This window comes from Podarcis erhardii (assembly GCF_964252035.2).
Source record: "Podarcis erhardii genome assembly, chromosome: 9".
Taxonomy (NCBI): Eukaryota; Metazoa; Chordata; class Lepidosauria; order Squamata; family Lacertidae; genus Podarcis; species Podarcis erhardii.
This window is the reverse complement of record NC_138512.1, coordinates 46,435,213-46,507,301: the sequence shown is the minus strand read 5'-3', so window position 1 is coordinate 46,507,301 and position 72,089 is coordinate 46,435,213. Positions and strand designations below refer to the sequence as shown.

The 72,089-nt window shown below is 40.2% G+C and overlaps 1 long non-coding RNA gene across 1 annotated transcript; it reads left to right on the top strand.

Annotated features, from left to right (window-relative positions):
- The first annotated feature begins 17,644 nt into the window (after positions 1-17,644).
- On the top strand, positions 17,645-55,392 carry LOC309349844. Its single transcript, XR_014160217.1, has 3 exons — positions 17,645-17,717; positions 50,354-50,639; positions 55,277-55,392. It is a non-coding gene; the product is annotated as an uncharacterized lncRNA (long non-coding RNA).
- The last annotated feature ends 16,697 nt before the right edge of the window (positions 55,393-72,089 follow it).

The window sequence follows — 72,089 nt, the reverse complement described above, 5'->3', positions numbered from 1 at the left end:
CAGCCTAAGTATGTGTAGGTGAAATATACATTTATTCTATTCAATCCTGCCACAGTTTCTCTATCTTTCTTATGTTTGACTCCCTTGTGTTGAAACAGTATAAACTCCTTGGGATTGGAGACTTTCTTCTATGTTCCATGCACATAGTTGTAGTCGTAGTAGCTGTTGTTCTTCTTAGACAATATCTAACAAAGCAGTGCCATTAACATAAAGCCTTCTGGCTCCACAGCGGAACTTTTCCTTCCAATTCCTATCCCCATGTGCCCCACTATGCACCCTCTAAGTCTTTTCTTGGTCCCCCTGACCCAAACCCTCAAGTGAAGATTTGGGGAGAGTGAATGAGGAAAGGAGAGAGGGGAAGTTCAATTGAGCAAGCAGAGAAACGTGTGACAGCATAACTATTTTGCTGAGTATTACCCATTATGGTTAAATGCATTTTCTGTGTGGAATCATTTTCATGGAGAAAATATTATGTTAGCTGTCTAAAAGCAGAGGTAGACCTTATAAAGCAGGCACCTGAGTTATAATTGTGAAATATACCAACACTTAACATAAATCACTTTTGAAACAGTCACCCATTTGTTATGTAAGAATATCCCTTTACATTTCCTACAGTCCTACAAAATCCAGCTCTTTAAACTTTGGTCTTTTATAACACTGATTTGCCATAAAATGAGTAAAGGGTCATTAAAATAAAACATTTATTTTTATACTGAACAATTAGGGAAAGTAATATTACCCTTGGGGAAAGTAATATTTACTACTATAGGAAAGCTTTGACAAGTCAGGCAGCATAGCTCCAATGATGGTAAAACATTCTTTCTACAGTGCTTTCTCTTCCCAGTCACTGTTACATGGTTGTATAAATCATGAAAATGTTTCTCAGCTATCCTTGCACCTTTGGGTGTAAACCTGAGTAGTAGATTATTATACAGTGGTGATTCATATCCTCTGAGAGGGGAAATGTGGGTGTTAGGGAAACCTTATTTGGCATCAGTGGGAAAGTTGCTATATTTAAAACACTGATTGCATTTTTAGAAGCTAGGGGAGCAGTGTGTATGTTGCAGATAAAGTGTGGCTTTCATACGTCACTTGCCTTTATCTAGAGCTTTAGGGACAAAATAGATGCAACACAGGAAACCTGTAATGAGACCTGTCAATGCTATCTTTAAGCCGCCATAGGGGACTCAATTTCCATTGGATACTGGAGCAGCATTGTGGGAGCTTCTTTCTTTCATGATCTAAAACACACACACACACACACACACAGCTCTTATTAGACCAAACCTAACTGTGCTAGAAAAAACACGCAGCACATTGGTAGCTTTAGATTCAAAAAAACACTGCAAGATCTTCTACAAGTGTCACTACTCAAAGTAAGAGCCCCTGGTGATAAGGGTTTGAAATTAATAAAATATCAACACTACTGGAAACAATCTCACTGCTTGATTATTTGGGGCAAGCTGAAGAGCATAAGAAGAACTTGGCTTGATCAGAAGAAAGTCCCATCTGCTTCCAACAGTTAACGCAGAACATACCAATCGTGACTAGTATGTATTGATAGCTTACTTCCCATAAATTTGTCTAATATTCCATTAAAGTAATTGAAGTTAGAAGCCATCACTCTATCTGTATAAATGCTGGTATATTTTATTTTTTATTTATTAACTTTCTGTACAATGGTTTCCCCCCTAAAGGTGGATATTTCTACCAAGGCAGAACACGTAATGAAACAGGCTTTGTACATAGATGATTAAAAGAGGAAATATGAGTGAATACAAATACATGTCTATGCAACTGTTTTTAAAGTACAAAGCAAACAAATGGACAGCACAATATTTTTCTTTAGGCAGCTGCTATACAACTTACCTTTTTAATGAAAAAGAAGGAAGCTCTGAAAGAGGTGCTCAGTTTATTTATGGCGCTTGCACATTTTTCTTTATCATTAGTTTAGCATTTTCATTGACTGCTTTGGAAAAGACAGGTGGAGAAAGAGAAAACAACATGTCCCTAAAATGTTATGAATTAATATGGCAACATAAAAATGAGTTGAATTTTGAAAGGGGTGGGGGGAGAAGCCTATGTGGAAAAATGTGAAAATTTGACTTGAAGAGTGAAATGTTTCACTGCAGATGGGGGGTGGAAGTGGCAGCATTCATTTGAGGAAAGACTGATAATGTTGGTCCTTACATTCATTCTGTGAATATTTCATCAATCATTCACTAGTCACCCTACAGTTCCTGAAGCATTTTTAAAATATCCATCTCTCCAATTGTTTGAGGAGCTTTATGTTACCTCCCTTTCCCTCCCACCTCCTTTACCTCAGTCACTTTAATAATTTTTAGTTTTCAGGGTGGGAAAATTGATGTGCTTGAAATGTTTAATTCTGTCTTGACAACCTTCACCCACAAAAAAAGAAAAATGGGCTTACCAGAGATTAAGACAGTAGTCTTACTTTTATGGCCCACTATGATGCCCCCTTACAATATTATGGGACATTTACATTTCTCAGTAAGTCTCTCCTACATGATTAAATCTGACCATGAGAAATTAAATGGTAGTTTTGAATGGATGCATTCCACGTGGCTTTATCTGTCTTACCATGTGATGGAGAAGATAAGCGAGAGCCCGACACCCATAGCTGGTATTAAACATTCTAATTGAAAGAATATTGGAAACATACATTGCGTAAGAACAGTGTGGAGGGGAGCATAAATAGTCAACAGCAATGACTCATCTGTCACTACTAAATTCAGTCCTAAACTACATATCTTGCATGGAGAGGCTGTAAAACTGTCATGTAAAACCCTGGTGTTTAAAATCTGCCTTCAGGACCATGGACAGCAGCACTACCACTGCACTGTTCTAGGCATTAGCCCTATTCAGTTGTTTTGTCATTGTCGTTGTCCCTCTGTCCCCCCATTTCATATAATTAACATTGTGCAAGGAGGAGAATGGATAAGAACACTGGGCCACTGGAAGGAAAGAGAGAGGGGATATAATGCTTGAATAAATTTGAGGATCTTGAGGATGCTTGCTCACTCATTTGTTTATTTCCAAAGCCTAGCAGGAGGGAACCTCTGGTCTAGGGATTTGAATATGTCTTTGAGACTTCTTTATCCAACCCTCAGGAATCTCCCCAGACTTCATCTCTGACTGGCCCTGCTCTCCTCCCTCTCCAGATGCTCTTTGCCTGGCTGAAACATGTCCTTGAAATGTGAAAATGCTTCTTGCTTGCCTGGATATATGGTTTGTGTATGAAAACCATGTATCTGACTCTTGTGTGGCTGAAATGTCACCCTCTGTGCAAAGCTAAGAGTCACAACTGTTGCTCTTTTACCTCTGGACCCGGAAGGGTTGCCAATGGAGGAATGTGGTCCTCAGCTGAATAAAGGTTTCTCATCCCTACCAGTATTGGGGGATCCAGGGAGAAAGGAGGAGACGGAGAAAGCAAAAGCTGCAGAGGTCCTGGCTGTAGACCTGTGGGTACATAATTACAAAAATAAAAACAACAACAAAATTGAATCAGTGGGCTATGGTTTGCTCTGGTGGAGGAATTTTCAGATTTGTGAACATTAGGCAATAATTGCAAGAGGAGGGAAAACTTATTTTTGTTGACCAGCCAGCTTCTCTTTCAATGGACAACAGCAGTGTCTTATCTACTCAATAGCAGCTGGAAAGCTCAGCAGGAAGCCATTAGATCAGTCAGTTACTGAAGAATGATTTGATAATTCCTTTGTGTTGAAGCTTGGTCAGGCTGCTCATTTGATTTTGCATTGCAAATTGAAATCTTAAAAGGAGAGAGAGACAGAGACAGAGAGAGGAGAAAATAGTCATGTAAGCCTATTCCCAATCACTTGAGATGAGTAAGCCTTTTTAAAGGAAGTGGGGCTCCCTTCCCAATTAACACCCATCTGACTGGGCTATAAGTGTGGTTTCTGGAACACATTTCTAAAATAAATAATAAAAGTTGTTGTCAGTTTAAAAGGGGGAGGGGAGAACACCAAAATGTCTTTAGGGCTACATTTTATTAGTCAGCTGTGAAATACGTGTAAACTTTAGTGGAACAAACTTTGGGAGCCAATGTTCACAAAGAAGTCTTAAGGAAGAAACTTTAATGTCTCTATGGATTTTTGGTTAGTGAATCATCACAATTAGTTTCAAGCTGCATAACTCTTTATGTTTGTATAACACAGCAGTTCTTGGTCTTTTAGCATAACATTTCCAGAGATAGGTGGCATGGAGGGTTGTCACAGAATATACCTTCCCGGATATTATTCACTGTGGAATTTCAATATAAGTACATGTAAAATGCATATAGCACATGTAAAAAAAGGTAAAGGACCCCTGACAGTTAAGTCCAGTCACAGACGACTCTGCGGTTGCAGCTCTCATCTCGCATTACAGGCTGAGGGAGCTGGCGTTTGTCTGCAGACAGTTTTTCCAGGTCATGTGGCCAGCATGACTAAGCTGCTTCTGGTGCAACAGAACACCCAAAGCAGAGCACTGCATGGAAACGCTGTTTACATTCCCGCAGGAGCAGTACCTATTTATCTGCTTTCACTTTTTGGCGTGCTTTCGAACTGCTAGGTTGGCAGGAGCTGGGACCGAGCAACAGGAGCTCGCTCTGTCGCGGGGATTCGAACTGCTGATCTTCTGATTGGCAAACCCAAGAGGCTCAGTGGTTTAGACCACAGCGCCACCCGCGTCCCTTATAACACATGTAGTATAGGGAAATATTTTTCACCTTTTGTTAAATTGTCTAATAGATCCATGTGAAAAGAAAACAATTTTCAACCCCTCCCTCAATTCATTATAAGTGGAGTATCCTGGGGAAATGATTCACAGCAATTAAAACTAGACCTATCCACCAAACTGAAAGATTCCTCATATATCCACCTTTCCCTTGTCAAACTCAAGACTTTTTCACCTCAGGCAGTGGAATCCCAAGGGCTGGCATCCTCACAGGTACCTGCCTGCCCCTGCTGCTGCCATCAGAGAAGTGAATTAAAGTGATGGCTTTCAGTGAGATTTTGTGAGATCTTGCTGCTGCCACTCCTTCTCCCTCCTCCTTTTTTTTTTTTTAAATAATTTTTATTCATTTTTCAAACACATAATAAGAACAAACAAAACACAAGACAAAAACATACAAAACATTTAAACATATATAATTTCATGATCTTATTTTCCTGTAACTTCTTTCAGTCGACTTCCCCATACCTCCCTTTCGCTGCATCCTTATTTTAAAAAGAATTTTTTAGCAACCCTTTAGTCAAATTACCCATTTAGATCCCTTCATTACATTCCCATAAATTTGTTGATTACAGCTGTAATTCTCTGCTTCTTACCCCTTGACATCTTAACACTCATCAATTTTACAACAGTTTTTAAGATATATTTTAAATTTCTTCCAGTCTTCTTCCACTGCCTCTTTCCCCTGGTCACGAATTCTGCCGGTCATCTCTGCCAGTCCCATGAAGTCAATCACCTTTGTCTGCCATTCTTCAAGAGTAGGTAGTTCTTGCATCTTCCAATACTTTGCCAGAAGAATTCTTGCTGCAGTGGTAGCATACATAAAGAAAATCCTATCCTTCTTTGGCACCAATTGGCCAACCATGCCCAGGAGAAAAGCCTCTGGATTCTTAGTAAATGTCCATTTAAGGACTTTCTTAATTTCATTATAGATCATTTCCCAGAATGCTTTCACCCTCGGGCAGGTCCACCATAGGTGATAAAAGATACCTTCATTCTCATTACATTTCCAGCATTTATTGTTGGGCAAATGGTAAATTTTTGCTAGCTTGACTGGGGTCATGTACCACCTGTAAATCATTTTCATTATATTTTCTTTTAAGGCATTACATGCCGTGAACTTAACACCAGTGGTCCATAACTGTTCCCAGTCAGCAAACATAATGTCATGACCGATATCCTGTGCCCATTTAATCATGGCTGATTTCACCGTTTCCTCCTGTGTATTCCACTTAAGCAGCAAATTATACATTCTTGACAGATTCTTAGTATTGGGTTCTAACAGTTCCGTTTCTAACTTTGACCTCTCCTTCTGGAATCCTATTTTCCTGTCCTCTTTAAATGTCTCATTTATCTGGTAGTAATGCAACCAATCTCGAACTTTGGACTTTAGTTTTTCATAACTCTGAAGCTTGACCCTTTCACCTTCATGTTCTAAGATTTCACAATATTTTGGCCATTTAGAATCCATATTAAGTTTTTTCACCCCCTTGGCTTCCATTGGTGACAACCACCTGGGAGTTTTAGTTTCCAATAGGTCTTTGTATCTGCTCCAAACATTATATAATGCTTTTCTAACAATATGATTTTTAAAACCTTTGTACACCACTGCCTTGTTGTACCATAAGTATGCATGCCAACCAAAACAATTATCGTATCCTTCCAAGTCTAAGATGTCTGTGTTCTCAAGAAGTAGCCAGTCTTTCAGCCAGCAAAAAGCTGCTGCTTCGTAATATAATCTTAAGTCCGGCAGAGCAAACCCCCCTCTATCTTTTGCGTCAGTTAAAATCTTAAACTTTATTCTGGGCTTTTTGCCCTGCCAGACAAATTTTGATATATCTTTCTGCCACCTCTTGAAACAATCCATCTTGTCCAGAATTTGTAAGGTCTGAAACAAAAATAACATTCTAGGCAATACATTCATCTTAATAGTAGCAATTCGACCTAACAAGGACAGTTTCAACCTTGACCATGTTTCTAAATCTTTCTTTACTTCTGACCAACATTTTTCATAATTGTCTTTAAATAAATTCACATTCTTAGATGTTAAGTTTACCCCCAGGTATTTCACTTTCTTTGTTATCTCCAAACCTGTTTCACTCTGAAACCTCTCTCTTTCTTCCGTTGTTAAGTTTTTTTCCAAAACCTTTGTTTTCTGTTTATTGAGTTTAAATCCTGCTACTTGACCAAATATTTCAATTAGCTCTAACACTCTTTTAGTACTGGTATCTGGCTGTTGCAGAGTCAAAACTAGGTCATCTGCAAATGCTCTTAATTTATAGTATCTAGCTCCGACCTGAATTCCTTTAACCAACTGGTCCCTTCTAATCATATTTAACAAAACCTCCAGGACTGATATAAAGAGTAGAGGGGATATTGGGCAACCCTGTCGTGTACCTTTTTCTATAGGTATTTCTTCCGTTACCACATTATTTACAATTAACTTTGCTTTTTGTTCTGAATATATTGCACCTATACCGTTTTCAAAACCTTGGCCTACCCCCATCCCTTGGAGATTCTTTTTCATAAAACTCCAGCAAATGTTGTCAAAAGCTTTCTCCGCATCCACGAAAATTAAAACAGCCTTTCTATTTATGTCAACTTCTAACAGCTCCAAAATATCAATAATGTTCCTCACATTAGCTGACATATGTCTCCCTGGGAGAAAGCCAGTTTGGTCCTTATGAATCTCCCCTAGTAACACTCTCTTCAATCTTTTTGCCAAAATGTCTGCAAAAATTTTGTAATCCACATTGAGTAAAGATATAGGGCGGTAGTTTTTAACCTGGTTTTTTTCAGTCTCTGTTTTCGGTATAAGCGAGATGAAAGCCTCTTTCCATGATTCAGGTGCCTTTTTCCCCTCCATAATTTCATTGCAAACTTCCTTTAATGGTTGTATTAACCAATCCTTCAGCATTTTGTAGTAACTGGCAGTCAAGCCATCTGGTCCTGGTGATTTTCCCAGTTGCATATTCTGGATGGCACCCTCTATCTCTTGTTCTGTTATTTTCTCATTCAGAAGCCTTTTATTTTGTTCTGAAATTTTTGGTAATCCGTAATTTCTAAGGAATTCTTCAATTTCTTGTTCATTTACTGGCCCTTGTGTATATAATTTCCTAAAAAAACTTTGAAAACAATTACTTATCTCATTGGGTTTGTAGATAGTCTTTCCCTCCATCTCTAAACTCGTCACTGTATTCAGTTTCTGCCTCTTTTTTAGTTGCCATGACAAAAGTTTCCCACATTTATCTGCAGATTCAAAAGTTTTTTGTCTCATTTGCTTTATTTTCCATTCTATTTCTTGATTCATCAGTTCCATATATTGCATCTGATAATACTTTATCTCTCTCAAGATCTCTTGGGACTTTGGTTTAGACCTCAATTTCTTTTCTCCTTCTTTCATTTTTTCTAAAAAAATTTCTTTCCTCTCATTTTGTCTTTTCCTCTTTATAGAGTTCTGTTGAATTCGGCAGGAGGTGCACCGCTCACTGCTGCTTTTGCCAAAGAAGTGACGACAAGGGGTCCTAGATCTCATGGACCTCTCAGGAGATTTTACTGCAGCCTGGAAGCCATAGCTACAGCTTTGTGAACCTAGTAAGCAAGTGGATGGCAGGGGTGGCAACACCTTCCCATTTTGCCTCAGGCAGTGAAGCAGAATGGGCCATCTTTGCAAAGCTGGCATAGATGCTTACCATTTAATCTGATTTGCATGAGTTGATCTTTGATAGGCTGAATTGTGGGTGACACTCCATTCTTTTGACAAGAAGGGATTACACCAAACACACACACGCACGCACACCAGGGCAGCAGAATCCTTGCAGTCCAAACTGGTTTACTCTAAAATATAGAAGACAGTATATAGAATGCATAGTATGTTGCATTGTGATATTAGGTGCAATTATTATACCAACCAAGTTAAAGTTTGACTACAGTATTTAGAGTGTGATAGGAGACAGAGCTGGGTCCACGATTAGGCTGCATATTTGATATATTTCTATCCTTTAAAATCCTTCTGAACTAGAATATCCCTTTAATACAGAATTTCTTTCTAAGGCTTCTTGTAGGTCAATGCAGCCATTAATAATGCTATGTTATTATATATGATATGATTTACACTCTAGTCTAATGACTTACAAAACATTTTTTTTTTTTTTTGGCAGTCTGAACAAATTAGCTCTGTTTTCCTGGCACAATTAGTTGTAAGCCCTTCATTCTCATGCTGCTAAAAACTGAAGGACAAATCTGTGATAACAAAATCAAGCAGTTGAGTAGTCAGCTAAGATTTTGTCTTAAGAACAATTTATCACGTAAATGGTGTCTGCTTTGGTGTCTGCTTTGTTTTATGGAAATTTGAAAACAGCTTTCCGCATGATTGAAGCTTTTGTCAGTGAGACCCTCTTCAAGATGTGACAAATGTCTCTTATCTCTAGAAGATGCTGAAAAGACGCAAGTGATAAAACTTGCTATTTTAGATCAAGAATCCACAAGGGAAGCACGGGGGAGGGTTAGCACTCAAGACTCAAAATAACTTTCCAGCCTTACAGCTTCAGGAGTAGGAACCAATTAGTTAAATGAGTCAATCCAGCTTTATTTTGAATGTCTGGATTATATATATGTGTGTGTGTGTGTGTGTGTGTGTGTGTGTGTGTGTGTATTCTAGATATTCAAAATATATATGTGACTGGTTGTTCATAAGCAATGTGCCGTGAAAACAACTTCACATTTTACCATTTCTGCACATGCAAATAACAAGCAAAGATCCTTATTGTACCCATCTAGTCCGGCATTCTGTTTTCACAGTGGCCAGCCAGATGCCCAAAGCACCACCTGATACTCCACCTTGGTCAATGAGCTCTTCTAACAGGGCACTTTGGGTGTTCCCCCCATGCTCATGCACTTTGGCTGGTTTCACCAGGGAAGAAATATTGCTTCTTGGAACTCCTTGCCAATGGAAGTCATCTCTGCTTTCTTTCAGGTTGTTTAAAACAACAACAACAACAACAACAACAACAACAACAACAACAACAACAACAACAACAACAACAAAACTGTTCAGCCTCTGAAACTTTATTATTATGCTTTTGATGTTTTTACTGATGCTGTTATTGTAGTATTTGTCAATGCATTAGACACAACCTGGTTATATTTTCTATGAAAGTAATATTGAAATAAATGAAAAATCAGGACCTGATTGCAACAGCACTCTGTGTACTTGGGGTTTCTAGCAACTGGCATTCAGAGGTGGTTTCTGCTGGGACAGGTTAATCTATACATCCTGTGGGGATTTTTTAAAAAAGGTAATCTATCCTGAACCTGACAGTTGTGTCTGAAAAACAGGCAGGAAGGGAGAAAAACTTTACAAACTAGGGAAGCCCCTTCCATGTTGGCATAAAACTCAACTCCAGAATTAATACTTACTTGCCTTCTTACTCAGACCAAACTCGCTTTCCTTTCCTGGAGGGTATACCTGGGAACCAGCAGGTAATACAGTGGTACCTCAGGTTAAGTACTTAATTCGTTCCGGAGATCCGTTCTTAACCTGAAACTGTTCTTAACCTGAAGCACCACTTTAGCTAATGGGGCCTCCTGCTGCCACCACACCGCCGGAGCACGATTTCTGTTCTCATCCTGAAGCAAAGTTCTTAACCCGAGGTACTATTTCTGGGTTAGAAGGGTCTGTAACCTGAAGCGTATGTAACCTGAAGTGTATGTAACCCGAGGTACCACTGTATGTTCAAGCAACAAAGCATCACCCACTACTCTGCCCAAAACTTTCTCTACTCTCAGCTTTCCCATACCAGACACAAAAGATTCTCCTTATCAGAAATCGAGGCACTATTTTTCACTTTGAGGTCATATTTTCTGTGCAAAAGAAATGCAATTTTAATCAGATTGATTTTTTTTTTTTTACTGAATTGTCTAAGTCAGTAATGGTGGTTGGGGGGGGAGGCCTAGTGATGTGAGATTTCAGTAAAGGAAAAACTTTGCATGGTTTGCAGCATGGAAGATGAAGTGAATAAATTTGCTTTCCCCTGGACTTTAACTGAAAAGTGATTCCTCCCTTGAGGTTTCCATAAATGAAGTAGAGGTTCAGTGAATGATAGTGAGATGAGTTATGATTGGATGAGATTTCAGTGACAGTACTTCTGGCTTGAATTGAAAATAATGGTGAGCAAAGGCTGCTCAGGTAATTTAATGTTGATGCCCCCAGCTTTATTCAGAGCATCCTTCATCTGTCTGATAGCATCTCCAGATAACCCCCCCCCCCTAGTGTAAACCATTATCATAATTTTAGTCTGCACTGTGAATTGACATTGGTAAAGTGAAATACTTTTTGTTAACCAATATGCCTTAAAAAAAATAAATTGTGGGAAAAACTAAGGTCAGGCAAAGTTAAATAAACACTCTAAAATATTTTAGCTCTAAAATATGGCTTAGTCTCTGTAAGGGATATTTAAAATGCATGGTGCCAAATCAGCTGTCTCCACCATGCTCTTATATACTAATGATTTTCTATAATTCAATTTGAAAGAAAATCATAGTTAATTAAACCTGAAAGAAGCAAAATATAATCAGGCATGTAAACAATAGAATCCTTCTGTCTTTATTGTTCCTGCATTTAGCTTTCTTCAAGACATTTCTTCTGAGATGGCAAGCCTGGAAGGGAAAATGAAGATATATAAACTTTTGTTGCAGCAATGCTGCTTATTTGAAACATTCAGCAGTTCATCACACAATCAGGCAAAATCAGGGAAATCACTCAGAGCCAAATATAAGTGATCATTTTTAACTGCTTCTATGCTTTTAAGCTATAAATGAAACAAACTATGAACTGGTGTGTCTACCTTCCAGGGTTTGTAGGTTTTTTAAAAAGCAAACAAACTGCAGGGAAAGGGTTTAAACTTTAGATTTAAACAAAGGGCTGAGTGAAACACAATGGTTTCAACTAGGGATGGGAGCAGGTGTCAATTTCAGTTTCCGATCCCATTTTTGTAATCTTAAATTCAGTACTCCACATTTCTGCATTTTTTTTTTTTTAAAAAGCCATTGTGAAACTTCATCAGCATTTTAGTTTCAATTTCTCCTAATAAACACATGCTTTCATGCAACTCCCCTTAACATTTTATGTTATTTTCACTAATATATGCCTTTTGATGCACTCTTTACACTGTATATGCATTTTAGTACACATTCAGAAATCTGTGAATTTTGGCTGGGGTTTGCTTCTCATGCTGTTTCAGAAATTGCAGATTAGGAAGAGTCACCTTTAAATGCAAACTGAATCTAACCTGTCCCCAGTTCCTAGCTTTAACCCACCAGTGGTATGCTATATTCTATACTTGCTATGTCAACTTAAAAACAAGGAAACAATAGTAACACCCTAACGGAGCATGCATGGTGTCCCATATGGGATCGGATTCATATCTGAGTTCCCTAAAAGATGCAAACCGCTTTGACAGTGCCAGTCAGGAGCTGGGGCATGCAAAGATGTCTGGGTGGAATCCCACAAACAGGTGATTTGTGGGATTCCACCCAGACATCTTCGCTTGCCCCAACTCCTGACTGGCACTGTCCAAACTGGCAGTCACTGCCCTGAACATTTGCCAATATTTTGTCTCCTACAAAATCCCTCTCTTCCCTTGTATTTATATGTTGCATAGCATTATAATTCTGGGGCCCATCTTCTAACTTACTATCTATTCTTAAGAAGCAGGCAAGGCGGAATATGCCTTGCAAATCAGTTGTCAAGCAATACTGTGTGGAAAGGCAAATCCCCAGTACACACTTAGGTCCTTGACCTGCTTTGACTGACATAGATATGCATGAATGACCCAGTGGCAGGCTCAGCAAAGCAGGCAGCACCAGGGAATTGCCTGTGTCTGGGAGTGCAACTTCCATGAGAAGTATGTATGAATAAATATTTTTAAGTGTATACATGAATGCTGCTTTTATTTTCAGCTGAACTGAGTCCGTGTCACAAAAGCCTGCCATGTTGCAGAGCATAGCCTCTGGGTGACATTTTACATAAGGACCAGATACCAATTTCCTTCTTCCTATAATATGGATCTTGAGATAATAATAATAATAATAATAATAATAATAATTTATTATTTATACCCCGCCCATCTGGCTGGGCCTCCTCAGCCACTCTGGGCGGCTTCCAAAAGAATATTAAAATACTATGATACATCAAACATTAAAAGCATCCCTAAACAGGGCTGCCTTCAGATGTCTTCTAAAAGTCTGGTAGTTGTTGTTCTCTTTGACATCTGGTGGGAGGGCATTCCACAGGGAGGGCGCCACTACCGAGAAGGCCCTCTGCCTGGTTCCCTGTAACTTGACTTCTCGCAGTGAGGGAACCGCCAGAAGGCCCTCGGTGCTGGACCTCAGTGTCCGGGTAGAATGATGGGGGTGGAGACGCTCCTTCAGGTATACTGGACCGAGGCCGTTTAGGGCTTTAAAGGTCAGCACCAACACTTTGAATTGTGCTCGGAAACGTACTGGGAGCCAATGTAGGTCTTTCAAGACCGGTGTTATATGGTCTCGGCGGCCGCTCCCTGTCACCAGTCTGGCTGCTGCGTTCTGGATTAGTTGTAGTTTCCGGGTCACCTTCAAAGGTAGCCCCACGTAGAGTGCATTGCAGTAGTCCAAGCGGGAGATAACCAGAGCATGCACCACTCTGGCGAGGCAGTCCACAGGCAGATAGGGTCTCAGCCTGCGTACCAGATGGAGCTGGTACACAGCTGCCCTGGACACGGATTTAACTTGTGCCTCCATGGACAGCTGTGAGTCCAAAATGACTCCCAGGCTGCACACCTGGTCCTTCAGGGGCACAGGTACCCCATTCAGGACCAGGGAGTCCTCCACACCTGCCCGCCTCCTGTCCCCCAGAAACAGTACTTCTGTCTTGTCAGGATTCAATCTCAATCTGTTAGCCGCCATCCATCCTCCAACCGCCTCCAGACACTCACACAGGACTGTCACCGCCTTCACTGGTTCTGATTTGAAAGAGAGGTAGAGCTGGGTATCATCCGCATACTGATGAACACCCAGCCCAAACCCCCTGATGATCTCTCCCAGCGGCTGCATGTAGATGTTGAAAAGCATGGGGGAGAGGACAGAACCCTGAGGCACCCCACAAGTGAGAGCCCAGGGGTCTGAACACTCATCCCCCACCACCACTTTCTGAACACGGCCCAGGAGGAAGGAGCGGAACCACTGTATGACAGTGCCCCCAGCTCCCAGCCCCTCAAGACGGTCCAGGAGGATGTTATGGTCGATGGTATCAAACGCCGCTGAGAGATCCAGCAGAACCAGGAAACAGCTCTCACCTTTGTCCCTGGCCCGCCGGAGATCATCAACCAGTGCGACCAAGGCAGTTTCAGTCCCATGATGAGGCCTGAATCCCGACTGGAAGGGATCCAAATGGTCCGCTTCTTCCAGGCGTGCCTGGAGTTGTTCAGCAACCACTCGCTCAATCACCTTGCCCAAGAATGGAAGATTTGAGACTGGGCGATAGTTGGCCATCGTGGCCGCATCTAAAGATGGTTTTTTAAGAAGTGGTTTGATAACCGCCTCTTTCAGTGGGTCTGGGAAGGCTCCCTCACGGAGGGAAGCATTCACCACCTCACGAAGCCCATCACCCAGTCCTTCCCGGCTAGCTTTTATAAGCCAGGATGGGCAAGGATCAAGGAGACAGGTGGTTGGTTTCACTCGTCCAAGCAGCCTGTCCACATCCTCGGTGGTAACAGATTGGAATTGATCCCATGCAATTTGACTAGACAGGACTCTAGCACTCTCCCGCCCCGGCCCTGCTCCCACGGTGGCGTCTACCTCTTCCCGAATCTGAGCGACTTTATCTGCAAAAAACTTTGCAAAATCATTGCAGGAGATCATGTGGCCCGTACTGGGCCCCGATGTAGCAGGTGGTTCCGCTAAATTGCGGACCACCTGAAAAAGTCTCCTGCTGCTGTTTTCTGCAGATGCAATAGAGGCGGCGAAGAAAGTTTTCTTCGCCGTCGCTACCGCCACTTGGTAGGCTCGACATTGAGCTCTAACCTGTGTCCGGTCAGCTTCAGAATGAGTTATCCGCCACCGGCGCTCTAGCCGTCTCAACGATTGTTTCATTGCCCTCAGATCCGTGGAAAACCACGGGGCTCTCCGGGCTCCATGCAATCGGAGAGGGCGCTTCGGAGCCAAACAGTCAATAGCCCTGGTTAACTCCACATTCCAGCGGGCCACCAGGGAATCAACTGAAAGGCCATCAACATGGGATAAAGCATCCCCTACCACTCTCTGGAAACCATTTGGATCCATTAAGTGGCGGGGGCGGACCATCCGAATCGGTCCCACCTCCCTGCAGAGGGGAAGGGTCGCGGAGAAGTCCAGGAGATAGGAAGAAGCTAAAAGATACAGGTGCTGTTTATTTTCCTTTCTTCTCTTTTAGGCACTGCAAGCCAACTCTCTGACTTTAAAGCCAGAAGCAAATTTATTATTATTATTATTATTAATAATAATAATAATAATAATAATAATAATAATAATAATAATAAATTATTTATACCCCGCCCATCTGGCTGGGCTTCCCCAGCCACTCTGGGTGGCTTCCAAAAGAATATTAAAACACTGTGATACATCAAACATTAAAAGCTTCCCTAAACAGTGCAGGTCCTAATTTTGAATGTTGCCACAAGTACCTCAAATTTTATTGCTTCACTTCCATCAAATTGTCACAGTTCCTTTTGACATGGTACTGGCTCTTGATGGATATTGATAAAATTCACAAATTATGGGCTCAGCATGTGAACCCTCACTGAATGTAACACTTTTCGTTTTGTTTATAAACTGAGCGCCTTTACCCTTAAATTCTTATTTTATTTGCAATTAATAAATATATGTCTTATGTTGTTGAAATTGTGAGTCTGGGAGGGATTTACTGTAACTGAGAGGAGCCTGCAGTTGGGACTGTCAATGGGAGTTTCTCTTGCTGTCCGAAGTACATGTGGCAGGCAGAGTGCGCAACACACACAAACACACTTTCCGTAGAACACAAATCTCAGTTTCATCTTCTTGTTTGAAATGTTGAGGTGCCGGGATTTCCTCTGCTCCCCTCCCCACCCCACATAACCCTTCTAGCTCCAATTGCAAGGGCCGTAGGAAATGGCGTCAGAGGTTTTTGCCCAGTTCCAGCCTTCTTGCCATCCAGCAACCCTTTTGCAAGTTTGATTACAAGACTACAAGCCCTCCCACCAGATGTCAAAGTGAAAAATAACTACCAAACGTTTAGAAGACATCTAAAGGCAGCACTGTTTAGGGCAGCTTTTAATGTTTAATAGGTTATTGTATTTTAGTGTTTTGTTGGAAGCGACCCAGAGTGGCTGGGGGGACCCAGCCAGATGGGTGGGGTATAAATAATAAATTATTGTTGTGGTTGTTGTTGTTGTTGTTGGGAAACAAAGTCCAAATACAGTTTCAGTGGATGGGGGTTTGCAGATTGACAGATTAATCTATTTGACTAAAGCGTGTTCATATGTCTGGTCCATCCCATTTCACAATAATCTGTTTTTTTAAAAAAAATAAAAAGTTCATATGGAACTTTTGTATTTAAGGATGTTTATTATCTCCAGTGTATACATTTCTAAATGTGTGTCATTTTCAACACAATAAAAATCAAGTTCCTTTCCTCGCAACTGCCAGTATTTCATACAAGACCATGTGGTATTGGAGGAGCAGAAACTAGATGGCAGCAAAGAGAGTCAGTGAATTCTAAACATCTAGTCACTATTTGGCTTGCACCCTCAAACAAGAGTTGCATATATACTGCATCAAGCTGTGAATCATGAGCCATGCTGATTAATACTTTTCAAATGTCTAACCAATTAATTTGTGAGATTTTTAAACAACATGCAAGGTCAATGAACTCTTAAAAGAAAACAAACCTGAGGGCTAAGTAGGGTATGATTCTATTTTATTTTTTAACAACGGCACTCAGAATAGCCTGAATACATACCAAATATCCTTCACTGTAAAAAGAGATCTTTCGTTGCTCATTATTAGGAAATTGCCATTAGGACAAATATGAGTGCCATGCTATTGTTAGATTGGCTCTAAACAAGAATGTTTAAATGAATAAAAACAAGTCAAGCCAATTAAAAAGGTTAAATAAGGCAGATGATCAGATTGAGTCTTATTTTTTTTAAAAAAAAACGAGTAGGACAGTTATTAATAATGAAAGCTTTTAGAGCAGTGTTTATTTGTTTTTTAACACACACAAAATATTCATGAGCAAATTCATTGAGATGTTTAAAAAACATGTATGTTGTTTGGAATTTTGAAATCCTATAACATTAGTTAGAACCATTGACCTTGGCAAATATTGCAATTGGGAAAATTGAGAAATACACTTTTCTAGTTTGGGCTGGCCAACCCCATACAATCCAAGCCCAAGTTCACCTCAAAGCACACTTTATAATGGGTAAGAGTCTGGCAACCTACCCTGCCAATCTCCCTATCCCCCAAAACACATGTTACCAACTCACCTTGGGAGTAAACCTCACAGAAGTCAATGGGTCTTATGAGCAAGCATGCTGTTGACCTTGTAAGCATGGGAAGCTTGCTAGAGGTGGAAACCTGTAGTTGAGGAACAGGACAGGGCTACATCAGGTCACACACTACCTAGGCGATACTTTATTGGTTGACCCTACAGCAACACACAGTTGTCAGGTCCTTCTGGACTCCCTAATACATTGGCTGCATCAACCATGCCCTCTAGAAGGTTAATAAAGCATTGTGACAAGCAATAGAGCACACAGGTAAGTGTGTTATTTTACATAGCTGATGGTGTACATTTATCTCTTGCTGAAATGAGTAATGGTCACTCAATGTGTTATAGGGGCATGGAGGATTGACTGCAGCTGTAGGCTGGTTTGTGGCAAGAGGGCAAAAGGAGCTGTTCCAGGTGGCAGGTAAGGCATTGAGTGCAATCCTTAATCCAATACTGGGCTTGACGTGAAATGGTGCATTATCCCAACCTCAAGCAGGTGCAATCTCAGGGTACCCTGTTAGAGGGGTCTAAGTTGAAGTCTCTGTCCAGAAGGTGTGTGGGGCAGATGGACCATAGAGCTTCCAGCAGAGGCCAGGGTTCGGCCACCTCAGTTGCCTTTCATCTTGACATGGTCCATACTCCAGCCATGCTCAAACTCTGGCCCTCCATCAGGAGGCTGATAATGGATATATACTTAGTGCCTGAGCCAGAATGTTGTCTTTTTGAGTTTATTCCACCCACCATTGCTATTGCCTTTGCCCATGGGGTTGGGTGAGGGTGTGGTGAGTGAGTTCACAATCTGTAGGCCTTGCCCTTAAGATCTTGATATTATGTTCAACAGTCTTTTCATAGCATGCTTCATGGAAATTCTAATTTCCTATGCATCCTGGTACAATTAAATGAATTGGGAGGCATACAAAATTACAACTCCTGTGAACCCTGTCTTGAAAGGACGTGAGAATGTTTCTTCTAAGAATATTCAGGGACATCCAGTTCTTATTCATCAGCCAGCCAGCTTTACTCACCACCAGTTATTTCCTATGTTTCACTGGGAATGGGAGATCTTGGAGAGTAAGAAGATGCACACTTTGGTCTTTCCAAGTTTTTTTGTGGGGAGAGTTTACTCATGAGGATTAAAAAAAAAAAGTTTCCCCTTGAGGTCGAAATCCCTCAAGCATCATTCTAAGGCAATGGAATCCCATACCTCTATCACCATTAACTTCGGTGGGGGGGGGAGCCAAAAAGTTTGAGACTTTCATGAATTTGTCCTTTTATGACTCAATTGGAAGACAGCACAGGCTAAGAAATCTGAAAATTAAGAAAAAAATATGCAAAAGGGGAAGCATAATTAATTTTATATAGAAAGACAAATTTAAATACAGCCCAAACAGATACAGTGTGTGAATTCAGACTTGCTTGCTTGCTTGCTGACTGACTTACTTATTGTGTGGTGCTTATAATAAATGATGACTTAGAAGACCTAAATATATCTGATTACTGTACCAGGAAATGGCATGGCAATTTTCATTCTTCTTTCCTGCTTCAAGCTATTTTTTTGTAAAAGAAATATAGAGTTAAACTTGATGTATTCTTTAAAAAAAGGAAATCCATTGTTGCTATTTTTGTGTCATTGAGAAGCGGGGAGGAAAAATGACATTTGCAAACTGATGCTTACTGAATCTTTCTGGCTTCCCTCCTTATTTTAAAAATATGAAAGGTTTCGTTATGGTACTATTTTTATACTTTTCATCAAGATGTTATTTCCTCTCTTAAATGTTTTCCACCATCAGTTACCACAAGCAGTGCATTAATGAATTCCTATACTGCGCCTTGGGTAGGGTTTCAGGTATGGATTTGATTATAATATTCATCCTGAAATACCACTGCCCAGTGGGTGGCATGGTTATTATTTTAATAGAATATATACTTAAAAACGAAGGAAAACCATTTCAGAAAAGCTGCATTTATCAGGCTTAATAGCCGGAGGTAGGTGACACCACACAGGTCACATAAACATTCCACATGTCAAGAATTGACTTTAAATGAAAGATCTCACAGTGCAGTGCTCATTTTTATTTGTTTTCCTGAAGCTGTTTATAGTGAAGACTGCACATTTTTTTGTGTAACCGTAAGTAGTAGTATTCAATCAAGAGACTCATTATGTTTTACTGTTCTTGTGAAAAGAGGTATTTGGGTGTTTAAGAGGTGATGAAGGATAAAACAAATATAGGAACAGTTAGATTTAGTTACACCTGAAGTTTTTCAGTAGCATATTTAATGTCACAGTTATTACCGATACTATCACATCAATAATAATGACATTTGTGAAGTGGTGTTCAGTACCTTCAGTTTGTCATGTATATTTAGATCCACAAGCCCTGCTTTGTAAACTGCTAAATCTATCAGGTGCAAATATAGAAATGGTAGTATTTTATTATTGGTAATTACATTAATATTGACACTTGCTTCTGTGCAGGGGCAGTTCTGTTCAATAAGAGGCCACCTCCCCCCACCCTTTTTAAAAGTCAAGTTCCACAGCATTATTGCACCTCATATTCACAAGTATTTACAGATGGATTATCTCAGGTTGTTTGTCTATTGTTCAAACAGCCCTCTGACATCAAATTCATAAATCTGGTGTTCAGTAAATAGAACAAAATCAATGTCCCTGTATTTCCTGGCTCAGGACCAATGAGAACATGACAAGGCTGTTAACCTTGTTGACACATTTGAAACAATAAAATTTCTGAGAACTGCTGTAATGATAATATCTGTTAATTGCTCTCTGTTGTCTGATCTGGGTATATCAGCAGTTGCTGACAGGGATGAAATGGGAACATGACAAAACAGCTCATTAGCTAACTATAAAATGTGATATATATGTATCCTCCCCCCCCCCCAAAAAAAAACTTCTTCAGGAACGTTTGTCAACCTTTGGCATTATTTGTATTCATACTTTTTTTTTTTTAGAATGAGACATTGATTTACAATATAAAATACACAAGACTTTTTTTGACAACATCCATACAATATTTTCTAGAGGGCTGGAAGAAACCCAATGTTTCTTTATCACCTTTACCACTGGCAAGTGGTACAGATGTGCAGCTGGCTTGAGGGATCAACAAATTAATAGTTTTTGTGGCTGTTTTTTCTAAAGAATGCTCTGACCTGTGTTGTTCTTGAGTCCTGACTTTTTTGGCATTATCTCTAAGGGGGGACAAAGCGTCGTCAGCAACCTTGAAACAGACTTATGGCTTCATTTCTAAACTCACGAACAGCTTGTTATCTGAATTAGAAAGGCTGATACTTCGTATAAATGTCAGTCAGTCAGTAAAAACTTATAGAGGAAGTTTTAGATACTGTAGTAAAAAGTCATAGAGTCAGCTTTAAAAAGTAAGGAAATAATACGGTGTGTGTGTGTGTGTGTTTTCCTCATACAGCCTCTTGTGGATTTAGCTCAAGATGTCCTCGACCTGAGTATTCAACAAGATATCAGATATATAGCAAACAGTATTACTTGGCTCTTTCAGCATTTCTTAAAGCATTCTGTGTGACAAATTTTCCCCTCTGGCAAAAAGGGAAAACATTTCCCATAGTCTCTCTTTCCCTTAACATGACATAGCATGACTCTAATTGCTTTATGCCATGGTTGATAGAAGCAGGGAAAATCACTATTCGGTATAAGAACACTAGCTTGTCAAATATAGAAGATCCCATTTTGCATGTTGTAAATTAATTAGCTTTACCAAGCTAAGAAAACAAAGCACTTTTTATTTTTAAAATATCATTTAAAATTCACACATCATTTCCGCAGCAGGATGCTCAGTTTATTATTTTTAAATGGCCATGTTGTTAGCATTTTCTGTTTATGCATAATGATGTTAGGAAAAAATTGGCTTTTATTAAATTAAAACTCTCTTTCATATAACAAAATAATATTAGTTCTTCAAAATCTGTTGGCTTCTTATAGCTGTTTTCTTTGTAGTGTTTGGCATAAATATTTGAAGATATTTTGTCAGTGGCAAATTTTCATTTGTCCCCTGTTTTAAGAGTCGTGGAGCTAATTTTTAGCTCCGCATGCAGAACACCCTTTGTGGATTTTTCCCTGTACCTTCCAGACCTAACAGCCATTGACAAACACAAATGTTTTAGTATTAGTTTGTAAAAAAAATTAAAAATATACTACTACTACTACTAATAATAATAATAATAATAAATAAATAAATAAATTCAATAAGGGCCAGCTGAGAACTTATTTACACAATAATTGAAGTAAGGAGGATTTGCTCTAAGCAAAGGTTGGAAGGGTTTGGGCAAACAGAGCAGTGACTATGTCATTGCTGTGCCTCAGCAAGACATGTAGCATGATCTTATGCGTATTTGCTCTAAAGTAACTTGAGTTTTTTGAGTTAAGGGACGCGTATAGCGCTGTGGGTTAAACCACAGAGCCTAGGACTTGCTGATCAGAAGGTCGGTGGTTCGAATCCCCGCGATAGGGTGAGTTCCCGTTGCTTGGACCCTGCTCCTGCCAACCTAGCAGTTCGAAAGCACATCAAAGTGCAAGTAGACAAATAGGTACCGCTCTGGCGGGAAGGTAAACAGCATTTCCGTGTGCTGCTCTGGTTCGCCAGAGGCGGCTTAGTCATGCTGGCCACATGACCCGGAAGCTGTACGCGGGCTCCCTCAGCCAGTAAAGCGAGATGAGCGCCGCAACTCCCGAGTCGGCCACAACTGGACCTAATGGTCAGGGGTCCCTTTACTTTTACCTTTAACTTGAGTTCAGTGGGACTTACTTCCTTGTAAGTGTGCCAAGGTTTGCAGCCTAATCTTGATTCATACATTCAGCAGGAGATGACACTGAAATAGTCTGGTGGAGAAATGTAATAAGATCCTCCCGTCCACACAGCTTTTGTCCTGTGGCATGGAGTCCACCACATGATTGCACAGTGGCCTGGTTCATATATTTCATTCCATCCATTTTGCTGCAAAGTCTCATGGAGCAGCAACTAATATGGAAGTCCTTGTGTGGGTTGGAATTTATCTGCGTGGTGGAAAGGAGAGGGGAGGGGCCACAGTTCAGTGGTAGAGTGCCTTGCATGCTGAAGGTTCCAGGTTCAATTTCCAATAGCTCTAGATAAGGCTGGGCAAGATCTGTCTCTGAAAATCTGAAAAGCCACTGCCAATCAGTGTAGGCAATACTGAGCTAGATGGACCAGTGGCCTGACTCATCATAAAGCAGTTTCCTATGCTCCTGTGAAAGGATAATACTGCCCTTCCTCCAGGCTATTTCATTGATGTCCCTGGCTTACTGTAAAATGCAGCTTACTGAATGGCTGTTATATGGGATCCTCATAACAGAGGGTCCTGGTTGGGTGTGGGACCCAAGAGCTCACCTTATAGGGTTAAAATGGGGGGGAGGAGCAAGAAGTCTTGGCCATTCCCCTGGGATCACACCAGGCGATTTTAGCCAATAGTCAGTGGCTGGCATGATCCCAGGGGCTTTAAAAACAGCAGTGTGATGCAAGGAGGGGCACTTTCTTCACACTGTTGAACACCCGCCCACCCTCCCTAGTTTAGTTAGAGTCTTTTGGCCTTACTTTGGTTTGGGTCACCTGTTTTGAAACAGGGGCTGGGTAGGAATTTTTCCATTTGGCAGATTGGCTTTAGCCATTTGGTTTTCGCCTACCCCTTAGCAAGTCGTCTTGTAAGGTGGCGGTTAGGCATTGGCTCAGTTGGATTGTGGGGAGGGGAGGTCAGCCATCACCTGCCCCTCTAGGAACTGGGTATTCCGTTAAAGGAATCTGGGGGGTCCTGGATCTCGTCCGAAGCCCGCTTTAAGGGCTAGGGCCATGCCAGGACCACAGGAACACCGGGGTGAGCTGGTTGGTCCTCATCGACCTAGCTCCCTCGTTTGGTTTACCCCATTTGACGATCATCCTGAGAGGTGGAGCCAGTTATAGTGGGGAGTCAATGCCTAAGCCAATACCGCTCACGTGATTGTATTTCAATAAAGTTGTGGCCAAAATTGTTGCCCAAAAATTTAAACTAATATAAGTGTCCGTGTGTATTTATTTTGGGGGTGGGTCTTGGGGCCTCAAGACACAAACCTTGACCTGGCAAGTTAAATGTGAGCTTATTTTACCATGTCGGTTTCATGCAATGAATACATGATGAAATGCACTCACTTCAGTGGCACCTCCAGGTTTTGAGAGATCCTTGAGTAAGGTGTCCAGAAAGGGTCTTCCTCCCAGGCCTAAGGCACTGGGCTCTGAACAGTTGGCAGGAGTGGCAGATCAGCTCTGCCCACCATGTGCCACCATTACGCCCTGGGAAGAGGAAGCCTCAGCCTCAACAGAGATGGCTGACTGAAAAGGCACCCAAATCAGTACTGTCTCTCTTGAGGCTGTGTCTCTCCATCATGAAAGAGGGAGATGCAGCAGCTGTGAATAAACCTCCTTCATTGAAAGGGGAGTTGCCTGGTGCACAGCCATGGTGTCTCCCTCTCTTCACAGTGTGAATCCATTTTGTGTGAGGAGGACAACCCATCTCACTTCATTTATCCATTTGATATGTATAAAATAAAGCAGTCAAGAGTGTGAATAGTCCTGTCATAACCTAGTTTATCAAAAAGCTAATATTATGCATCTGTTTTTGTTATAGTTGGCTATTAGGAATGCTAATGTAAACACCACAGTATAATGACAGATTAAGTCACACTATGCAGAGCTTCCTTCCAGATTTTTAACTTGATAGAGATCTGCTGGCGGTTCATTTTATGTCATTCTAGATTGCCAGAACATGTTCGAATCGCAAATAATACAATGTCGGTAAACAAGCACGCATTATGAAAATTGAGGAAATAATGTCAGAAAGATGCTTGGCAGAAGTGTCTAATCCCTCTCCAGCATACTTCTGCCATGAAAGCTTTCAGTGGAAAGAAAAGGTCTTCCTGCTCAACCATCATTTTCTTTTCAAGGAAAACATCCATATTTATTAATTTGGCCATATAACTTTTATGAAAAATGTTTGGTTTCATTTCCCCACTCGGCAACTTAGTCTGTTGCTGGCTACTGGTTGCAGCTGGCAAGACCGTAATGAGTTTCCCCAACACCTTTTTTATCTTCCTGTTTGTGACAGATCTGATGCTACATCACATTGGCATCACTTAGCATTGCCCAAACTGCAAGAAGTTTGACAAGCAGCCACAAGTGCACCAGCCAATCTTTTAGCCACTCTGGAGACACTTTTCAGGTGCAAACATACTCCACTAAGTACTGTTACAGACTTCTGGACTAAGCTCAGGTCCCATGTGGTTAGCAGAAGCATACCTTCTCTTCTCCACACTACATGTGATAATGTTTGGAGGAACTAAATCCCAGGCCAGGCAGGCAACACAACTACTTCCAACAGCTGCTTCAACCTTCTTTATTAAAGAACTGCACTTGTTTGCAGAGTCAACATTGGCAGTTGCTATTGTGGCTTCCTGCTAAGGCCCACATTACCAAGAACCTGTAGTAACCAGCCCTACTGTTCATCTGCATTACTTTTGCTGCCTGCTGCCTCTGTCCTCCAGCAGTAGTTGGTGGGGCAGTGTCAAGTGACACTGCTTACCTGGCTTCCTGACACTGAGGTTGCTCCCAGTGACCAAGATGGGTGGAAGAAAGTTGGCAAAGAGATTGGAACAGTGCAGGTGCCCTGTTGCCCTACTGCTGCACCTGCCATGCACTGTCTGGGATCCTCTCTCTTACACACACAGGGGTGCTTTGCATCCAGAAGCCCGCAGAGCAGCTCAGCATTTGTTCCACCAGCCCAACTAGAAGATCTAAGAGGAACCAGCTTCCTGCTTCCCAGTGGACACCAGATAGCTCTGATAAAGTATTCCCATTTTATAGGCAATTAAATTTATACAGACACAGCCCAATTGCTATCTGAACTAAAAAAAAGCCATTTCATGTACTGAGTTCACTCTTTTCACCACCACCCCCCTTTTAAAAAAAAACCACATAGGCTAATCTTTACACAGTCATATATTAATTTTACTGATCTTTCTCCCTCCCTATAGCCTTTCCATGAACTGTACACTGAATTCTAGGCAATGCATGAAATGCATAACAGTGCATGCAATTCAAGCCACTTATTAAGAACTTACCAGCTTCACCAGAGGTATTCCTTTCTCTCTCTCTCCCTCTTTGTTCTACAGCACAAAGTATGAATCTCAGGCTCCGTTCTCCTGTTACCTTAATTGTGATCACTGCAATTTAGGTAATCTTTGAAGTGGGACTCCCTAATCTTCCCCACAATGAGATTTGTGAGTTTTGGGCAACCTCTGAAATTTACAGAACCCCCCAAGGGTGAATTCTTAAAGAGCCCCACTTGAAACATTGTTTTAACTGTGGGGAATTTAAAGTACAAGGCATGTGTGTTTCTGCAAGCCAAACTATTTAAGCAATTTATAAATGGACTCTCCAGTCTATGCTGTGCTGAATAATCTTAACAAGAATTATAATAGGAATAATGATTTCTAGTGCGGTCCAAGTGGGAAGCAATAGCACTGTTTTTTCCATTTGAAGTTTAACAGCTACATAAAATTCAACAAATTCTCTGAACATCTGTCTGCCATCAGTTAAGTAACAACTGAAGCATCTACCTGATAAAACAGAACAGTGTGATACTTCTGATAGAACTGCACTCCTATTCAAAAGCTTGGCTGGTTTCCTTGGAGGGGATAGCTTCATTATTGCTTCTTCTTTAAGTCTTCATTACATAGTTTCCTTTTTAATCATCTAGTTCTCTGTCAAACTCTTCTCATTTGGACAAGCTCTGAAAACACATCCAACTCCTAATAGATTAATAAGAATTCCCTTGTTCAAAACCATCCAGACACGAGGGGTACAAGATAGCTACATTTGCTAGTATTCTTTGCTATCATTTGAGCTTTTTTTGTTGCTAGTTTGAAGTTACTTTGGAACTACTCTTAGATATATTCTAACTGTAATAAGAGAAGTATGGTTGCCATTCAGAATATGCTGTGTGCAAAGAACATGACTCAATAGAAGGTGTCCCATTAGCTTAGATGGAACTGCTGTGTGAAGTATCTACCACCATTTGCCTGATGTCAAATTATATTCTTTGGTCCCTTGTCAGACCAAGGAAAATAGGCAAGAGCAGAATAAATGGCAAATAGTGAATTAGTCATCATGGTATTTTATACATACTGCAAGGTGAGGTCATATTTCTCTGTGTGCAAAGAACAATCAAGCAGTTTATGCTCCTGCATAAACTATGAATCCTTACTGCACTTGAGATCATGTTGATTCCCTCACACAGTGTGCATGATTTATTTTAAATAAACTTTAATGACTGCAATCTGTGAAATAATAATATTTCATCAATATCTGCTGGAAGGAATAAGGCGGGCTTTGTGAAAATATAATCGAAACACAATATTATTCACTATTCACTCATGTTGAAATGTACAGGTATTCTGTATTGATTTAAATGTGAAGGGATTAATGTTAGTACTGTATCCGCAAATGAGTTGAAAAATGAATAAAAGCATTTTGGCAAGAAGTGTTTAGCCCATAACAAAGCAACATTTTTCATTAAACAAAAGGATTTAGTCCACTTTACATGCTACTAGAGCATGAAAAAAAATATTTTCAAAGTTATGCAAATTGATGCTGAATATGCCTGGCTTATTTCACATTGAAATGTGTTTAAAATATTTGTACATTACCATTCACATAAAAGATTTATATCAATGGTATGTATTTAGGGATGAGCAAGTTTCCCACATTCCTTTCATTGATCATTCCATGGAGTTATTCTTCCCTCAGTTCTGTTTCACCTAATTCTGGGTTAACTATGAGAATGTTCAAAAACCATTCATGAATTTTATCATAGCTCTAGCATTTTATCTTGCATTGATAGCATGTTGCTCGTCCCATCTTAGCAGCATCCTGACTCCTTCCCAGCCCATAAACAAAGAGACTAGAGGACTAGAGGAAGCTAGAAAGAGGCTGAGGTGCAGCTTCCAGGTGTCTGTGAAAGGTCACAACTGTGGGAAGTGGAGGTTATAAGAGAGAGGGAGAAGATGTTGGCGGGAGGTTGCCAGTAAGTGGTTGGAACACAGATGGCTACTTTGCTGGAGTTGACTGCCCTTGTTGACCTTGAGAGCTACTAGGCCAGGGTTTGTAAATGTCAAGTCCAGATGCCAAGTACATCTATCCAGGCCTGTCTGTCAGGCCCACAGGACTCTCTGTGACCTCTTCCCCAGGCCTCATCCCTTTTCCCTAAACTATACCAGCCCAGCTCTACATCAGCTTTGATTGCTTTTGCTGACCTGGAATGTGCCCTTGAACTTGTCAGGTATGATGACATTTCTAATAATAATAATAATAATTTATTATTTATACCCCGCCCATCTGGCTGGGCCTCCCCAGCCACTCTGGGCGGCTTCCATAGAAACTAAAAATACAGTAAAATATCACACGTTAAAAACTTCCCTGAACAGGGCTGCCTTAAGATGTCTTCTGAATGTCAGGTAGTTGTTTATCGCTTTGACATCTGCTGGAAGGGCGTTCCACAGGGCGGGCGCCACTACCGAGAAGGCCCTCTGCCTGGTTCCTTGTAGCTTTACTTCTCGCAATGAGGGAACCGCCAGAAGGCCCTCGGCGCTGGACCTCAGCGTCCGGGCAGAATGATCGGGGTGGAGACGCTCCTTCAGGTATACTGGACTGAGGCCGTTTAGGGCTTTAAAGGTCAGCACCAACACTTTGAATTGTGCTTGGAAACGTATGGAAGGTACAGAAGCCATGATTATCTTATATAATCTAACAGGAGTTTTCTGGTGTGTTCTGTGTGGCTGGAAAGTTCTCAAGGGAGCAGAAATGCAGCTGGGATGAGCTCAGTGCATTATCTATTTCTCAAGGACAAACTGCCTTTGGACTGACTATAATTACAGGCTGAAGGGGTCTCATGTTATTCTCTCTTCTCTTTCTTTCCTTTCTTTCTACTGTTTTTACTTGCTCCGTGTACATAGTATGCTTAAGTTTTATTTGACAATTATATTTTGCTGCAACTGGATTTTAAGGAGTTTTTAGTTCCAGGCATCTGGAATTGTTCCACCAAGCTTATTTTTGCCTTAGTAAAACTTCTCCTAATGAAGTTTACAGAGTCTGAATCTTTTTGGAACCACGTGTCATTTTGGAGCTATCTACTTTACTACTAACTAAGCAGGCATGCCTCATGTCGCTTGGGGAACCAACCCTGACAGAACTTTGTTAGTACCTCTTGGTTGCCTGGATCAAGGTGTGGGAGTGTAGAAAACTCTGGTTTTTTGCATGGCCAGAGTGCAAAGGTAAACCACTCAGACAGTTGCTTCCAATCAGTGTTGGTAGTGCTGAACAAAGATGGGCTGATAATCTGAATTGTAATAGGGCACCTTACTCTGTTCCTAGGGCTTCCTGGAACAGTTCTGAACAGCTGAGGAACTTGGTGTAAAATGACCACCTCCTCTTTGCTCTGACTCCTTTGTAGATGAGAAAAAGCAGTCAAGTTATGCAAGAAGAAAGAAAATGCAGCCACGTATGACAAAGGAAGATAATACTTCAGAGTGCTTTGCAGCAATTTAGAAGCCCAGAACCATAACTGGAAACAATTACTGTGGACCCTGTAAAATAAGTAGAAGTCACCATAATATATGGCAGAGCAGAACTGCCAAGCTAATAATAAAACCTGCAAAACCCACCTTTTAAAAAATGACAACAATGGTAAACAGATTTTAAATCTTCTTTAAATAATGTATGTGAGCAAACTATAGCGTTATTACAGCTGGCTGCTCAGCATAAATTAATTTGCTTTTCATCTGAGCAGATAAAGAAAAGTTTTGTTGTGCTCTGAATTTTTAAAAGGCTTCTTCAAGCTGACAAAGAAAGATGCCTTTTTGACAGTGAAAATGACTTAAAATACTAGTGATAGCTCCAGAGTTATTACTAGAGGATTTTTAATTTGTTCTCTTCATAAATGTTTCATGGCTGACTTTAATTTCATTTTGTCTGAATCCATATGGAGACAGGCTGAGTTTCAAAAACTTCCATTTCTGAGAAGAAAATTAAAAAAAGGAAACTGTTTGCCTCTGCAACTTGAATCAGCTTGTTTTAGACTTTCAAAATTAAGTAAATTGTATTTTAAATATTTTAGATTTGCATTTTGTATTGTTGACATAGAACTTGGCATCAGGCCATGTAAAATGCATGCTGCAATAATCATTGCTTTTGAGTTTGCCTAAAGGAAATTAGCACATCCAAAATCCAATTTAATGCTCTGATATCATTTAAATTATTTAACAGGCCCATAAAGAAAACTGTTCATATGGAGAATGGAAGGATGAAGCTTTCAATCATTCTTTATTCCCAAGATATTAATATGTTGTAGTGAACTGTTAAAAGAGGAAAAGTTATTTCCTGTTATTTGAATAAGTTATAAACTAAACAAAAGCACCAAACTGAAGGTAAACAATTAGTATTAAAAAGCAGGCTTTGCACAATATACAAGTTACCTATTTTATGCAGACCGATAATAGAGCATTTAAATTCATGTGTCCTGCTATGGCAAAGCAATCTTTATGTGATAATATGTTTGCTTATTCAGATTATCCTTTTCAGCCAATTCATATGGAAGAGTGTTGTGAGAGTGGGGGTGACATATACAGATTTCACATTACTGTATGCTGCACAGCACACATTTCCAGATAAGACTTGTTTTTCTGGCCCATACTAAAGATTGAGTTAGTTTAGCAAACTGTCTAGTGTGTCGCCAGCCAGATACATCTTCAAGGAAGTATATAAGCAAGACATGGTGATGGCAGTGTTCCCTTGTTGTTTGTCCCCAGTGCCAAGTAATCAGAAATGTACTTCTTTTGAGAATCCATTTTCTCTATCATGGTGGGTGGGGAATAATAATAATAATAATAATAATAATAATAATAATTTACAGACTTTCCTTCTCTTTTAAAGCTATCTAAGCTAACAGCCGCTTTAGCTATGGTGGCGATTTGTGCATCATGAAATGCATCAACAAAAAAGAATGCAGATTTTATGCAGCTGATTTATATACAGTGCTACCTCTGATTAAGAACTTAATTTGTTCCGGAGGTCTGTTCTTAACCTGAAATCATTCTTAACCTGAGGTACGACCTTAGCTAACGGGGCCTGCCGCCGCAGCGCCACCACGCAATTACTGTTCTCATCCTGAGGTAAAGTTCTTGACTCGAGGTACTACTTCCGGGTTAGCGGAGTCTGTAACCTGAAGCATTTGTAACCCATGGTACCACTGTACATGGGTGCACTACAATTGATATAGGAATGCAATACATCTTGATATAGAAATGCAATACATCTTACCATAGTGGTTTAAACTATGACTAGGTGATGTGTGTGCCTGCTGTAAAGATGGTGTGTGTGTGTGTGTGAGAACTCTAAGGGGTTTCAAGGTAATTCCTATCAGTTCTTAACAGTTATTGATCTTTAAACCAGACCTATACCAGACAGACTTTCAACCTGAGGATTTCTTCAAATAGAGGATGATCCTCTACAAAGTTGGACCATCCTAGTCCATCCTAGCTATATCATGCACTGTGAGAAGGAGTGGAGGCATGCTAAAAAACCCCACCTTCTTTTTGCTTCTATTAAGTGCATAACTTGATTTCCTAGCTGTCTCCACAAAACTGCCCATTCATCTCTGTACTGACTAGTGCAGTAAGGCAATGGGGCACAGTACGAATAGCAAGCCCTCAGACAAAGTTAAAAGCCAAACCAATTTTAGCTTTTCCTACATGTTTTTAAGGCAACAATTCAAACACTTGTTGTAAAGTTGTTCTCTCTCTCTTTTTGGGGGAGGGGGAGGACTTATTTTTAAACAGTTTGATGTAAAAGCAAAGGAAAATAACATAGGAAAATGTATCCAGATGGGCCAAGTCTAGATGATGTCCCCATTCAAGCCAATACGTCACAGGAAAACAGTTTCAATGTAAAACAGACCTCTCAGTGTTCAGCTTCAAGTATTGCTGGTGTCTGGATTAGTTGCAGCCCTCTAGCCCCTTCTGATTTCGCGACTCTTCTATTTTTAACAGCACTCCAACCTCTTTTTGACAGCTTTACTTATATACATTATTTCCACTCCCGCTCTCAACCTCTTGGCCTCTTAGGTTAAATTAGACTCCCTTAGTTCTATTTGAGTTTTTATTTTCCTTAATTTATTTGGTTTCTTTTATTCTTTGTGTTTTATTTTCACCTTAGCAATCAAATTCCTGAGCTTTACTCTTGATCAACCTGTGACTTTTTGAACCTCCTGGTCAGAGCAGCTTCTGAAATGAAAAGCAACAATTTTACAACAAAGAACAGATCATAAAGTGGTGGCCAATTATGTTCTTTCGCAGTTGTAAAATACCTTGAAATGATTAATTACATAAGTTATCAGTTTTTATGAAGCACTTTCTTGCAATTGTCCTGAAACTACTGAAAATCTGTTTTATTGGGTAACTCAGAGTTTGGTGTAAATGGCCAGAATCCAAAGAGCTATTTTATGAGTGTGCTCAAGGACATTTTTGTACTCAGTAGAAATCTGTAGACTTTTCCGCTTTGAATAACAAACTCCTGTGCCACAATACAAAATGCTTTGGACAGGCCCACTATAAAAGTTGCATAGGAGGCTTCTCTTTACAAAGAAGTCCAGCACCACTTTGGGCATGAAAGAAGTGATTGTTTGTTTGCTTCTAGGCCCATGATCGATGGCTAGTAGTCACAATGGCTATTATTTTACCATCATTGTCAGAGACAGCATGCTTCTGAGTAACTAGAAACCACAGGAAGGGAGAGTGCTCTTGCACTGTCTTTCTTGCAGGCTTCCCATCAACATCTGATTGCAAGAACAGAATGCTAGTCTAGATGCTTAACTGGCCTAATCCTGGTGCAGCTCCCTGAGACAAGGAAAATATTTCTGCCCACAGCCATTGGAAGTTGGTGGGATTCTCAGCCAATTGTGAGAGTTGGTGGGATTGCCCATAAATAGCCAATCATTGTGTTTGTTGGGCACAGGGCACTTGTAATGGACCAGAGTGAGCAAGTCTTTGCTCTGGTATGCCACTGGAGCATTTAAGCTGACTGTGCATGGAATTAACTAGACTAGGTAAAGTATGCATGAATATGGATTTATCAGTGGGGGCAAAAAATAGAAAAATACTTTATATTAGGGGAATATCCTTTGTAAAAATGTGAATATTGGGACAAATAGCATACAATACAGCATATATTTTGAGATATGTATGCTAAAATACTGTTGTATTTTCATAGGTTTTTTTTATTGTACTGAAAAATTAAGACTGGAAAAATAAGAAACTGAGAGAAGCTTAGCCATCTTAGGCTGGATCTAGACGCATCAAAGAAGCATTTCAGTTAAACACACTGTAAACTTTGTAGGAGAAATCGGGTTGGCAAAAATAGAACTCCACAGTGCCATCTGGTGTCACAGTGTTATAATGCATATACAACTTTTTCTTTGCCAGTGTAGCTGAGTCCCCAGAGAGACATCCCGAGAGTCATAATGGAAAGTGGGCTATATTAGGAACAACAAAAGAATGTAAACATAGAGATTTTTAGCACCAACAAATGAAGAAAATTGGAAGGGATGTTGGAAATACTATTACCTTGGCTTCTAGAAGCACGGTTCATGTACTGTTCATGAATTACCGAACAGGAGGATTCTCCCCTTTCCTTGGGATTAAGGCTGCAGTTGAGCTGCAGAGGTGCAAGTCATTATTTGAGCCATTCCAGCTTATACTGATCCTTAGGACTGGGCTATCCGGTGGGCTGTATCATCTGTTGTGGAAGGAGCTACAGATGGGCTTGTTCAAAATACCAAGTTAGATACAGTGCAAGATCAGTTGTTTTGAAGGTTGAAACACTGAAACGCCTAAGGTGCTTAAATACAATCTGCTTAAATGCAAATATTAATTTGATTATAGGTAGAGGTAAATGCTCAATAGACAAGGAAATGGAATGCATTGGGTTGCATCAGATTAGGTCATAGTCGGTGGTCTTGCTAATCCTTACTAACTTGAAATCCATTGATTTCAAAGGGTCTACTCTAAGTATAACTTGGACAGATGCAGCCCGTTGGCTGGAATCTGGCTCTGTTAAAATTAATGGCAATTGGTTATTGTCATTAATTGTCATTAGTTATTGCTATTAGTTAGAACATGATTGTATCCATTTTGTGATAAGTCCATTGATTTCTTTGGGTGTACTCTGAATATGGCTAACCTTGGATATCTATTCCATTCCCAATTTGTTGCACATATATACTGATTTAAAGCTTATGAATATAATAACAGGAGCAGTTTTCCATTCTGACTGAAGAAAAGAAATCCATCTTGAAAAGCATTTCTCTGGTCTTAAGCCTATACTCGTCTCTACTACTCCAGCCTGACTTAATTTTCCTCCTTTTTTTTCTTTTAATCCTTCCCTCAGTGATTCATAATTAACATAGGAAATAAAAAAATTCCTTCCAGTAGCACCTTAAAGACCAACTAAGTTAGTTCTTGGTATGAGCTTTCGTGTGCATGCACACTTCTTCAGATACACTGAAACAGAAGTCACCAGACCCTTCTATATAGTGAGAAGGTGGGGAGGGGTATTACTCAGAAGGGTGGTGGGAATGGGTGATTGGCAGATAGCTGTGATGAGCCTGTTGATGACTCTTAACGACTGCAATAGGTCTTACAGGAAAAAGCAAGGGGTGAAAAGGTGAAAAATGGCTTTGTCATGTATAATGAGATAAAAATCCAATGTCTTTGTTCAGACCAGGTCTCTCCATGGAAGGAATTTTTTTATTTTGTTTTGACTATGGCAGACCAACACGGCTACCTATCTGTAACTGTAACATAGGAAAGTCAGTTTTAAAAACTAAAATCTAGCTGTTTCCCTGACATCTGACAGCTATACGGTTTCATTTTGTCTATTTCCCCGATGCTCTAATTTCCTACTATAGAGTTCCACCAGCATCATTACTGGGGACCATACTGTCATGTGAGTGTGAACTGGCATGGCCAAAAAGGCACAGGTTGACCACCTAACTTGACGTGCCAATCACCACACTATTCTTCAAGTGTCATTGAATCAAAAGGTGCAAATCTGAATGAGAGCGACTGAAGAGATATTCACTCATTTGGCAAGCAACATATGGTTTTGAAAAGACTGCATTGCATCATCATCCAACTGAGTTCGGGAAATCAAAACTTTTAAATAAAAAGTTTCACTTTGAATTTAAAAGTTTGTTTTAGAAACCCTGTGGATAATTTAATGTAGCTAAAGCATGCAACAATTCCCTCCTCTTCCCTTAAGTTGGAAATAGAATAATTGGAAAGATTTCTGTCAGTATGAGATGTTTGTGCTAATGCACGGTCATTTACTTCTGCACCACCTGCTGTTATCAACTTGCATAGTATGTGTCTTATCCTAGACGTTCTTCTGTGTTTGACTGTTCCTAAAATGTGCTACACATTCTGGATAAAAATGACCAATTTGACAGGATTGTGTTTGGAGCTCATATATGATTTGCTTTGTGATATATAGAGAAAATGAACTTCACCACATGGCAAGCCTTGGCACAAACACTGAGGAAGTAGAGCACCCTTTTTTCAGTCTTGCTTCAATTCAGTTGGCATTGTTCAGAAGAGGGGGCTGCAGCTCAGTTGTAGAGCATCAGGCTTGCATTCAGAAAGTCTCTGTGTCTCTAGGTAATACTGGGTATGTCCCCAGTCTGAAACCCAGGAAAACTGCTGCCAATCAGTACTCAGTAGAACCCCATAGGAACCAAACTGAACCCTGCAATCATCATTTGAGACCCCTCTTCTTGTGCCGCCTTCATGAGAGGTCCAGAGGGTGGCAACATGAGATCAGGCCTTACCTGTGGTGGCTTCCCACTTGTGAAATGCTCTCCCCCGGGAAACTGGCCTGATGCCTTTGTATTATCTTTAGGTGCAAGGCAAAATAAAATCCTTTTCTTCCAGACCTTTGACTAATTAAACAATCTAGGACCTTTTAAACTATGGGGCAGTATTATTTTCCCATTTGTTACTATGTTGTGTATTTTTGTGCTATTATTTTGTATACCACCCTGTGATCCTTGAATGAAGGGCAGCATAGAAATTTAACAAATAAATAAATAATAGCTTTGATCTGTTTACAAACAGTTGGATGCACAACAGTGACTATACTAAAGAATGACAAGTAGATCATAATGGCAATTTTCATCCCTTTTTATTAATACTCATTACATGCTTCTCAGACATCCTCTATGGAAATACATTCATAGCGCTGCTGAGACCAACTGACCTATTCCCCAGATGCTAATTTATGGTTACTTGCTGTGATCTTTTGTGTTCTGCCTGACATCTGAAGAACCATGCATGAATCATGAGTGTCCAACTCCACCCCATAGTTTGGAGCACAGCCATCTACATGTAGCATGCCTCCCAGGTATCCTACATGCTATTTTGTGTTATGAGTATCTGTAGAGCCCTTTTTGGAGTACAATGAACATATGTTGGGAGAAGTGATCTCATGGTGACAGGCTCTACATCTGTTCTATGCAGAACTTGCAGATAGCCCCATACACCCAGCACAATAGTATTGCTACATTTTCATGAATATCTGTGAATTGTGAATTGGGAGCCAGAATTTCACTACTTGCCCCACATATGTCTGTTTAACCCCAAAGGATCTCTGAAAAGCAATTCCTTTAGAAAGATGTTTAACTGAGTGCTTCTTGCATAGGGACAAAAGTTTTTGTCTTGAACAGCATTTCAGGTGACTGTGATGTAGCTATGTTGCTGTTGGGAGGGTTTCAATAGTGCAATGGAAAAAGCCCCCAACATGTTTCCTAGAATGTTAATGAACATTGTGTGTGTGTGTGTGTGTGTGTGTGTGTGTGTGTAGTTTGTGACCGAATATGCATATGTAAAGTTATTTTGGCAACTTCTAATAGCAACCTTTCTCATTAGTCTTGTTTACATCTTCAAGTTTCTCACAAAAATATGCTAGGTTCTGTGAAGCAAATCAAGGCAAGCCTAACATCTGTTTTTATGTTTGTAAGACGGCGTAAGCCCTTTGGGACAAAAGGAGAATCTTCTCCACAGTTCAAAACTCTTGTGAACAGTTTGATCTAATTTTATCATATGATTGGGGATTGTGAAACACTAGGAACCCTTTTCTGCGGCTGTAAGGAGCAGAGATGTAATGAGATGCGTTGAATACACTGTTGGGAGCACCGACTGGAAAGCAAATCAGCTAACTACATTCCTCACTAGAGTTTTCAAATGTATCTTCTCAGTGATTGATCTCGGTCTTCCTGTCATTTCCCTTTCTACTGCTTTCATCAGAAAATACCAAAAAAAGAGTTCGGGAGTATTTCCCCCTAGACTGTTGAAATCTTGCATGAATCTTATATTCAGTGTTGGAAATGTACCACAACCTTCAATCAATATTTTCAAAGCTATATAATTGACATATTCCTTGGTGTACTTGAGAATTTCACATTTTAATAGAAAGAAGATGAAAAACCTTAGTTTGCATATTTCTTGTTCTGGTGTGTAGTACATTTCCTAAGTGAAACTTGATATTAAGACTAAAAATAGTACCATAAAATTCATTGGCATATGTACCCATGGGAATATGCACTAATTACTGGAAGGCGAATCAATGTATATGATGGCCTTAGCATTTTTGATTCTCAGTTTTCCAGTTCTATGACAGCGTAAGATTTAAATATAGATCATTTAAAGCTAAGTAGTATCACAAATAGAACAGCAAGAAGTTTGCTTGTTTGTTTGTTTTTTAAAAAGGTATTCTAAAGCATGTGTTGCCATGAAGAAATTTGCAAATATGTATGAGAGTCAGTCTCTTGATACATTTCATATTTTATGTCAGCCAGTTACAGAAGACTACGGTAAGAAAATTGATTCTGAAACTTACAGATATTGAACCTTAAAAGCTAAAAAATAAATAACCCAGAACACATGAAAAGGGGAAATCTAGAAGCCCCAACTATTTTAATTTGAAGCATACTAGCACTTGTAATAATATTACTGATTCTGTTGTGAAGCGTGTCTGCACACTTTACTTTTAAAAATATGGTCATGTATACATTTTATTTGTAGGGGAAAGATACTAGTGACAAATATACATTTTTCATGTGTTACATCCAGAGAACAACCAACAAATTAAAAAATATCATTATATCAAATTAAGGATGAAATTCTATGGTCCCTGGAAGGATAACCCAGGGGTCCTGAGAATTCTCTAAAATAATTGTATACCATATAATGAGTTTTTAGGATAGTGGGTCCTTGTAGACAATTTATATCTACGAAGTAACAATTCTTAATGTTTCTGTTCTTAGATTGTTTTAACAGTCTTTTTGCTTTTTTAAAAAAAAATATGTGCATTTCTTTGCTGCCCTGGCCTCCTTCAGCATCTTATCACCATTATTAGAATGTTATATCATTTTGAATGAGACGATGCATGGGAATGTTAAGCGTGGATTAAACTGAATTGTGTTTCTTGGTGGGAACTTGAGGAATACATTGTATTAAAAGGCAGACTAGCAGGCAGCAGAGTCAGTTAAACTGCCATGGTTCTCTATTGCTCCCACCTCCAGAAAGAAGACTAAAAACAACTTATTAAACGGTTTAAAAAGATTATATTTTTTTCAAATATAATACAAATTAGAGGATCTGCCAATTAACCATTAACTAGGTGTGGGCAGATGGATATTAATGATTGCATATGATGAACACATTCCTCACCCCATTATTTACTTCCCAGCTGTGGATTGGGAGAAGGTCTCCCTCCTTGCTAAGTAAGCCATGGGTAAGTGGAATCTAACCCCACTGTCCAGTGTTCACCAAGGTGTGCAGGATAGTCCCCAAGGGAATCCCAAATTACCCCTAGCCCCCAGCCTCCTTACCCACATAATGTTTCTTTTTCCTTCAATGTAAAACTTTGATATGCTATTTGCCCTCATTTTCAAAACTCTGCTCTTGATTCCTGGTCCGTTCCTTTACTTTAATCACAGATGTGTCTCATGACATAACTGCATGTGACCCTAACTGTGTCACTTGCAATCACATTGTTATTGCTAGAGTGGAGGTAAGTGTTAACCTCCCGGCATGTTGTGATCCCAGTAAAAATATTTCTCAGTAGTTTAGCATAGAGTTTCTTTGAGGGAAATATTGGGGAGAAGAAAGATGAGAGTTGATAGTCTGTTGGGGAATGCCATCAGAAAATATGGTGATTCAAGAGAAGGATGCTGAAATGGATTTTTGAGCCAAATTTATGCATATTTTAGAGCTTTGATCATGACACTGAATCAATGCCTCAGTCTTAAATCTTCCATGTGCTGAATGTTCTGGAATCCCCGTACCTATTAATCAGCATCTAGGAAAAAAATGAATACTTGTTCTAGCTAACCAAATAATGCTGTCTTTTATTGATGTTGCCTCCTTAACTGTAGATCTCCCAGACATCTGTGCAAATTGCCATAGGTCCACTGTAAATTTTAAGCATTGCTAAAAACCACTTGACGGTATATTGAATATGTCAGCTTCAGTTGTAAGAGACAAAAGGAAGAATTGAATGCAGCACTGAGCATTCCTAGTTCGTGTTGTCATTCAGTGAGATGAGGCTTACTAGAAAACACAATCAAGGGTAAATAATCGTGCAATAATATTCACTGTTTATATTTGTTTTGAGTACCCAGGACAGGAATATATGAAATGCAAAACAGATCAAGATGGTTGTTTATAAATGAAATATGGAAAAATGAACCAACAACCTGAAATCCTTTCCTTACTGCTTCATTATTCTTTGTCATCCAGTTAGAATTTGACCTCTCAAGCAGTGTAATTCTTTGCATGCCTACTTAGAAGTACCTCCCATTATGTTATATGAGAATGGCTTATAAGTAAGAGTTTCAGTTTCTTTTTTTCTCCTATCCCAGACAACTTAATCTCTTTTACAGAGTAGCTCTCAAACAGTGTGTGTGATGGGAGTCGGGATGGCAACATGGCATTTCTTAGGGACTTCCCCCGCCCCAAGGAATGATAGATTTATATGTGCTTAGAATGCAGACCTTCACTGAACCATGGGATGACTTCATCCCTCCTTACTATCTGTATGTGGCTCTTATCTACGTTCTCTGTCTCACCCAGCTTCCCAATCCACAGCCAGTCCAGGAGATACCTGAATCCTCATTTTTTAAAAAAAACCCTATGATGCCATATAAGGGATGCCATATGTGATTGTGGCCTCAGTTTTGATTTTATATTTGCCCCAGGTTTTTAACAATTGAAGGGGGATTAAGTTTTGTTTCAAGACCTCTCCCCTTTCCCTCTTTGATGTCCACATCAGATTTGCAAGGGGGTGGTCAGTAAATAGCTGTTCAAGTTGATATCTTCCTCTTCCTTCTGAGATAGCCATAGTTTCAACCATGTTAGCTGTGCAGTTTCACAATACAAAGCTAGGCTAGGAACACAAAGTCTCCTTTCTGCTTTGATGTTTGCATAATATTGCTGTCAATAGTGGGGCACTTATCTTGCCAAAGAAAGTTTTCCAAGCTTTTCTGCAAGGTTTTTAATTCTCTCAAGTCCACAAACAGGAATAAAATGATGAACAAAAACAAAAGTCTTGGCAAACCATCATTTTATGCTAATCCTTGCAAACCACTATAACTTTAACTTGCTTGGTCTATCTACACAGTTAGGTCCCATCCCAGGGATTCTAGTAGATGAAATACCTGGGCCACAGATATTCTTGGAGTTTCCAAAGATCACATTATATCATCTGTATACAGCAATGTCTTAATTTTGCCATTTCTCTTTTTGCTCCCTGTATCTGTGGATCACTTCAAATTGTGCAACCTAAGGGCACAGCCTATTACTAAAGCAAATAATAATGGTGATATAGGACCGTCTTTATTTTTTCTGTCCTTAGCTGTAATTCTCTTGTCAGTTATTTATTTATTTAATTTGTATACCACCCTATACCTGTTGGGATTTCAGTTCCCACCAGCTGCAAGGAAGCAGCTACATTGTTGACATCATGTGATGTCTATGAGCGTGAGACAGGAAGTCTCAGCCAGTTCTCAGTGTAACCGGGTGGAGTTACTGAGTGTTGTTTCTTCCGCTTCTGGATAGAAGCTGAGTCGAGTCAGAGACTCTTGTGTTGTACTGCTCAGGAGAGCAGACATGTTTTGTACAGTCTTAATAAAGTAGCAGTAGACTACAGACTGCCTCTTTCTTCTGTGATGTGATGCCAGGAGGAAGTGAGTGTGCTCCTCTCAGAAGGGAGGGGTCGCTTATCAACGGTCTCTCTGGACTGATGGAGGATTCCAGCCAGAGGGTGACCACCGAATAGAAGCCCCGGCGTCCCGGGAAGCTTGGCACCTTTCCCGGGTGGGCGTTTTTCCAACAATACCCACAGGTCTCAGGGAGGTTCACAGGGTAAAATTACAACATAAAAACAAATAAAAATGAAAGCAACTGAATAACTCCACCCCAACACATTTATTTTTAAGGGCATCAGTTGTCAATCAGGCAAAGTTAAAGATAAAGTGTTGACCATTGATTGAGTGAGTAGGGTTTTTAAACTGAAGTTGCTCAAATTCAAAATCATTACACTACTTACTACTTTCATATGCTGAGGTCCAGTAGCATTTGTGAGTGGTTCATGAGCCATGCAGCCAGCCACCATTGGAAGTTCATTAATACCTAAAAATCCTCTGTGGTCAATGACAGCATCCCTCTTCAGTCTGGTCAATTGCAGCATACCCCTTCATCTAGAATTTCCCTACCTAGATTATCACTGCTTTGGGAAAGCTAACATGAAATATTATTTTTTCTTACTGAGGGGTGTTATTTTGCCCACCTTCACTCCTTGAACTTCCCAAACAGGTTAAAACAGGATTCACACCATCAGCCTCCATCTGAATAAAGAAGAATAATTCTAGTACTAGCAGTGATGGAAGATTTCTGTGATCAAAACCATTCCTTTGACTTTCATCAGGGAGAGCTGAAGACATGGCACATAAAAACAAAATATGGGGATTTCTATCTTGCAGCAATAATCTGATAACTCACAGGTAGGATTTCATCCAAAGCTGTCTTTAGAGCAGAAGCCTTTGGAAAGGGCTTTCTCTGCAGGTGGCAAGGTTCATTTTGTAGAGTAGCCATTTGAGCCATTTTTCACTAAACAGTGCCTTCAGTTGCCCAACATAAATCTCTTTAGTAGTGAAGTTGTCACAAAACTATCTCAGGCCATGTAGTATAAATCAGCATTTTTTTTGCAGAAAACTTCAGAACTGAAAGATATGTAATGTTTGTTCTGTATCCATCCCTGCGATCATGGTCAAGCATACAATTTCTTCTGGGCATCGTGGAATTTGTACTTTTCCGTGAACTGAATCCCATCGGCCTCATCCTATTAGAAGTTATGTGTTTTACGCTGGCCCCCTTACATTGCTTCCTGAATCAAATCAGGAGAATGCTTGCTTCTTTGCAAATGATAGGTTTTATTGCTTGGTAAGGAAGAGACTAGCAGGGGAGGGTTAGGGCAAAGGCTAGGACAAACATTTTGAGCAGGACCCAAACTCAAAGAGGTCTATCTCAAGGTGAAACTTAATGGAAGAGGCTGAAGTTGGCAAGGGGGTAGCTTGCCTTATGAATTTCTCTTGATTCAGAGTTTACCTCATCCCTAGATATAAATGGTATGAAAGCTAAGGCTGGTAGAATGTTGGCATCTGATGCCCAAAACCAGTGCCCATACATGAGCAATGCAATTTCAGAAATCACATAGCATATCCAAACCATCCCCAAAACTTCCTGCCTATGTCGGTATATATTCTCTATACTCTTCATTGCTATGTAAGACTTTTCTAGTTCAAAGTCTTTGGGGACTCTTTGTGTTTCCAGTTCTGCAACAGATTTGTTCATACTATCATAAATTCTTCTGGAAATGAAGTTACGGTGCAGGCAGTGCTAAAATACACAAGGTGCTAATGAGCTTTCTTCAAACAACACAATTTATTGAAGTCACTTAATACTATTTTTCTTTTTTTAAGCATCAGGAGTTTCCCACAAATATAAGGCAGTAGTATAATTTGTTTCTCTTGTTTTTCAACTTTTCACATCAAATTGAAAACATAAGCACTGCGTTAAAGAGAATGGCACTAATTTATTTCCATCAAATGTTCACATATTTAAGGCTTAGTTTGTAATCCAAAACAAACAAATTAAAAGGGAAAGAAAGAAATTGTTTTCTTTCCAAGGAAACGTGCATTCTTATAAACCACAACCTTAGAAATGAGTGTTTTGTTTCAAGTGGAAGAGCCTTCCAATGCACATTTAATTTATGTACCATGCCAAAATATATTTCCTAGAATCAGAGAATGGTTGAGTTGGAAGGTTTCCCAAGGGTCATCCAGCCCAACCCCCTGCAATTCAGGAATCTCAACAAAATCATCCATGACAGATGGCCATCTAACCTCTGCTTAAAATCCTCTAAGGAAGGAGAGTCCACAACCTCCTAAGGGAGACTGTTCCACTGTCCAACACCTATTACTGTCAGAAAGTTCCGAATCTCCTTTCTTTTAACTTGAAGCCATTGGTTCAGGTCCTATGCTCCAGACCAGGAGAAAACAAGTTTGCTCCTTCTTGCATGTGAAAGCCCTTTAGCTATTTGAAAATGGCTATCTTATATCATCTTAGTCTCCTCTTTTCCAGACTCTTCCCCCACCCCACTTGTGATGCCTTAGGAAACTCCCCTCATGTCCCAGCAAATAATGGGTGTGGTGTCCATCAATGAGAACTCATATCATTGGATGGCTCCACAGCTGTCAATCTATAGAAGATCAAGTATGCAATAACAATGACCTTCAAGTGTAAGGAGACGTTTAACAGGAGAGACACTATTCACAAACACACATTTTCTCTCTATGTGCTTTGTTCCCTTCTCTTGGTCATCACTCTCAATTGCTCAAATACTCTCTTTGTATTTTGTTCTTATTTCTTTACCCCTTTCAGATAATATCTCATTAATTTGTGATATCTTTCTCTATTTCTGTATCTTCCCTTCAATCTATGCATGCCCATTATTCCCTTTCTTTCCTCTTGGCTCAGTTTATGTGCAGGGGTGCAAGTTTGGGCTTCAGGCTGTGGCTGCTTGTATTTTACACTGCTGCTGATGCCTGTTCATATGGCTCTGATAGCTTTGATGCCAGGAAGCCATCAGAGGCAGAGCAGGCACAGGGAACAAGCTTCTTGCCCCTAGGTTGGGCATCTTCTGGGTAGGAAAGGGGGGAAATACTCTTCAAAGCTGCACAGACCATGATCAACCACAGGTGAATCGCACTCTAGTTTACACTAGAGACAGGCAAGCTTCTAAAAGTTACCCTCAAAATTTATTTTAAATGAATGGGGAAAAGACCTCACATAGTTAGTTCTATTCAGCTGACCTAACATGAACTGAATCAATATATGAGCATGGATTGGGGTCCCCCGAAAGCTCTGATAAGCCTTATATCTGGTGTCTGCAAAGACAATAATAATATTTGCATAGAGTTGGCCATTGTGCATACAGATGTATGTACAGAAATTTCCACACATAATTTCCATTATCATCTGCCCTTGCATTTGCACAGTCGAACCAGTTTCCTGAGTTGGTCTCTGTATAATTTCTGCGTCAGTATTCCCTATTTGATCACATTCCCTCACTACAACAGTCATCAAATCCAACTTCTCATTCATCAAATCCATCTTCTCATGCAGCTGCTCCAACAAAGCGCTCGTCTTGCAGAAAGCAAGCACCAAAACTTCCTCCAAACACATTTTTATTCAAGGTCGCTGTCTGCTTCCACGATCTTAATCTCGCAGCTGTGAAGTCCCAAGTAAACTGCAGCAACAATTTGACAAGCTCCCTCTAGAGGAGACAGTTTCTATTTGTAACCGTCTTTTTAAAGCATATCCAACAAAAGAAAGTTACTTTCAATTTTCAAGTATTTTGTTTCTTTATAATGCAAAAGGCAACATTGGAATCAATTTGTTTCTCTTTTTTAACTATCTGTCAAAATGTTCCATTCACAGTCAATGGATGTCTCAAACAATTTCTGTCTCTGACCCCCGTTCCCAGGTTTGAGACGGTGAAAACTTATTTTTCTTTACTCCCTCTCCTGCAGACTTAAACAGTCGAGTTAGGGATTTTAGTGGTTATAAATGAAGGAAATTTCGATCTTTGCAAAACAATTTTCCAGGCTATTAGCTTACAAGGTTTTTGCTTCAGTCTGTTTACAAAAAGCGGAAGGTGGACTTCCTGTTTTGAACCTTCCCGCTTCGGTGCCAAATTAGGATGTTTCTTGATCCAATTTTCTGTTTCTACTCACGGGTACTTGTTTAGAGTCCAATTGTCAACAGGAAAAAGTCAGCGCTCTCCGGCGATGGCTATGTGGCTTCCCTCCGTGAAAGTAGCAATCAGTTCGCAACACCACGCCGCTCACCCTACTTCGCTCCAGAGCCCCAAAATGGGGTTCCCCGCAAGTAGGAGAGGCGCTCCTGGTGCTCTGCCGAACCCCACGTTCCCAGGCTTCCTCCACCTGGGATTTCTAGCGGGTCCCCGCCTTCGTCGCGGCCGGAAGACCCAGTTTCCACGGAGCCCGTTCCTCCGGTCGGAGGAACTCCGCCATTCGCCGATGGCGCTAACCCGGAAGTCCTAGATAAGTTCATTTTCAAAGTAAGCTGAATTGACTTTCTCCATCATCCCTACTCTAAACCCCCTTTTGCCCTAGCTGTGTCTTTACCTGTCCCACACCTGACCTCATATATGACATCAAGCATAGAGCAATTGGATACAGCTTGGCCTGGTGGGTCTAATTAGGAATATGAGCCAGAGGTTTCCCCATCACTAACCTTGATCGTGGATTGCTCTTCTAGAAGAAGCCCTTGGCTTTCTCTACTTTTCAGCAACCCATTTCAGCAGACATCTGGCGCTTCATGAGTTGGTATTGTTTTCCACTGAGAATTCTGTATTTGTTTTAACAATAAAGTAAAGGTAAAGGTACCCCTGCCCGTACGGGCCAGTCTTGACAGACTCTAGGGTTGTGCGCTCATCTCACTCTAGAGGCCGGGAGCCAGCGCTGTCCACAGACACTTCCAGGTCACATGGCCAGCGTGACAAGCTGCATCTGGCGAGCCAGCACAGCACACGGATCGCCGTTTACCTTCCCGCTGGTAAGCGGTCCCTATTTATCTACTTGCACCCGGGGGTGCTTTCGAACTGCTAGGTTGGCAGGCGCTGGGACCGAACGACGGGAGTGCACCCCGCCGCGGGGATTCAAACCACCGACCATGCAATCGGCAAGCCCTAGGCGCTGAGGTTTTACCCACAGCGCCACCCGCGTCCCCTGTTTTAACAATTGGGGTTGGTTTTATTGTTAGCTGTCTTGGGTGGATGGTGTGCCTAAAGACCATAAAGGATCAAAATTATATTAATAAATAAAATAAATAAGTGTCCATGATTCTGGGGGCAGGACACAGTATTACAGTGGAGCAGTTAACTGACAAAGGAAAGCAAGAAATGAGACACGTCTGTGTTTGAAGAAATAAATGTTTGTCTTTTATTTCCCTCTCCCTGGTATTTAGATATATGAAGATATAGATCAATATATATACAGATATATCTGCATGAGAGATCATGCAGTAAGATAATAAGAGCTGTTTGAAACTGTTAGCTCAGAAGGCAGTGGAATCTTCTTTATTGGAGGTTTTTAAAGAGAGGTTGGGTGGCCATCTGTCAGTGATCCTTTAACTGTGATTCTTGCCTTGCAGGGGGTTGTTTCTTGGGCTCCCTTCCAACTCTACCATTTTCTGATTCTATGATCAATAATTACTACCTCATCTTCTTCTATGAATATTCCTACGCAGACACTGCAACTTTTCGACATAACCCAACTGAAATGGCTTTCAACCAAATTCCACGCTTAAATAAAAGTAATTCATTTTGTAGTATTAGAATCATTACCTCACTCCAGGAAAGTATAGTTATAAAGCTATCATATAAAAATTCCTAACAATTACTATATATCAAAGTGCTTGGTTCCATTTCTGCTCCTCCACTGCTGATCTCGGGCTCAGTCCTTGAATGACAAGTGTTAAGTTATGTAAAGTATAAATAACCTTACTCTTTGCATTAAGCGGTTTTTCCCATTGTAAACAGGTGCAAATGACATGTCCTCTGAATTTATTCTATTAGCTGAAGTGCGCCGTTTTGAGAAGCACACTATTTAGCAGTAAACCTTTTGTCATTGTGGATTTGAATGGTACAATATTTATGGGCTGTAGTCCATTAAGCTGCTCCCCCTAGTTTATAGGAAGTGTCAGTAGCAAGTGCAAAACCATACATAATTTATCTCGTAAAACAGCACAAATAACACTCTACTTATCATAAAATCTTTCAGCTACAGGCAGCTAAGATGGAAACACATATTACTTGGTATGCATATATACTTATTTCAACAAAGTGAAAAATATAAAGATAGAGACCCATCAAGGATGCTGTATTGAATTTTTGTTGTTTCAAAAACAGCTTCTTCTCTTCCTTTGACTGAACTATGTGTTGTTGATTTGATTTGTTAACTTTCCCAACTGGGAGAGAGAGTTGTAGCCAAGGCAATCAAATTAGTATTCTCATTCTGCCCTTTGAAGATGAAAGATGGCTTTTGTTTCCCAGGACGCTGTCTCTAATGTAATCTGGAAAGTGTAATGTGATCAGAGGTCATGGATAAATTAAGAGTTGTGGCACACTATTCAAACACATTCTGACTTCACAGAATTTGCATTCCTCTTTACCCTCCTGTTTATAATTTCACCATAAGTAGTATTTACTCTGAACAATTTGTTGCTACCTTTAATGCAACAACTTTGCATTAAATAATAATAATAATAATAATAATAATAATAAATAAGCAGCATTTGAAATGATCAGTTTGTTTGTTTTTTTAAAAAAAGGAAATCTGGTTTTCATACAAAAAGAAAAGGCAAAGCACTGTATTGTTGTTGTTTATGAAATTTTGATACCACCCTTTATCTAAGGATCACAGGGTAGTTTACAGTATCATTGAGCTTGTTTTCCCCTCCTCCTTACCCTCTCTTTTTTCCTTACGTGTTGTGTCATTTCAGATTGTCAGCCTGAGAACAAGAGTGATCTTAATTCTAGCTTTTTTAAACTGCTCTTAGAACATAATCGGCTAAAGGCTAGGTATAAATGCCATAAATAAATAAATGGTGTTCTCTTTCAAGCTTTTCAATTTATTTTATTCAGCCTTACATCTGTGTTTCAAAGGCACGCTAACCTATGCTGTTTTGCTGGGATGCATACGAAAGTTCACATAAAAAGGCCCTCTACCAGGTTTAAGCTTTGCTGTTATTGACAAATGAAGGGCCATAGGGGATTGGAATTGGAGCTCAGGGAGGAGAAGGCTATTGGCAGCTATTAGCCATAAGGGCTATGCTCTGCCTCCACAGTCAGAGGCAATAATGCTTCTGAACACCAGTTGCTGGACACCTCAGGAGGGAAGAGAGCTCTTGTGCTTGTATTCTGGGGTTCCCACAGGCATCTGGTTGAACACTGTGAGAACAGGTTGCTGGGCTAGATGGGCTATTGGCTTGATCCAGCACGCTCTTCTTATGTTCTTACATTGCTATGTGAAAGTAAACTTTAATTCCCAGGATTTTTAGGGTGAAGCCATGAGATTTAAATGTGTGTTAAATGCATGGTGGATGTGATCCAGGTTGCATTCAGTGACTATTGGCATGTATTCCCTCTATTCTGTGAATGGCAAAGCTCCCCACCTTTGCCCATGAAGTTCAGTTAGACTTTTGAAAGGAGGGTTTTGTTTTGTTTTGTTTTAATACTCAACAAAATGTTAGTTTTGTTTCATAGGAATGAAAGAACTGTGGCAAAGCATCTGCCTTTCCGTGGATGTTGATTTCCCTATTACAGATTGGAGATGCACCATGTGGGCAGTTTAAGCAATATCAATACTATTATCCAGATATATTTGCAATGAGAGCCATGATGAGGACACAAATGGGGAAGATAAAGAAAAATTAAGTTAAATGAACTAACAAATTCCAGATGATAGGTTCAAAGAAGGAAATGCAAAGCAGGAATAAATGTATATTTTGAAATGCTAGCAGCGAAACAACAAACGCTAAACCAATATTACTCTGGGTAATTCACACAGCAATAGAAGATTACAAAACGGACACATCTGGGGGTTACCTGGCATGTTGGCTGTAAAATTCATGGTTGCAATGCAAGGATGAACTTGTGCAATAATTTTTGACATAATAAAATCTCCTTATTTATTCATTTATGTGTTACAAATGGTGCATGTGTAACAGCAAAACAAGAAGCCTTTGTCCTACGTGCACTAAAACATGCTTTTCTCATATTGGTCTCTATAGGCACAGCAAACATTGTAACTCTCTGATGGTTTGACTTTATCCCCGATGGTGAATGCCAACAATTTTTTTAATAAAAAAATATTATCTATCTTTTCGTTTGACAGTGTGTGTGCGCGCGCGTGTGTACACACACACACACACTCTAATTAAGAGCCAACACTCAGTGTCAGAATTATCTCTCAGTTTAGTGGGGAAATAGCATGAAATATTATCAGCTGGAAAACTGATCTTTAAAAGTGAGAAAACTGCATGAACACTCCATAACTGTAGCACTTGGAATATATAGAACTGCTCACCCATCCAAATCCATTCACTGCTGGTCAATAAGGGGACATGGAACTCCACTGTTGACCAGAGTGTGTGACTGAGTGCATTTAGGAAGGGGTGATCCCTTCAGATATCCAAGATTGTTACAGATTTTAATGGTCAAAGACACCACCAAGACTTCACGTTGGCCTTGGGAATGGACTGGCAGCCAATAGAGATGAGGGTCCATGCAATGTATTGTATTTTGAACCAACTGGAGTTTCTGAGCATTTTTCAAGGGACAACCCATTGCAGCAGTCCAATCTGGGCACATCTGACTGCAGTCAGGTTGGCCTTCTCCAGCAAAGGGTGCAATTGGCGTATGAGCCTAAACTGCCAAGAGGTGTCACTGGTCAACTGCTGTTCCTTGTGCAGCCAGGAGCAGTACATGATTCAGAAGCACTCTGCATAGTGAGTTCCCACTCTCATGTTTCTGTGCTTAATCTCCTATGGGTGTGTTTCAGATATAACCTAAATGATTTGGAAAGTGATACCAAAAAGCCAGCATAGGAAAGTGTCTTTTCTTTTCTTAAAAGGAAAATGACTGGTTGAGTGATTTGAAATCCCACAAATATATAGCAACCAGCAGAACTGATCCTTTCCTTCATGTCCTAACCACTTCTGTAGCTCCTGTAACCACCAATAATCTTCTTCAGAGGGTCAGGGAAACCTATCAAACATTGTCAGCTTTATTAAGTTGTACTGCAAAGAAATGTTGCTGGGTTTTTTTTTTCCGGGGGGGTGGTGGGGCTTTAACAATAATAGTGCAAACTTAGTCATGTTTGCTAAGGTACCTGCAATTCTGAAAACCCGCTACAATTGTGTGTGTGTATCTGTATGGGGGTATTCTGATTCTCTGCAAAATATGTTTTTTGTTTGTTTTGTAATTCCAGACATTAAGGTCTATGCATATTTTTTTCTGTTCCATATAAGCAGCACCCCCTTCCCCGTAAATGGCTATGTTATATGCCATCTGACCTGCAGGAAAATAAACAATTGATAAGACATAGAAGAAGCTATTTGTCTCCAGTGTGAGTAATAAATTAGCTTTTCAACAAATATCTGATTAAACAAATATTTGAAGAAAGAGAGGAGTGGAGGAAAAAAACCTTCAGGCTTATTGTTTGGTTTTGCGCTGTCACTTGATTAACGGTTTACCTTTTATTATTTGATCGCTTCAGCCTTGATAGGCCAAGAGTGGGAATAACTTTCAGAGACTGAGACAAGAAGCACTGAAGCAGAGAGCAAAAGCAGACAGGTTCTCACTTGGCTAGCTCTGCTTTGCTTCTCATTGCACATGAAGCAGTCCATGATGAGTGAAAGCGAAGGAATGTGCATTGCCTCATATTCCACCTCTGAAGTCTGGCCTGCTGTCAGCATCAGTGCTGGAGGTATTTTGATCAGCCAACGGGAAATTTGAAAGGGAAAAAAGCCCCTCAAACCAGCAGCTCAATGACCTGTGGAAAGGTAAATATTAAATGGTTTTGCTGTTTATCTGAACAGAATATGTGAGCTGAATATATCCACCCTGGGAATAGTGTGTGTGTGTGTGCGCGCGCGCGCGCAAATGTGTATGTGCGCATGCACAGGAAATTAAGATGCTATTATTTTGGCATTTTTAGCTTTCAACAGAACAGGAAATAAATTAAACACAGGCATAATGTGAGGCATCAACCCAGCAGCCCCTCACAAACTAATCCATACAGTCTAGACCACAGTGTGCCACAACAAGAGCTCAGGCTACATGGCAGAACAGTTACAGAGCAAACATCTTGAGGTAGTTTTTAATTGGCAGGAACATAAATTGTAGGGAATTTTTTTAAAATATACAGTCACACCTCTTGTTACATTTGCTTCAGGTTACGCATTTTCATGTTGCGTCCCGCAGTGACCCAGAAGGACCGGAAAGGGTTACTTCCGGGTTTCGCCACTCACACATGCGCAGACATGGCGAATCGTGACCCCTCGGGTTGCGTTCCTTTCAGGTTGCGAAGGGGGCTCTGGAACGGATCCTGTTCGCAACCAGAGGTACCACTGTACTGCTAAGAAACTACATTTTGTATACATCTCCACAGCTACTTAAGAACATAAGAAAGAGCCTGCTGGATGAGGCCAATAGCCCATAAGCAGAAGCTAAGCACAAGAGCACTCTGCCCATTTGTGATTCCCAGCAACTGACATTTAGAGGCATAATGCCTCAGTCAGTGGAGGCAGAACATATTTCAGTCATCACCACACACTGCCCACCTTGTAGAGATAAAAAGGTAAAGGGACCCCTGACCATTAGGTCCAGTGGTGGTCGACTCTGGGGTTGCGACGCTCATCTCGCTTTATTGGCTGAGGGAGCCGGCGTACAGCTTCCGGGTCATGTAGCCAGCATGACTAAGCCGCTTCTGGCGAACCAGAGCAGCGCATGGAAATGCCGTTTACCTTCCCGCCGGAGCGGTGCCTATTTATCTACTTCCACTTTGACATGCTTTCAAACTGCTAGGTTGGCAGGAGCAGGGACCGAGCAACAGGAGCTCACCCTGTTGCGGGGATTCGAACCACTGACCTTCTGATCGGCAAGTCCTAGGTTCTGTGGTTTAACCCACAGCACCACCCGTGTCCCTATACAGACAAGCATTTTTGAGGCTATAGTGCTATAGACACTTATTTGGATGTAAAGTCCACTGCATTCAAGGCAGGAGTTCAGAGCAGAAGTCCAGGACCTCGTTGAGCACAATGGGCTAGGAGATACTGAAAGACCTCAAGATTGGCTTAACACATTTTGAATTAACCAAGAGTGAAACACATTGTCATCTAAAGAGGAGACCTGCCATAACATAGAATAATACAGTTGGAAGGGACACTGATGACCATCTTGTCCTGCAATGCAGGAATATGCAGGAACCCCATACAGGGATCGAACCTGCAATCTTGGAATGGTCAGCCCCATGCTCTAACCAACTGAGCTATGTTCAGAGGATTCACTAAGGCCTCAGTCCTATATACATTTATACGCACAGTAAGTATGCATAGGTGTGTGCGATGAGTCCAGAGTAAAAAGAGTAAGAAGGAATTTAGCAAGTAAACATGCTTTCAAGTAAGTATGCATCCATTCTGGTTGTAAGACTATTGAAACTGGTGGGAGCTGCAAGATTATGACCAGATATTAGGGATACTCTCACAGTTGCCTCCTCTGTATTTTTCCTTCACATTTTGAGGTTCCAATAGATCAGCTTCTGATGTGAAACAGGATGAATTACCCTCATATTAGAGTTGCATGGACCCATTTACTTTCTTCATGCTTTGATTTCTGGACTTCACCACTGAACAAATTGTTTGCCAGAGCTTTTCATATCTTTTGTTCAGCTAGATTTCCTTTTACATTTGCTGGTTGTACTGTGAATATTAAAATATTGAGCATTTAATAAGAATATTAAAATACTTCTTTAAAGATGGAAAAATCAACATAAGATGGTATACTCACAATTACATCAATTATCCTTTTAGCTAATAGAAAGGTCCTGACACTAATTCGTATGTTCATGCAGATCGAACTGTGCATTGTTCCACATTCCTTCAATTAATGTAAAGGATCCAAGTAAATTGAGTTGAAGATAGCATTAACAATGTTAACTGTAGAAGGAGAGATTTGGGGGGCAGGGATTTAGGTTTAAAAGGCAGTCTTACATTAGACACCTATGTTTTAGCTTTTACATTAGTGGGACTTTTCCTTTTATTCCTGTATGGTTTGTTAAAGAAAGAAAGAAAGAAAGAAAGAAAGAAAGAAAGAAAGAAAGAAAGAGCTTTTACTTGATGAGCACTAGCAAGCTGTAGGAGACTTAGAATGGAGATATAGATCAGCACTAGCAAGCAAGCAGGTCAGCCTTTAAATGGGGCACCATGCACAATTACACCCATTCCCAACATTCCTAGTGCAGTCTTTTAATATTAAAAGGAAGAATGTGTGTATGTGTACTCCCATTCCTTTTTAAAAAAAAAAAAAAAGTATGTGCAGGTTTAAATGAATGAGGAGCAATGCACACTGGGATCTTGGCCAACATATGACTTTATTGATTTATTTTTTTAAAATATACCCCACTTTCAATCAAGTTATTCTCAATAAGACTTATAAGCGACTGATAAACTGATTTTAAAAACCCTTACACATAAACATGCAAGTTCATATGTATTCATGGGGGGGGGGGGACTGCCCTCCCCCATGAATGAATTAATGGGGGGGTGTCTATGAGAAGGTAGTGGTGGTAAATGAGATGCAAAGAGTTTTCCCCAACCTGGATTTTTTTAAAACCACACATCAGATTTGTGGGTTGGGGATGGGTGGAGGATGAAGCAAGTGAAATGATGTTGACATTGTCAAGGCGTCCCCCATCTCTGCCAGTTTTACCAGTGATCAAACACTAGAGGCCACAAATGACAGTGCAGAAAAGATGACCCAAACTACCTGACTGTTACTAACAGTCTTCTAGACGTAGTCACACAGGACACAATGTGCCAGAGGTGGAAAATGGGCTTGATATTTTGCCAACAGTTATCCAAACTCTGGTAATCTCCTGTTCAGATGATTGCAATATGTTATACATGTGGCTGCTTTTGAAGAAGGTCCAGAAGTGTCAGTTAGTGTGAAACAGGGTTGCCAAAATTCCGACTGGGGCAGATTGTACAGACCATATTTCACCAGTTCTAACAGAGCTTCACCAGCTGCCAAGTGGCTTGTAAAACCAATTCAAAATCTGGTGCTTACATAAACAGCTCTAAATGGCATTTTAAGGGTTCAAGTACCTAAAGGAATGTAGACACCTGTATTAGCCTTTAAGGTCACCATCTAGAATCGTTCTCAAGGTGTCTCTTTTACTGTAAGTAGGGATGGGTGAAACTGTCAAAGGCACTTTCTCTCAGTTCCCATATTTTTCCAGTTCAGATTTCTACATTTCTACATCAGTTTTGTTTAAAGTCCTCCTCATAATTCAGCAGCATTTTAGTGTGCAACCAATTTTCCCTAATAGAGAATTTTTCACAAAGCATTTTTTCCCTTAACATAATGCATTTTATGCTCTTGAAAATATGCATTTTAGTGCACACTTTACCCAGATATATACATTTCTGTACATGTCACTTGGTTGGAGAACTGCACTGCAAAATTCAGAGAAGTGCAAATTTCAAAGAATGACTCTGTTTCAGTTCACGTATTATTTCAGAAAGAGCAAATTAGGTAGGTTCACCTTCAAATGAGAGCAGAAACAGTTTTAAGATGAAGAAAAGTGTGCTCTCTCACACACACTTCTCTTTTCTTCCCTCTTTCTCTCTTTCTGCCTTCCCAAAGAAGTTTCAGTTGTGACAGCCTAGTTATAGAGGGTCATCCCCAAGGAGTCATGAATAACATCAACATTATTTTATATTAGGCACAAGCCTGAAACTTTTTTATTCACTCAGATGTTTTAACTATTCTTGTCAGTTCTTGATGAAGGGCAGAATAGAATTGTTTTATTAAATAAATGTCTTTCCCTGCACTGGTTAGAGAAGATATGGTGACATTGCACATACTTGATGCTGTTGCAAAACTGACATACCTTGGGTACTTCATTTGCTAGAGCACATATCTCCAACATAAATACAGTGTTTCTACTGAAGTTGTTGTTGATGAGAAGGCCAAAATATCCAGGACCTCCCTGTGCACAGTTGAGGAACCACAAAGGTGTTGATCAGGCTGCAGTACAAATCTTGTCGTATATTACAGTTACAATATAGAAGTTAAAGGGAGATGAAACTAAACCTCTGTTTTGTACTACTGCACAACAGAGTTAATTCTACTAGGTAGCCATTACTGATAAGTATTTGTCCAACAATGATTATGAGCATGAGAAATAAGCATTCTTCCCGTGGGACAACCTTTTTCACACAGTTCGGGAGTTGCAAGTCCAATTTATTGAAATGGTATTTATGTATGTGTAACTGTGAAAGATCATAGCTCAAGATAATTACAGCACAAGTCCTCCTTTCAGGGAAAATGTCTACACCATCTGTTTTACTTTGACTCAATTTGCTAAGGTCCAATTAAGAAACATGTTTAAGTCAACAACTCTTTTTTTCCCATTCAGTCAAGACAAATGAAGACAGCCCTATTCCCCCTGGACCCTGTTCATATTTTTTCAAACAACTTTGCAAATGAATTTGAAAATCTGTGCACCAACTCATCTACCGTTCTCTCTACATTTGAAAAGTAAGGTAAATAAGACTCTTGATACATTTTGATGCCATTGTTTTTCAAGTATGTTTGATGGGAGTTGGAGATAAAGGCAAGATACTAATAGGATACATCTGAAGGATGAGAACAAGAGTAAATCAGACTAGGAAGTGGTCAATCCACACATATTCCATCTGCACATGACATATATACCAGGGTGTGGGGGTGAGCACTTCTTCCCATATTTGTTAATTAGTGGTACAGTGGTACCTCGGGTTATGTACGCTTCAGGTTACAGACTCCGCTAACCCAGAAATAATACCTCAGGTTAAGAACTTTGCTTCAGGATGAGAACAAAAATCGTGTGGCGGTGGTGTGGCAGTAAAAGGAGAACCCATTAGCTAAAGTGGTGCTTCAGGTTAAGAACAGTTTCAGGTTAAGAACGGACCTCCGAAATGAATTAAGTACATAACCAGAGGTACCACTGTATAGTGGAACAAGGACATGGGGAAAACACAGCAGAACACAGCACTAGAATGTTTTTTCTGACTGACCAGACTGCCAAGGTCACTGACAGTCTCTCCTGGTTTTGGCAACTGAATGATACATCTCTGAATGCTTATTATTGTTTGTAACATATTAGTATAGAGAAAACCAGTAAATTACTTCCAGCTTCTTATTCTTATTTCTATAGTGCCCTTCATCCCAAGATCACAGGGAGGTTTACAATACGATTCTATGACTGTCAGCTCATACTAATGAATTTGTATTTTGTTAGGTACTGCCCCTCTATCTCTCTCTCTCTCTCTCTCTCTCTCTCTGGGTGTGTCTGTCTCTTTCTGTGAGTGTGTGTACAATATATCAACACAGCTGGATACATTTTTGGACTGTCCATTGAGGTGTGCTTTCATGATGAGCTCCAGTACCACTTCATCACTGATACTAATCTGTATGTGATGTAAGAGTCTAAATGTCTACATCCTTGCTTTCATGACAGGAGGTGCAGAATGACTGGGATCAGGTACGTAAGATCAGCCCCCATGCATATTGTACATTTAAAGTACTATTATATCACTTCAAACAGTCATGGTGTCTCCCCCAAGAACCTTGGAAGCAGAAATTTGTTATTAGAGAGCTGTTCACCTCAAAGTGCTGTAGTTTCTAGAGTAGTTTAACAATAAACTTCTCTTCCCAGGAAACTCTAGCTAAATCTAGTTTTTTTTCCCCTCGTCTATGTTGCTGTTAAGTTCTATAAATTTAAATGCCACACTGAGACTAAGAAGGGGGGAAAGCTGGGAGGCAGACCACCTCCTAAATTTGCTGAAAGAAAGAAGGTAGGAAAGTCTGCTCATTGGTGGACTTCCAGGTTGGCGCCATCGCCGAATGGCGGACTCCCTCCGAGCTCCGGAGGGAGTCTGCTCGGCAGGGGCTGGGTCCTACCGCACCGGCGATGCGGGGACCCTTAAAAACCACGGCCAGAGGAGGCCGTGGACATGGAGACTCGGCTGGCACCGTTAGCGCCCTCCCGACTCGTGAAGGAGCCTTTTTAAAGGCTCCGGATCGGGTGCCGGGGAGAAGCGTGGTGCTTGAGTTCTCTGCTATCCCTGCCGAGCGCAGCCGCATGCCATCCGGCGGAGAGCGCTGACTTCTTCTATTGAAAATTTGGATCTAAAAGAAGAACCCGTGAGTAATTGGAATATGGACTAAAAAAAGGGGACAAATTTTTAAAATTTGGAGCGAACGGGGGAGGTGGAAAAAAGGAAGTCAGCCCCCCCCTAAATTGTAGAAGAGCCAAAACAAAGGAATGGATAACTAAGATCAAGAGTAACCTTATTTCACCGAATTAGCAACTTCGCGAGGGAAATTTATAAGATTGAGCCGGAGGAGAAAAGTGGAATTTGTATTAAAAAGCAACACCCCCCCCCCCCGGAATCCCTGGAGCGATTCGTGAAAATGCCTGGAGAAGAGTAACGGAGGTTTTGACAGGTTTTGACAGCCGTCAAGGAGCTGTCAAAACGGAAGAATGTAACAGAGACTTGGTTATGGACTTTGCCGGTTACATTTGATATAAGTTGAGTATAAATTGTTTCAAATTGTTCAAATAAGGATAAACAAGCTATTTGGACTGGTGGATGGGCTTTGGAAGGGAACTTTGTTATGGGAATCCATCTAGAGGAGCTGAGGGATATTGCATGTGTTTTTGACAGGAAACTTGTGCAGTTGAATAGAACTTTTAATCTCCTGGGAAACTGCAGAAATGGAACATTATTTTGTCTACAGAGGTCTACACACTATAGGAAACAAAGGAACTATCTGTTGGAAAATGAAAGGATCATGATGTAATGTTTTGTTCTTGAACAACAAGCCTCTGCAGGGATATTAGAAACTTTTGGAGAAAGAACATTTCTGTGGGAGAACAGAGAAACAAAAAGGAGGAGAATGGCCGACAAGAATAAGGAAACAACAAGAACTGGACAGAAATGGGAAAGGGGATATTTGGGATATCCAGATTTGACAAGCTTATGGAATTAAAATTGGAGTTTCTACTCCTGGATATAAAAATCTGGATAGAAGAAATGGACCCTCTTCTCGATAGACTTTTTTTAGGATTGGACATTCGTAATTAAATGATTGGACATTCGCAATTAATAAGACTGGCAAAGAATCAGAGGGATGCGGGTTTAATGTAATGTGGGAACTCCAGGAAGATATTAGAGATGGAGGGCTAGGAGGAACGTAACAGGGAAAAAGGGGAGGGAAAGTTGGAATCCAAAGGTTGTAAAATTATTATTTAATTCTATGTTGTTGTTTTTTATCTGTATTAAAGGGGGAAACTCGTGGAAGGGAATAGATCGATCTTAGGGGGATGGGAATTACGCTAAACTGAGTAATGGAGGATGGTTGCAATTTGGGGATAAGAATTTGTTGAACCTAATTGTTTATTTGGAAGATTTGGAATACATGAGGGGGTGGGGAGGGGAAGTCCTAGTTATTGGAAAAAGTTTATAAATTGGATTTAATTTGTTTTAATTTGGAAAACCTTAATAAAAATTATTTTTTTTTAAAAAAAAGGAAAGTCTGCTCATTAAGGGCAGTCTGAATGGGGCAGTCCTCATTCAACCTCATGGATTAGTCTCTGATGGAAAACAGGGTGAATTGCGTGACCAGGCGTGACAGCCCCAGCCCCCAGGGAATGTGGGAAACGAAATAAAGACTCTGACAATGTTATGGAATTAAAATTAGGCCACAACTTTATTAAACTTCTGAATCTAGGAAGACCTTGGCTTAAGCCTTGGGTGTGTATCCCTCCCAGCCCCCCAGCCGGGGAACTGGGACACATCAGGGTAAATGGGATATGGGGGTGCTCTGTGTGACGTAAGTGCAGACAGGCAGCCGAGCCCATATCCCCACATGCAGGGTAGTTCACTGACAACCTTTCAGTGTATGGCCAGTGACACCTGTTTATGTAACCCCTTTAAGAGGGGACCCTGGAATCGCTGCTGCAAGGGAGTCAGTCACCACTCCCCCCCCCCATTATAGGGAAGAAAAGACTAAAGGATTCCACCCAAGGCCATAACCACCAAAGTTGTGATGAATTGCTACGAGGAAGATACAACCTGCCAATGCAGGAAAATTTCTTCCCAGTCCTTCAACAGCAACCAGTCAAAGGCCGCAGCAGCACCCGCTAAACAGGAAGAAAAAGTTAACCTGTAAACAAGAAACATTAACAAAGGGAGGGGAGGGAGGGTGAATCTCCTCAGCCGTCTGCCTGGCTAATACCGGACTTCTTCCCCTATTTATAATGGGTCTGGCCCCATTTCCCAGGAAATAAAACTTAAATCTGAGGCTGGGCGTGAACCTCTGAATAACACACTGAGAAGCAGGCCAGCCCCCTTCTATTAGCAAGTTCCCTGGGAACTGTAGCACCGCACGCGATCCCGCAAAAGGCACCCACAATATAGTGTGAGTGCTCATTAGCAGACTTTGACCTTAGAATTGGTAGTTCTGAAATCAGAACTTCTGAAATCAAAATAATCTCCACTGATGAACACTTCAGTTTTGCAAAGATAAAGTCTGATTCTTTGACAGCTCTTTTTCAATAAGGCAGACTTTCCATATTTTTGTGACGCACTTAGAATAAAGCCAGACTGTGCTAGCCATGTCTAAAGAATCTCAGTTACTGAATATTATTTGGATCTCATACTCTTCAGTTTTTAAAAGACAAGTTATTACAGACAGTAAAGTTGGGTTAAGAATTCACTTACCTGTCGTTTCCATTAACTGCTACCAGTCAGAGTGATAATTTTACAGTGACAATTTTGCTGCCAAATAATTCAAGAGGGTTCAGTAATTTTGCATTTTCTTTATCTTTTGTATCACAAGTTTTATTTTCAATCATAGGAAGCTAATCTCTCTCCATTTGCCTTCACTGAACACACTAGTAATTGGAATCATAAGCTAAGTAGAAACTTCAGTTTTAACATCAACATTATTTCCAGACATTCTGTGCAATACATTCCTTTTTATTGGAGAGTTCAATAAACTGGTTTGTTTTTTTTAACCAACCAACCTGCACACAAAATTACCTTCAGCAGTTTTGATCCATCTCTCCACCACCACCCCAGCCTAGATATCATCCTGAGTGTTTTTGGTGTGTTTTTTTTACTTCTGAGTCTTTTATCTGTGATTCTGGCTCTCATCTTTTACAGAATCACAACAAGTTGCTGGAATGAACATAAGCTATCACTTGAAATCATTCACTTTTCCACAGAGCTTATTTCAAGCAGAATCCTTCTACTCAGACCATCTACTAATAATCTGTATCATAAGAGAAGGGAAAAGAAGGAGAGGGGGAGACACACACACACACACACACACAGAGAGAGAGAGAGAGAGAGAGAGAGAGAGAGAGAGAGAGATGGAACAGAAACCAGAATTAAGCTGTCTATAAAAAGAAAATAGTATTCTTGCCCAATTTGAATTCATCCATTTTTGTTCAAAATTAAGTTCTTAAAGATACTTTTACTTCTCCCTGCTACAGTATTGTGGCTACAAAGTGTGATTCAAGCCCATGATAATAAAATATCACAGCAGCCTTAGATTACTTTCTCAGAGGCTCTAGGTGAGCCTATGCAATAGGGGACTAAGGCAAACCTATCCTATAGGGCAGTACAGCTGAACTACCCCACCCCACGCCACCCTACTTCAGGAACCCCCTGTGACAAATTTCCACTGAAAGAGTGATTTCCATTTTTTTGTTAGTCCTTAATGGATGCATGGAACCATTTTGTCACACTTGTATAAAATATTTTAAGAGATATTTTTATTTTAAAATTCTATATAGTACTCATATATTAGCGCTCTCTCTCTCTCTCTCTGTGTGTGTGTGTGTGTGTGTGTGTGTAGTATTTCTACTGTATTTTAATGTATTTCCTTATTTTTGCTCAAGTAAATTTCACTTGAACTAGCCCAGATATTATTTCAATCCTGCTTGAGCTTGTTTTAACTGAGGCGGTGTGTGTGTCACAGGCATACATTTAGAAGTGATCAGCAAAAAGTAAGTGACATTGTCTCACCATTTGCTACTAGCCTCCGATATCATGATTCTTTCCCAAGACATCAGTGGCTGCAACTGACTCTGCTTGTTTGTTTCTTAGGTTCTTATTCATTTTGGTGTCACTGATGATGGTGTCTTGTCTCAAGCGTATCACTGCATTCATGACGGCTGCCAGATTTCTTGTTAGGAAACACTGTGGTTTGCTTTTGGCTCCAAATCTGAGATGACCACAAAAAGAAACAAATATACTGTTACATTCATGACAATTAAACAGATAAACCTTCAGCAAGACTGAGGGATATCATCAACAACAAAAATGCCCCAATGTTATTCTGATGAACAACTGCATTGGGCTTAAAAATGGTTTTTAAACAAATATATTGACTCTGTGTTGCGGAGGGTGGGACTGGCTGATCTTAAAAAGTCTCAAGATGAGCCAGAACTTGGAAGCAGTCTGATGATAATTAAGGAAGAAGCCTCCGTGGTTATGAATGAGTTTCCGTCATCACTGGTATTCCCGGCATCTTCTAGTCCCACCCAACCATCCCATCTATCACCTCTGAAAATTTAATTAACAGACTGTTTATCCCACTTCTTAGATCACTAAATTCAGGAAGGATGATGCTGAAATATTGATTGCCGACACTCTAATTGATAGCTCCTCACCAAACTGAATGCACTGTTGTTTTTCATTAACCTTTACTTTAGGTTTCTAAGCTAGTTTTCAACTTGTGTGACAAAGCATCCCTCTAAGTCAATTTGAATAGGAGCTTCAAGTAAAACTGCTGTGCCATGCTTTATTTGCCCCATTTGCTGTTTCTCTATGACCCAGGACCAATATACTATGGACTGAATCCAGAACAAGACTGCACACAATCCTATACAACCTTACAAGGTAGTAAGTGCCATTGAAGTCATTTCTGGGTAACGTGCCTAAGATGGCATCTTAAATAGGTGGAGCCACTGAAATCAATGAAACAAGTTATGAAGGAATTATCTCCCAAGGCTTTTAATGGAAAGTGACCCAGTAAAAGGAGGATATCTACTTTTATTTCTTTGCCTTGCAAAGCAAAACTGGCATCTCACCATATTCTGAAGTCCATAAAACCACAGTAAAATTCAATTTATCTGGATGGTTGGATGGAGCCCACAATGGGTGGGGAGCTGGGGTTTAGGACTACACTGATGTGTACCAGGAGTGTTCAATAACTATACCAGGATTGACTAACTAGTGTTACAGTACAGCTCCTCTCATCTCTGACCATTTCTCATGCAGCCTGAGGCTGATGGGAGTTGGAGTTCAACAACATTTGAACAGCCACAGGTTAGCCACACCTGTACTGTGGAAAGTCCTGCCATGCTGTTATCAATCTTAGCAGTGCTGTTATCTTTTACCTCTGTTTCCATTTTCAGCTTCTGTAAGAAAGGTCATCTCTGAGCCAATTTAAACAGGAGCAACATTTTCCATTTTCAATATTTGAATAACCCTTCCAGATAAATAATTAGCTGCATAAATAATTAGATAATTGGAATAAATATATTCATAAAGTTTTAATTACATATAAGTAGCTACATAGATAGAGGATCTATTAAAAGAAATGTATCCATATAGTTTTCACTTAAAGCATTAAGCTGTGAAAAACTCTGCATAGTAGTTCTGTATCTTTTTATTTGATAACAACAACAATTTATTATTTATACCCCGCCAAGCCTCCCCAGCCACTCTGGGCGGCTTCCAACAGAATATTAAAAACACAATAAAACATCAAGCATTAAAAACTTCCCTAAAAATAACTACTATACAAAGCTAACCAGTAAATGCATATTGATTTATGTTTAATGTTTTCATCTTCAAAATAATATTGTGTAGTATATTGACAGAAAGAACTGAATCTAAAACAGTGATGCTTTCCAGAAAATTTCTCACTACTATATTTCCCCACAATTTCCCATGAAATTTTATTTCAGAATAACTGCAGGCTCCCAAGAATCATCTGTACTCGTACATTTTTCATTTGCATCTTCTTGTTTTTCCTAAGCTAGAATTTATTAAAGATATGTTTCCTGTGGAGAGATTCTTACTGATAATAGTATGGCAGCAATCAAGTGTAACCAATTAAAACTTTATTATAACGTTTACAAACAGAAACAAGATGAACTTATCCTTAGATGTAGGCTGAACCCCATACACATTTATTAGGAAGTATATCCCATTTGAACTCAATGGGTATAACTTTTGAGTAAATCAAATTGCACTGAAAGTGTATTACCGTATTTTTCGCCCTATAGGACACATTTTCCCCCCTCCAAAAATGAAGGTTTGGAGGCTTTCGCTGAAGCTTGGAGAGCGAGAGGGGTCGGTGCGGTTCAGGAAGCTATCAGGGCTCCCTAGGCTGCAGATAGCAGCCTGCTGCACGGAGCGCGGGGCGCTCTGAAGCAGAGCGCCCCGCGCTTTGGGCAGACATCGGCCAGCCCCACAAGCTTGGGGGACAGCGGGGAGGTGCAGCACCACCATCCCGCTGTTCCTCAACCTGGTTTGGAGGCTGGCGCTGGGGAGAAGCGCGCTTCTCCTCAGCGCCAGCCCCACAAGCTCGGGGGACAGCAGGGAGGAGCAGCACCGCCATCCTGTTGTTCCCCGACCTGGTTTGGTTTCCCCGACCTGGTTTTTTGGGGGGAAATAAAGGGAATTTCCCCCCCCCCTTTATTCCCCCCCCCCCAAAAAAAACTAGGTGCGTCCTATGGGATGAAAAATATGGTAATTTCAAATGTCATATAACTACACTATCTGCTTAATTACTGTCAATATAATAAAAAGTGATAATGCAATAAATAATGTAATGAAAAGGTTTTTCTGCCCCCTCATAAGAAGGCACACCAGCCTGTCTCCTCTGAAAGGATTGTGTCTATATTTAATCCCCCCCGATCCATCATGGCTGATAGAAGGGCAGAGAGAAGTCATTCAGAGATGAGCCTTTTTGAAGTCCAAGCACATGAGAGCTTCTCTATTACTTTCAATATCCTACAAAAGGAATCTTTTATTTCTTTGTTCAGGAGCTGTACTGGAATTGCACAGGAGCTAGGCACGTCTCTCAAATTTACATCGACCTATCATTCATCTAGACTTTTCCAACAATAAGATCTTTGTACATAGCTTTCTTATAAAAGTATAGCTTCTTGAAAAAGTAATCATGAAAAAGATGGCATCTGAGAAGTCATTAAGAAGTGCATTTTGACATTTATCCCTCAAAAAAAGAGCCAGAAATCTGCTGCGTAAACAACAGTGATAATGCCAGAGTAAATGACAATAGATGCAATTGGACATGATGGTTTGGTGTCCTGCATCACTGTTTATACAGTTATACCTTGGATCCCAAATGCCTTAGTACTTCCAACAGTGCCTGGGCAGGCTACCCAGAGTCAACATCCACCTTACTACTGGCAGGGGGCCCAAGAGCCCTACCATCTCCACCATGACCCACTACCTGAGGACTTCAGCCAGTGAGCCATTTGGCTCAACTGGCATAACAAAAGGCACAATGTATATTTTATGTGTATTCTAATGAACTGAACAGAGTGAAAGATTATGAGTCATGGGGGCGTGGGATGTGTGTGTATGAACTCAACAGTGCTTATCTTATTGTTTATCACTTGATATTTTGTTAATGTTGTTAATATTGTTTTATAGTTTACAAATGTCATACTGAGTTGTTAATCATATATATGATGTAATTGTGATGTTTAGCTTACAGTGGTACCTCGGGTTAAGTACTTAATTCATTCCGGATGTCCGTTCTTAACCTGAAACTGTTCTTAACCTGAAGCACCAATTTAGCTAATGGTGCCTCCTGCTGCTGCCATGCCGCCGGAGCACGATTTCTGTTCTCATCCTGAAGCAAAGTTCTTAACCTGAGGTACTATTTCTGGGTTAGCGGAATCTGTAACCTGAAGCGTATGTAACCCGATGTACTACTGTATTTTTATTTGTGCTTTGAGCGGTATTGGCTTAGGCACTGACAAACTAAAACTGACCCCTGCCACCCCGCAGGAAGTCTGCAAGGGTAAACCAAATGAAGGAGCTATACTGATGCAAATTGGCTGTAGCTCACCGGGGTCCTGGCATGGCCTAGCCCTTCAAGCGGACTTCAGACGAGATTCATAACCCCCAGATTCCTTTAATGGAATGCCCTTTTTTAAGGAGGGTCCGGTGATTGCCGCACCTCCCCTCCCCCAACCACAGCTAAGTCAATGCCTAACCACCAAACCTTACAAAGTTGTGGTGATTGCTGGGAGGTAGGTGAAAACCAAATGGCCAGTGCCAATCTGCCAAGTGGACAAAATTCCTACCAGGCTCCTGCCACAAAACAGGCAACCAACTGAAATCCCAAGCAAGGCCAAAGCACAGAAACCAAAGAGGGCGGATGGGCAGGTGTTCGGCAGCGCGAAGCAAGTAGATCTGACACGTCATGCTACCGTTTATAAACCCTCCCCCTCCCCCAACTTGTGAAACAACCTGATTGGGTGCTGGAACTGGGGCGATCGAGAGACCTCCCACAATGCTGGGCTAAGCCCTGCCTCCGGATGTCATGGGGGCCCCAAGGTCCCCAGCGCAAGCAGGACCCTCCTTGAAGAGGATCCTATTTGCTGCTTTGTTAATAGTGTTTTATAGATTATTTTATTTTATATGATTATTTTAAATTATTTTATATGATTTATGCTGTATTTTTGATCTTATGTTATTGTTATTTATTGTTATTTATTGTTATTTACTGTTTGTAAGCCCCTTTGAGATTAATTTGAATGAAAAGCAGCACAGAAATACATTATACATCAAATCAAATGGAAATCCAGCATTTAGATTTGGCCACCTAGTGGTTTATATGCTGGGATCAATTGCCTAATGCCCAAAGAATTTTCTAAATATGAGCCTTTCATTGATTTAAATGGGCTTACTCTGGGTAGATCTTTGTTGGATATAACTCAAGGTTTCTGTCATGGAGTGTAGATTTCAAGACTCTTTATTCCAAGTGAAAAAATAGCATACATATGTTTTAATAAACGATGGCTGTAAACCAAGCTGTTCCATTTCAGAAAGTTTTATTTACATAACATTTCTGAATACTTATTGCCATGGCAACTAAAACAACCATCACATACATGTAAAATGCAATATAACGAGGAGCCATCAGTGATGGTGCTTTGCAAGTATGGAATTTGTTTTGTGAAGCAGAGTTTAGAAACCCAAGAAATCAAGTTTCTAGCCCTTACACTTTTTCTTATACCAGTATATCAGATATTTTTATACAGTCCTAAAATTTTAGAATGAACATTGTTGCCTTTTGCAAAAGACAAATGAACTTAAACTGATACTTAGCTGTGTGGTGCAACCGAGTACCTTTTTCCTGGAACAGTTTCCTACTGAAAACCGTCATGGTATAGCCTTGATGCGGTATTAGTAGTTTGAAACCTATATAGATGTAATAGAGGAGATGAAGAATTTTTTTGGTGTTTGGCGAGACTGTTATCGCCATGTTTCTAATTCTTACGTGCTGCCACTCTCCTGAGAAAATGTTATAAGTCAGTGGAATGATGAAACTGACAAAACCAAGTTGCAAAGCAGCTCTGGCCTGATCAGATTCAAAAGACACTTTGCAGATATGTGTATATCCTCTCAACACATCTTAAGGTGCTCAATAAGTACATTAGAATCCATTAAAAATAATATGCACTGAAGTGCTAAGAAAACCAGATGATGTGCTGTTGCATGATGCCATATTTGTCCCACCTGCAATTTTCTTGAGAGCTATTGGATGTCACCAGTCCCTCTTACTCCAGGGGAACTGAACCTGTATAGCAAGCAAAAGATCACACACCAGCTGATGGTAAAATGAAGAGTGCTCTCTGTCACCTTATAAATACTGTACTATGCAAAATAGACTCTAGCATACTTGGCCACATTATGATGGAACCCAGGCAGAGTGTTGATTCAGAAGTGGATCCCTGTCCTATCCACACCTGTCTGGCAGGTGCTGATAGAGCATGTCCTCTTTGGGATCCCCATTTCCATCCCTAAGAACAAACACTCTTCCACTGACTTCTTTGCCATTCTGTCTATCTTACCTATCTGATCTATCATGCTCTAGTACTTCCCAATCTTTCGGGTACTTTGTCTCTTATTTCACTTTCCTAGCATTTCAGCAATATCTTAAAGACTATTTACTTTGCATTAAGTCTCTTCAAACTCATTTGTTGGAAGTTTCCTAGATACATTTGTTTAAAAGAATATAAAGGATAAAACAAATCTGAAACTATCAGCATCTTCAGAGGTTTGCTGCAAAATGATTCTGATTTTAGCCATTTATATTACAATTTACCCCTCTCTGCATTTGGTAAATAAATGAGGTAACTGATGCCTGAGGTTATTTTCGGTATGCTTTATGCTTTAGTCTATTGTGAAGCTTTGCCAATTCAAGGTTTTTCAAGGCTTGTCAGCTCCTGCAGCTACTATTGGGCTAGATTTTGAACCAACTGTGCTTTATCACAGAGTCCTTTTGTATGTTCCCTAAGGTATGCCTGGTTGGCATATTATCCTTAATGGAAGCTCTCTTCCAACATATTGATGGATTATAGTTCACCTTTTAAGTTTATATGGCACAACCCTTCTACCCTCATGCTCCAAGGAAAGGGGGATGCTGAGCTCCCTGCAGAGGATGATGCCAAGAAAACTTTTATTGGGACATTACAATGATTATCCAGTTTATAAGCTACCCTAGAATAATGAATTAATTCAGTTCATAAGCTGTCTGATAACAATGGGAAAACCACAACTAGATAAAATGCCATGTAAATGAAGGAAAAACAGAATTGTAATATCAAACAAATATATTTAAAACAAAAGCAGTAGTGTTACAACAATTAAAATAGAGAGCTAAAACATAAAACCACAGTGTTAAAATGTTGTTAAACCACAGCATGATAAGCACTATAAAAGGCTGAGTAAATAGAAAAGTATCCAAAAGCATTAATAAAGTAGGTGCCAGGTAAGTCTCTCTGGGGAGGATATTAGGCATCTCTCCACTGAGTCTGAAGTCAACTTTTTGCCTTCAGGTCAAGCAAACGATGGGCAATTTTTGTCTGCAATATGGCTGACTTATGTCAACAGAGGATTTAGCCTCTGGCCAGGTGCAGCCCAGGTTCCTACTGTCTGGCATCTATGTTCCAGAAACAGCTCTGTTAGCTAAGAATTTTTTATATAGCACAGTACCAGTGAAAAGATGTCTTCCCAGGCATATTGGAGGGTGTGTAGAAAGACAGAAGCATTATTTCCCCAGGCTATTTTATGTATGAGGTACAGACTGCTGGAGATTTCTGAGTTAAAAAATAATACTATATGTTTGTACGGATTGCAGAATCTGTTAATTGCCAGTACTCTCCATTCCTTATTTTTCCAGTCTTAAATTCAGTTTTCCATATTTCTGCATCAGTCTGCATGTTTTGTTTTGTTTTTAAAAAGTCCTCATGAAGATTCATCAGCAGTTTTGTGTGAACAGGTGGTGCAATAGTCCAGTGTATCTGGCTTTTAACCAGAAGGTTGGTGGTCCAAGCCTATGCAGAGACAGCTGTGGGCAGGATTTCTGCATTACGGGGGTTGCACTAGGTGACCCTCCAGGTCCCTTCCAACTCTACAGTTCTATGATTCCATAGCGTCCCCACCCCCCATCGTTCTGCCAGGACACTGAAGTCCAGTGCCAAGGGCCTTCTGGCGGTTCCCTCACTGCGAGAAGCCAAGTTACAGGGAACCAGGCAGAGGACCTTCTCGGTAGTGGCACCCACCCTGTGGAATGCCCTCCCACCAGATGTCAAAGAGAAGAACAGCTACCAGACTTTTAGAAGACATCTGAAGGCAGCCCTGTTTAGGGAAGCTTTTAATGTTTAACAGACTGTTGTATTTTAATATTTTGTTGGAAACCGCCCAGAGTGCCTGGGGAAACCCAGCCAGATGGGCAAGTTATAAATTATTATTATTATTATTATTATTATTATTATTATTATTATTATTAGTTTTAAAGAAATTTTGCCTAATATGCACATTTTTTCCAGAACAATTTTCCCTATTACAATTCGATTTGTATGCAATTTTTCAACAATATATGTATTTATATGCACACTTTATGCAATATCTCAAGAACTGCTTCTCCCCATATTAACTGATAAGCCCCTGTGATCATTATCTGAGGCTCTTCTTCATGTGCCTTGCCTGGAGCCTTCATTACATATCTTTAGGTGCCAGACAAAAACCTTCCTCTTCTCCTAGGCCTTAGGCTAATTAAACAATCAATGGCCTTTTAAAATGTGTTTGTGTGGAGAGCATTTTTTTTTGTTTGTTTGTTTTACTTTTTATGTATTTTGTGTTTTTTTATTGTAGACTTTCCTGTGATCCTTGGATGAAGGTACTATATAAGTTTTAACAACAACAATAAAAACAACAACAATAATGCCCTGATATGTGGATTTTTGTACACATTACCTGTCTGGAGAACTGCACTGCAAAATTTAGAAAATTGTGAATTTTGAATTTGAGCTGTGTTTTCATTGTTGTCTTGTTTCAGAAACTGTGAATTAGGTGCGTTCACCTTGAAATGCAAACTCAGTCAAACTTTCCCTCATTGTCTATTTGCAAATGTGAAAAGCTTAGCAGGGACACTATGTTTCTTTAAAACGCCATCAGTTCCCAAAAGCAACAGCATGCACACTGTTATTCTGCCTTTCTTTCACTGCCCACATTTAGACTGGAACAATATTTCCTTCTCATAACTTGCTTCAGTGGGGTTCAGTACGTTGTACATGTTACCCTGCAAACACAGATTTCAGTTGCTTGTAGACTCCAAATATCACATAGCTGTCAAGCAAGGACCTTCATCTAGCAAACTATACAAATGTTTTGAGAGGCTATTTTGCACACCCAAAGAGCATCCTTGCAGCATTTTCACTACAAGAATAACTTCTCTTGTTGTTCCCAGTCTGATATACAGGGATATATATATATATATATATATATATATATATATATATATATTCTTCAGTAGTTAATGATCCATGAATCCAGTTGAGCCACCAGAATTATTCAAGGGGAAAAAATAGAGTTGACTTCTTCAGCTGACTGGAAAACTGAAACTGATGGATGCTTCGTGCACATCCTCGGGATCAATCTTACTAGACCAGCTTAAAGGCGCTATATAAAAGCATTAAAAAAGCTCAAGCTTTCTTGAAATTTGGATCCTATTGCTATTTTATTTTATGTTTTGGATTCATCAACTGTCCTCTGATAATAGGTTTTGGTCTGGTGCAATTATCAATACTGTAAATGCATTATTTTCAGCAAAATGTGCTATTACACCCCTGCGTTCCTTATCTTCAGAGATCATGAACCCTAGATGTAAACTTTAACCTTGTAAAAGCCTATAGTATTTTATCATGTCTTTGGATGGTGCCTTTTAACATTGGCTTCTGCCAAGTGTGCATTTTAATGCCAGCTCTGTAAAAATAACTATGAATGGAATAATCCAATAGTCCAAAAGCAAGGCCACACAAGTTTTGCCTTTTCCTGGGGGAAAAAGGAGAAGAAAAGCAGCAGCTTTGCCACCATTTGCAGATGCAGAACCACAAGGCCAGGCTTTTAAAAAGCCATTTAAAATAATGATAGCTAACAAGGGAAATTCTTACTCTGTACTGACAGATGTGGCATATCCCAAGGCAGCTTGAGTGGGTGCTGTTTGATTGAGGATGGGAAAAGGAACTGCATTTGGGAGACAAAATATATGCTCATTTCAAATAACAAAGCGCTGCTTAGCAGGGAGCTTCTGCCTACTTGGCTCCAGAGTTCAGGTAGAAATGAGCTATATGATATGAATTCTAGCCCCATGTTTGTTCCTCACTCTGTGATGAGCTTGTCAAGGTCTTGGCTGCATCCTTGTGGCATAAAATAAAATAAAAATGGGAGTCTGCAGAACTGCTCCATTCTCTGCGACAGTATGCCATCTTTCTTGCATCATCTTAGCACAAATCTCTGCAGTTCAAACAGTTCCTTCAGATCTTTCATCCAAAACGTAGCTATTATTCTTTGCAGGTGCCTGCAAAGGATAAAGGAACCTGAGGCCCTGATGACCACTTCACTCATATGCTTCAGCTGTCCCTATTTCTTTTTTACCAGAGATAATTTTTGTTTTCTGTATGCATTGCCAGCCCTTGTTAAATCATTTTCATCTATTCTGTCACATATGTACCTTCAGGAGGATGCTAAAACCTGGTTATTTCTATATTTATTTATAACATTATACCCTGATTTTCCCCCTCCACCAAAAAAGTTGCTCAGAGTGCCTTCAAATAGAAAGGCAAACAAGAATTCAACCATTGAAACACAAATTATGAAATGAAAACCAGGTTCAAAAAAGAATAGAGAAGCCTTCACATTCAGTTCCTTAAGCAACAACAAAATCAAAAACATATTTTTAAAGGGATGTTTTGCAAAGTGCACATTTTTAGAGTTGCTGGAATTCATTTCCCTCCCTTGATCTGTAGAGGTTGCATCTTTCTCCGATAGTGGCCCACGTGATGGAGACAATGCATGGAGCCACCTCCTGAAACCACCATCACTGCTGCTTTCCTGGCTGGGCCTTGTAGGTACACTCATGGTACTGATGAATTGGTGGTGACAATGGTCCCATTCCTTCAGCGATGTTGTGCCAACCTTGCCCTGTTCCAGCCACATTGGGTGGGGCCAAGTGGGACAGGGTGCTGTGGAGCCATGACTGCAAAAATGGGACCACTGCCACCACCAAATTTATCATCAATCAGTCAATCAATATTTATTGTTATGTTCACAGATCAGCCACTGAATTGCACTCAAACAAACAGTCCAACAAATTCTACAGTGTTCAGGCCAGCAAATGGTTGTTTGGGATTACCAACATGGTGAGGAGCTAGGATGTTTGTGTGTGTGATGTTCCACATTTACAATCACGGTAGAATGTGTCCCCAAATTTATTAAATATGTATCCCAACCTCCCTCCCAAGGGAGCCCAGGCTGGCAAACAGGAAGTGACAAACAATAAAAACATATTTTTTAAAAAAAAAAAAATTCCAGTACAGAAATGGAGTAACTAAGGTTAAAGAT